This window comes from Miscanthus floridulus, chromosome 11, assembly GCF_019320115.1.
Source record: "Miscanthus floridulus cultivar M001 chromosome 11, ASM1932011v1, whole genome shotgun sequence".
Classification (NCBI taxonomy): Eukaryota; Viridiplantae; Streptophyta; class Magnoliopsida; order Poales; family Poaceae; genus Miscanthus; species Miscanthus floridulus.
In genome coordinates this window covers 4957015-5023306 of record NC_089590.1, presented here as the reverse complement: position 1 = coordinate 5023306, position 66292 = coordinate 4957015, and the positions used below count along the sequence as shown (strand labels likewise).

The window sequence follows — 66292 nt, the reverse complement described above, 5'->3', positions numbered from 1 at the left end:
AAGTGAGTAATTCAGAATTATTATAGAAGTATTTTGGAATATTTTGTAATGACAAACATAGATAATTTAGATTTATGGTTATCTAAATTACTTTAAAAACATAGTGCAAGTAAATAATTTTGATGTAGATTTAGGGGTTATTTTATATTATTTTTATAACAGCATATATGTGTAATTTGATTTATATAGTAGCAACAATGGATGATTTGGATGAAGATTTATGGGTTACTTTAGACTATTTTTATAATGATATAGATGTGGGTAATTTTTTAATAAATAGTAGAACATATACAATAGCTATCCTTGTCAATGATATCTAGAGTTCACCAAATAGAAGACCACATCTGATGGTAATTTATCTTTTTTTTTGTTCATCTTGTGAGGATTAATGTGAGACTAATTAGTAATAGTAGGACTATCCATTTCTTGTTTTGGTCAGTAATGTTTCATGAAATTATTAAATTAGCAGTAAAGATATTCGACACAAGTTGAATATTTATGTTTAAGTTTAATATTTATCTTGAAAGCTTAGTAAACCCAGATGGAGCATCATCGTGACAAAACTTGTTCAACGGATTTTTTGAATTCAAAATGTTATAAACCTAGATGCATGGAGCATCATCTTGAAAGTATAAATTCTTGGCAAAGGTGGTGTTTCTTCATCACAGTTTCATTTGTATTTGTATTTACTAGGTGTCGGCGTAAAAATGCGTCGACACGCAGCAAGCCGGAAGGATCTGTTTGGGATGAGCCCGGAGATCCGCTTGACTTTAACGCAGGACCAGCCGACCCTGCGAATTCCCGAAGGCGTGCCAGTCAATTTGACCTGCAATTGACAAGGAGAGAAAGTTTATCAGTAATTTAAGGTAGAACATGTCGTTTTTGCCCAGACAGTTCCAAGTGTGCCGCTTCGGGAGCAGCCAGACAGAAAAATCGACTAAATAGCCGATACAAGAAGAAATCGGCTGTTAAGGATTATAAAGCTCACGGGTCGTGATTGATTTTACAGTAACGAATGCCATGCACCCAGATATAAATAACATCATCAGCAGATGGATATAACCAATGTAAAAGCATTTAGCCGATAAGTTTAACGAGAAAGGATATAACATGCGAACAAATCGACTGTCTAGTAAAATGAATCTACAAACGCTCTGAATCTAATCTGTTACCATCAACAGTGAGATTCCATCGGATCAATATAACTATGATAATGATAACAAACTAAAGCCAAAGAATCTGTAAAATCATCTATATATTGACAGGTTCATAAAAAACATGCTATATGTGTGAAAGCACAGACGAATCGGCTAAAATAGCCGATTCAGGTAGAAAAATGATTATAACATGTGAACAATCGACTATTTAATATGAACAGATTTATAAACTCATCAAAACTAACATATTATCTTTAACAGTGGGGTTCGACCGGATCGACGACAGCCATAATAAAGACAACAGATTAAACCTTCGAAGTAAACAGACCTATTCACATTTAACAGAATCATGAAAACATACTATAAGCGTTAAAATACTGGCGATCGGCTATTTAGCCGATGCAGGCATAGCAAACAGCCAAGGTCATGCCTAGCCAAAAGCAAATCTACCAACTAGCATACTCTGATTTAAAGTGCTAACAGTGGGGATCGACCGGATCGTTACAGCCATAATAGCAAGCTATAGACCAGATTCAACTAGCTAGTAAACCTACTCAAGATCAAACATGCCTTGACCGCGTACTATGCATGATCAAGATTGAAGTAGAACGGCCGATAAAATAAAATTCATCGTTTGAAGTAAAAATTATCACAATATAGCAAAATAAACGATGGACTAAACGGATGTGATGCCGATCTAGATCGATCTCGATCGGACAGGTTGATATTGCTGAAACTAATGACAATAAGAACATCATCAAGATCGGTAACTTAATGAATCTACACGAAGGATGCCACCTTTAGGTAGAGCCGATAACTTGACCTTAATCTAATTCGAGCAGTGGAGGTTGAGCTTAACTGATGCAGCCATACTTAAACTAGATAAAGATCGATAACTAACTTATCCCAGAGCTCGTAAGAGGTTGGCCAGACCGATGCAGCCTTACAAACAAAAGTATAAGCCATGACGGTGCTTACAGACAAGCCGGAGATCGACCGGATCGATGCAACCCTGCTTGTTGAAGAACTCACCTGAAAAGCTACATTACTCCTACTCCTAAAGGGTTGACGTGAAGCCAAAAAAGTAGAGACTAATTTTAATTGATGTGTGATATGCTACAATAGCCGGGGGTTTATATTTATACCATGGGCTGATAAGAGTCCTAAACGAACATGACTAGATAACAAAAAGAAATATCAAGATACATGGACTCTAATTTTCCTTATGCAGAATCCTTGCTGATGAAGCTTCCTTATTTGATACGTGTCCTTATTTCTTTCATCCTGATATGCCCCTGGATGTCATGTCTCTATCAAATTTATTAAATAATATTTCCTAGCCGGCTCATAAATATCCCTTAATTAATAAACTTTCTTGTTTTTGATATAATTGGCCGATCTCTTCCTTTCCAGGATAAGCTTATCAAATTTTGATGTAAACACAGGCCCCCTAGTTCGAAGTATGAGTTTTCATGCTTCTAACTATTTTGATCCAATAATCTCCTTTCCCGAGTCAACGACATCTGATTGCATTACTTGGCTTTAATGACTTACTTGGGTTGACTGTTCATCTACTTTAGCCGATTAAGAGCTGGTCCTTGAGTTTATAACTATAATCGGCTATCAAATCACTGGTAAGGAGCTGAAGAATTCACTGGTAGCAATATTACCTTATTCCAGGCTTCACCTATATATGTGAACTTTGAAGTGTCTATCACGGCATCTTGGGTGGTTGAAGAATAGAAGGGATTAGAATCCAGTCATCCTCACTTTTTCTACTTAGAAAACTTGGGTTTTTTTGAAAGATTTTTAAATAAAAACATAACTTTGCTCCCGAAATGATTCTCTCAGATCACTCAATATGCATAGTTCCTCACCAACACATTATTTCGCCTCTATTTACCCTACTTCTAAAAAGCTTATGTGGAGTTTGGGTAGGGACAAAGTATGTAGCATACTTACCTTGCATATCGTAACGTCAAAACTTGGATCCAAGGAGAGAAGTGTAAATTTCTTAGATCAAGATGTGTATGTGTGTGGAATATTTAGTGGCTAACCTAATTCTTATATGCTCTCTGAAATATATTTCTCTCTTCTGGAATATTTTTTGCGAGAACATGGGTTATCTTTATTTTTATTTCTTTTTCTTTTTTCTCCTTTTTACTTTGGACCTCTTTTGTGTCCATCTTTTATATTTTGCATAGCCCATGTCTTTTTTTACAGTAACTTTTGAGAGAAATATTATCAGGAACTTGGAGCATTTATTCTGATAAAACCTAGCAAACATATTTTTGTCTTCTCCCAGTGTAGGAACAGAATATTTTGAGGTGGATGAAAACATGTTTTTGCGTACTTCTAGTATAGAAGCAGCACATATATGTGGCGTGTACGTGATTTTGATCTTAGGAGCATGATAAATCTCCCAACAGGGGTCAACAAGACTTGACAAAACTCAACAAAGAGCAAGCAGCTTATGTGAAAGGTTTTTAATGAGACTAATATATGGCTCTGGTAGGAAATTCAACATCATTGAGGAGACAAGCTATTGATTCTGAATTTTTATAAGAAAATTTCCCAAGTACTTTGCAAAAAGAAGCAAGGTTTCATTCATCATACCATATCTCATTCATCAACTACTTAGATAACATGCTTTTCCTATGATAGACTGTTCACAAGTGACAAAAAAAGCAAGAAATAAAAGAATATGCGTACCTCCGCTTTGAACCGATAAATGCCTTTGCTCGAACTTTCTCCTAGTATGCATATATCAGCTAGACTTTGTCGGCCTTATGATCTTTGTGTTCCCAATCAAACATATGATATGGCATGACCACACGTACTTTCAAGATCTGATTCATCCTTTTTGTGCCCACGTACATCATGTATATATATGCATGGAAATCTGACTTACATGCACTACATAAAGGGCTCTACCGGCTTGATGCCCTGATCTTCCAATTCTAAGCTGATTGCGAGCAATCTTTCATTTGTTGCTTTTGACTTTTAATAAGGCGATTGTGAGTTTTAGAAGTCCCACAATCAGATCAAGTTGAGAACACAGAGAGAGAGAGAGAGAGCACTGCGAAAAAAATCGCTTGCCGAAGCCATAAACTGTAACAAAGGTCAGGGCTGGCCAAGAGGCTTCTGCGTTGGCCGCTGAGCGTGCTGTAGGTACATCATGGTAGTGCAGACACCTTTGTTATCGTCGGACATGTCCTTGCCAAGCACAAGCTTAGAGACCCTATTTTTCGCCAGCTCCTATCTTGTCGCCAATGGAACAGCGGTTGATCATGTCGGCGTGGGGCTTCATGCTAAGCCGTCTGAAGGGCGCCGCGGTAAATGTCGAGGATCGGCCGATGAGCTTGGCCACCGTGGTGGTTGAATCAAATAGTCTGCTGATGTTGATGCTGCTGCACTGCTCCAAAAAGGACATGGATGCAATGGACACGGCGCAGCTGAGGTCACTTGCCATATCAACGAGACTCCGTGTGGACAATAATGAGTAGCATTTATTGTGTTATGGTCTAGACTCTTCCACGTCCTTTGCTCATCCATTGGCTATGCCTCCAGGAGAGAATATATTCAATGTAGAGGAGGATGTCCATAGCTAAAAGGTCCTAATGGCTAGAGGGGGTTGAATAGCCTAATAAAAATTTCTACAACAACACTTAACAAACCGATTAGACAATTATGAGGCGAAGCAAGTGTTGCGCTAGCCTACTAAAAATGCAAGCCACCTACCATAATTCTAGTTTATATAGTTTCTATCCACACAATAGCTATGACACTACACTAAGTTAGTGTGCTCTCAAAGACTAACTAAAGAGCTACACTAACCAAACTAATAAGATCTCACAACTAGCTACACTAAAGAGCTTGGTAACTAGTTTGCGATAATGTAAAGGGAGAGAGTAAGATAGTTATACCGCTATATCGAGGAGTGAACCAATCAATCACAAGAATCAATATCAATGAAGACCAATCACCTCGGAATCAAATGATGAACACAATGATTTTTTATCGAGGTTCACTTGCTTGCCGGCAAGCTAGTCCTCGTTGTGGTGATTCACTCACTTAGAGGTTCACGCGCTAATTGGCATCACACGCCAAACCCTCAATAGGATGCCTCACAACCAACACAAGATAAGGATCACACAAGCCACGAGCAATCCACTAGAGTACCTTTTGGCTCTCCGCCGGGGAAAGGTCAAGAACCCCTCACAATCACCACGATCGGAGCCGGAGACAATCACCACCCTCCGCTCGATGATCCTCGCTGCTCCAAGCCATCTAGGTGCCGGCAACCACCAAGAGTAACAAGCGAATCCCGCAGCGAAACACGAACACCAAGTGCCTCTAGATGCAAACACTCAAGCAATGCACTTGGATTCTCTCCCAATCTCACAAAGATGTTGAATCTATGATGGAGATGAGTGGGAGGGCTTTGGCTAAGCTCACAAGGTTGCTATGTCAATGCAAATGGCCAAGAGAGTGAGCTTGAGCCGGCCATAGGGCTTAAATAGAAGCCCCCACGAAATAGAGCCGTTGTACCCCTTCACTGGGCACAACACGGGGTGATCGGATGCTCCGATCATATCGACCGAACGCTAGACCTCAGCGTCCGGTCACGTGATGCGTGCCACATGTCCCCTCTCTTCAAATGCTGAGCGTCCGATCCCAATGGTCAAGTGATGATCGGACGCGCTGCTGCGAAGTGACCGGACGCTGGACCTCAGCGTCCAGTCGTTTCCAGTAAGCATCCAGAAACGATTTTTCACGACCGGACGCGTCCGGTCATGCTCGACCGGACTCACCCATTGTCTGGTCACTCGGTGTCTCCTCTGTGCACTGCCACGTCAGCAGGACCGGACACAATCCTCTAGTATCCGGTCACTAAGTGACCCAGTGTCCGGTCAGAGATCGACGCCAGCGTCTTTGCTGCTTCATCTGACCGGACGCGCTGGTCCTACCGAGACCAGCGTCCGGTCACTTACAGTGACCTTCATCTTTTCTGTCTAGGGCGCCGGTGGAGTTCCTAACCCTTGTTCAAATGTGCCAACCACCAAGTGTATCACCTTGTGCAGACGTGTTAGCATATTTTCATAAATGTTTTCAAGGGTGTTAGCACTCCACTAGATCCTAAATACATATGCAATGAGTTAGAGCATCTAGTGGCACTTTGATAACCGCATTTTGATACGAGTTTCACCCCTCTTAATAGTATGACTATCGAACTTAAATGTGATCACACTCTCTAAGTGTCTTGATCACCAAAACAAAATAGCACCTACCATTTATACCTTTGCCTTGAGCCTTTTGTTTTTCTCTTTCTTCTTTTCAAGTCCAAGCACTTGATCGTCACCATGGCATTACCAACATCATGTCATGATCTTCATTTGCTTCACCACTTGTAATGTGCTACCTATCTCATGATCACTTGATAAACTAGGTTAACACTTAGGGTTTCATCAATTCACCAAAACCTAAACTAGAGCTTACAACAACCTTGTTTGCCAGCATCAGTTCCTTGTCATCGCCGTTGGCCACTAGTTCCTTGACCTTGCCCCACAATAGCTTGTCGTGGCTGCCATTAGTCTTACACCGTCATAATAGCAACACATGGCCTGGAGTTGCATACACAAGGTTCACCATCGCCTCTTTTTGCATCCGAAGCCGACGTCTCAAAAGCTCCACTACACTTCAATACTCGGAGCCGATGTCTTTGTTGACTTGGACTATTGGCTATATTTGGAAGCATGAACATTGACTTTTTCCTTGATTGCATACGTGATGGTTCCTGGTTGCTTCCTGTGTACACCCTTTTCATGTTGCTGGATATTTTCTCCTCCATGCCAGGCCTCCGTCCTTTTTTTCTAGCATGCGGCAATATAAGTCATCCTTGGCTGACTTCCAGCAGCTTGCAACAACCAAGCGGACAACTCTTTTGATCTTCTCCCGAGCAATATATAGTGCCACACGTAGAAGAGCGCTCAACAGAGGCACGTAGCAAATATGAGGTGTTCACTCTTGCATCTTATTTAATAATAATTCCCGGCTCAAGATAAATCCCTCTTCGCCATAAATTTGAGAACCGGGAATATTTACCGCTTGAAAATTATTCAGCCGATGGTCCCCTATCAGCTGTCAGGTTGCCAGCTTTTTTGTGTTTCTGACGCAACCTCTCATGATTTTTTTCTGTTATTGAAAAATATGTTACTATGTCGTCTTCCATTTAGAGCGATCTTTCTGTGCCTATCGCTTTTTCACTTCCGTCGTCAGATTGAGTCTTGAATCCTGCAGGAAGAGACAAAGTCATATTAATAGGAGCTGATAGACTGGCCTCATCGGCTTTCTGCTTAATCTGCCTTTGATTTCTCTCCATGTGAACCGCTGAATTATGAATCAGTCGGGAAAATTGAGATTGCAATGACCATACCACATGAGTTCGTCAGAATCAGCAGCTGCCTGCCGATGCGGTTGAGGACGATCGCAGTCAGCAGGACGATGATAGTGGTGGTGATGCCACTAACACGAGCAGTGACGATGAACAGATCGTTGTCGGTGATTCCAGCACTAGACCATGCACGAGCTCTACTGCTGACATACACGTAGTGGCCTTTCATGGGCTTGGTGTTTGACGTCTTCCTGACGCGCGACGCCACATCACTATTAGCCGAATGAACCGGTTAAAATCGGCCAAAATAAAGCTTGGACCTTCCAGCAGACAATAACTAGAGAACAATTGAAGAAATCGGCTTTGATGAATAACGCCTTGACAGATGGCTGAACAAATGCTAATATCAGCCTCCTATTGTCGACGGATATCATGGGCTCTATATCAGAGTTGTTGATTCCTTCAATCTGAGCTGACTCAAATAATTCTTTATTATATTTTCATCTGCTGCATGAATCCTTCAAGAGGAGCCGATGGATGGAGATTCCTCCAAATATCAATTAGCCGATTGCCTTACCCATTGCATCATCGGCTTCAGTGGGCCATCAAGTTATTCCCCAAGATGCTAAGCCGATCAGAAGTAATCTTTTCCTTCTCTATCTCATGATATGTATGTTTGGAACTTCTGGCCGGCCTGGCTTTTATTGATTTCCTTCTTGCAGTAGGTACAAGAGTTAGACTTGGATCCTTTTTGAGCTTGTCCTGACGATATCGGCCATCAAACTGATCCATTGGAAAGTAATCGGCTTGGAGGACAAGGCGTTGAACCATCAAGGTTAGCATCCGATTCTACTTTAGAACAGTCGATCTCCTGTATGCCAGAATTATAATAATTATTGATCTGATCTTTTTCTGATGGCCGACTTAACGTGTTGCTCCTGGACCTTTATCTTTATATTGAAGGTCAACAATAATATGAAGTCTTTGATGCATGCGAATGATGCCAAGCAAGTCCTGGACAACAATAGTTGAAGTTGAAGGGGGCCGAGCTGATGAAACAACTTGAAGCCGTTCGACAAGAAATTTATTCAAAGGACCACGAGTTGCAGATTTTTCCTGGACAAATAATATGTCGGCTCTCTTTATATAGCCGTCCTGATCCTGTACTTTTGTCTAGCCGATGTATACTTTCTTTGTAGAATTTGCACCGATCAATGTTGTATTCATCGGCTTTGCATTGTACTCAGATAATATATACTGAACTCCTTTCAACGCATACTTAAGTTGCTTATAATACACTAATTTGTAGCTGGCCGAATTTTCTATCGGCTTTGTAATACTCTTGATCAAATGGCCTTCATAAATCACTTCTCTTGCTTAAAATATTACGATCACATCAGTTCGGCCGATCTCTGTAGATCTGATTTCTAATCAGGAGATCAGCTCGATGTCTTGAAACTGATGGCTCCAGAAAGATACCGGCATAATCATCCATCGGAAGGTCATCGACCAAGTGTGGAATAATTCTGTATTTTCTTTTCATCACCTCTCCTGGCCGAATCCTTGTTGATGAAATATAGCTGATAGGCATCTTGACTAGTACATCTCGAACACGCATATGTAGCAGTGGTGTAGCACTTTGACTCTTGGTCATTTATAGTAAAGACCCCATAAGCTTCTGTAGCTATGCATGTTATCGGCTTGTCCCTTGTCGTCCAGCCGATGAAAACAACTTCTATCGGCAGTGTATCTGGTTGTAAAAATAACTCCATCGGTTTCAACAAATCTGTCAGCTTGATGTCTGATCACCACATAAACGAGGGCCCATGAAATTAATGATGAGCCGATGGAGGTAGGGAACTTCTGACGACGCACTTCATTGACGGACCATGTCCAACCACGTCATCTTGCCTCCTTTTTCTCTTATGCTTAATAGAATTCAAAAGTCCTTGCCGATCAGCTTCCCCGTCGTCCTCATCGCCGAATACTTGGTTCTAGGTTAAGAAGCTGTTTCCAGTGAATCGACATCTGGAGCCTTTGCTATCATACAAGATATAATAAAATATTCCGGCCAGCCCGCTGATGACACCATGTTCTACTAGAAGTATCTTAATTCTGATAGCTTTTGCTGCGGCTAGTCTTAATGCTGATGACACCATGATAGCTTTTGTTCTACTCCAAGATATAATAAATATTCCGGCCAGCTAGTCTTCTGGACCAGAGTGTTCATGCACCTAAGGATGTTTGAAGACTAGCTTTTGTGCGGCTCTAGAAGCAAATATAATTTGTTTATTTAGTGGAGTCGGATATGGATTCTTTATTAAATTAAACCCATTGCGGACTAGATGCGAGCAAGGTTGGAAGCTGTACATGCAGGCGTCTACAAAAGTCGTATGTGTGCAGGTGTCAAATCACTCAACACATTAAGCCGATGGTTGTGTTGGGATCAGATTGAGTTTTCCTCCGTCGGCTATTATCATCCGTTGTACGACCAAGCATATTCTTCGTGGAGCTAATTTATATAGAGATAAGCTGTGCAAATTCAAGAGGCCACATGATCTAGGAAACAATATAATGGCCAGCTCCACTGTTGCGGACCGAAGGCGTGCTAGTCAATTTTTATGGAATGACAATGTCTTTTTTTTTATGGAATGACAATGTCTTTTTTTAAAAAAAAGAGAAGTGATTTTCATAAAGATGGAGCTCTCTTACTTGGTTTCTAACTTATGAGTGATGAAATTAAATGTCTATAATAAAATAAAAGAATGAGACTATGTATTGAGGCCTTGAGGGTGACTTGTTCCATCCACATTTCATTGCATTCTATATACGAAACACTCCACTTAGATTGGTCTAATTGGTTTGAGTATTGATTAGGAATTAATGACAAAAAATTAGAATGCCATCAATGATGCTTGAGATCACACTGATTGTGTTTCAGGAAATTACATACGTACCCATGTCTCCTACTATATATATGCCTGTATCACACAATCCACAATCAAGCAACACTACTCACAATCCACCATCCAGCACACTCTCGGCGCCACCATCAGCCATCTTTCCAACTAGCTGGAACTAGCTCTTATATATAGAGCAAAGAAGACAATTCGATCAATGGCGGGACCAACACCAGAATTCACGGATTCCTTCATCGTGCCGAAAGACAACTACGGCGACTTCATCCGCATAGTACGGCAAAACGTGATCAAACACTGCGACGACCGGCGTCCCAACATCGTCGAGCCTGTGCTGCCGCCGGAGCAGACGGTCCCCAGGCTGTGGTTCCACGTCGTCCTCCGCAACCCGACCAGCTCCCTCACGCTCGCCGTGCGCGTCGACAACCTGTACCTCGTCGGCTTCAAGACCACGGCTGGGGTGTGGTGGGAGTTCAACAACGAGCACGGCACCCAGCTCATCGGCGGCTCCAGGTGGCTCGGCTTCGGCGGCCGGTACCAGGACCTCGTTGGCCAGAAGGGGCTGGAGACCGTCACGCTGGGCCGCGCCCAGATGGCCGCCGCCGTCGATGTCCTGGCGAAACATGGCGCCACCACCACGGCATCGGAGGAGCAGATGCTGGGCGGCGCTCAGGGCGACCCGTACGCCGTGCCCAAGGCCATGCTCGCGAAGCTGGTGATCATGGTGTGCGAGGGGGTGCGGTTCCACACGGTGTACGGCACGGTGGACAAGGAGTTCAACAACATGGCGGCCAAGATAACCGAGCTGGATGGAAAGCAGGTGAATAAATGGGATAGGATCTCCAAGGCGGTGCTCACATGGACCGTCGACCCCAAGGCCAAGTTCCCCGATCTCGAGAAGATTGGCGTCAAGGACAGAAATGACGCAGCCAGGATCGTGGCGCTCGTCAAAGGATGAAACTGGCTAGCACTTCCTCCATAAATGATGGACTTTCTGCTCCATCAGTGGTTTCATATATATATGCCTTGCTGATGCAGGGTTCCCATTTCACTCCTATGTTATGCTATCAAAATCTACGACTTTGTGTTATCGAATAAGATGTTTCACCATCAGCAATTCGCATGTTATTATGCCTTGCTCTAATATTTGACATACGCCACAACCTCAATATATGGAGAACTTGTGGTTGAAGAATAGGGTAGATTGATTTTTTGATAGATTATGTATGGAATACCTAAATCAACCATGATCCTCTGATATATAATGTATGGAATAGGGTTTAAAACCAACCAGCTCAGGCCGGTTTTAAAACTAGCCTAGGCCAGTTCCAGACGCTCGACTAGCCATCAGTCAAAATCAGCATGTGCACAGTGGCAGCCCATATCGTACTGGGCCGGTTTTACTTGTTTTGTCCAATTTGATTTGAATTAATTCCTTCGTCCAAAATTTAATTCATCATCTCCCCCATCATATTTTACTATCAACAAATGCCTCTGTTTTTAAGGAAAGTATATGTGAGCTTAAAAACACATGACAGAAATATCAATGATGTCATGTCCAATGCTTTTTTTTTAATTCTAAGAGCGATGTATACATAAGTCGTTTTTGTTGTAGGGGTGATATATGTATCAGTTGGATAACACTAAAGCCTCTTGCCAAACATTTGGAAAATATTTTTCAAATACATCATGTTAATTGCTTTTGAGAGACGAGCACCTTGCAACCCCTGAAGCATATAAGAATTCCTATAAACACTGATTTGATCACTTTATATGGACCCTCTCAACTTGGAGACCATGTACTAAACATATTACTCTTTGTCCCAAGTAGTAGAATATAGTCTTCCACACCTGATCTACAACTTGGAATCATTTGTTTTTTTAATTCTTATTGTAAGCCCGGGCAACATGAGCTTTGTCTCTCTCGATGTACTTTAGAGCTTTGATTCTTTTTGTTTGTCAGTCACCTCGTTGATATTGTCAACCATTAACTCATGATACTTGGCAGCAGATAGATCATTTTCCCTAGCCAACCTATATACATTCAAATTCATCTCAACTGGTAACACACATATACCAGCTGAAAAAGGAGAGCTTCAGACAAAACCTGATGCCATGTTAATTATAGGATTGATCTCAAACTTTTTCTTGGTACATGATCCATGACTCCTAAGAGGGGAGGTGGAGGGGTTGGTGAATTAGGCTTTCTAACACTCTAACTGAATTTGGCGTCTATTTCTACTTATCAACTACTAGATGGGGTAATGACCCGACATTGATGCTCATGATCTCATTACCGGGCAGAGGTATAATGTAACACCCTAAAATTTGCCTCTTTTGAAAATAGGTTTAAAATGATTTATTTCTGAATTTTGTCCTCATGAAATATAGAAAAAAAATCCTGAAATTAAAATTCATCATAAGGTAGCAACATGTTTGAGCATACATGCCCTTGCATTTGATTTATTTGATTGAGTGGTTTTGATTGAAAATTTAAAATGGTTCAAAAAGTTTTTGGAAATAAATTAAAAATGGCTTTGAAGTAAAATAAAAGAAAAATAGAAAATAAAAGAATTAAAAAACAAGTGTAAAAATTATTTTTGAAAACTTACTAAAATTTGCTCACTTTTAGAATTGAAAAGTATATTCAAAACTCTATTTGAATTTGCATTTGGTTCATATTTGAATTTTGTTTGAAAATGAAAAAGAAAAATAGAAAAGAAAATTTGGAAAAGTATTTTTCATTACTCTCCCCTCCTATTCAGCCCAAAGTCTGCTGTCGGCCTGCTTCTTCTCTCTGTTGAGCTGGCCCAGCTCTCCATTTCCTTCTCCCTCCTGGCCCACTGCTCCTTCTCATCCCTCTCTTTTTCTTCCGCTGGCCCAGCTCGGCTTCCCTTCCCGCTGCCCGTCCCAGCTCCATCCACGTGGCCCGTTTCTCACGTCGGCCTAGTCCCGCAGCGGCCCAGCTTTGCAGCCCAGCAAGCCATCCCAGGCCGCGCCCGCGCCTCTCCTTTCTCTGCTTGGCCCGCTGCCAACCTGGGCCCGCCTGTCAGCTCCGTCCCCCTTCTCCAGCTCGTGTTTCGCCTGGACTCCGCCGCCGCCGCCGCTTAGGAGTCCACGCTGCCCCCGTCCTCCGTCGTTGCCTTGCGCCGCAAGTTCCTTCGTCCCATAAATAGCGAGCCCCCGCGCCGTGCCGCCTACCACGTGCCCTATCTCGCACCTCCTCGCCTAGAGCTAGCCCTGAGTCACCGTTCGTCGTCGCCCCGCCAAGCCGCACGCTGCCTCCATCCTCTCCACGCCACCACAGACCCGCACTCCTCTGTGGGAAGCAGCTAGGTGAGCTCGCCGTTCTCTTCTCCACCTCCCCAAGTCCTTCGTTGAAGCAACCGCGCCCGAAAATCATCGTTTTGGTTAACGCCGGTGAGGTCCAGCCATGGCGCTGCCGTGACCCTGCCCTAGCCATTGTTCCGACCGGTGGCCGGCTTCCCCTCTCTCTTTTCCCATCTGATCTCAACCGTCTGCTCCTAATTCAAAGGCTCAGATGAGCCCGTACCCTTTCAGGCGGCTATTTTTGCATAAGAGCCCACTATTTTTGGACAAATTAATCCGCAGTCCATGACGTATTCCCGCAATATGTTTTCTTCTTCTAAAAACGTAGTTTCTTTCGGATTAGATTCAAGATATGTTTTCAGCAATTTACAGTTTTGCCACTAGATTTGTTTTAGTCATAAAATCTCCGTTTTAACTCTGATTTGACCCGTTCAACTTGCGTTAGGTTCGTAATTTCATAATCTACATGTTCATACTACTGTTAAGTAGGTTTTCAACTTTTAAAATTCAAGGTTATATTTAATCTATTATTTTACTAAAGGAAAATCTTGTTTAATTCATATCTTCTACGTTTTAGCTCCAAATTGACCCGTTCACGTTGTGCTAGATTTATTGCAACGACAACTACACATTAGTATCAATGTTTTACATGTCAAGAGTTCTGGAATTTCATGGTTTAAATCCTAACATGAATAATGATTATGCAACGAGATTTATAAATAAAATATGATAAATTCCACTTTAGTTTTCAAAACCAAATATAAGTTTGACCTAATTCAACCTAGGTATTTCTCTGAAATATCTTATGTATTATTTTATATAGTTAAAATTAATAAAGCCTATGGTTCTCTTTTATAAAAGCAAGCCTTTCGGTAGTTGTATCTTGTTCACCGTAGCTCCGATTAGCGTGTTTTTCACGTCTGTGTGTTCGTAGCGAGACGTAGATTCGCTTTACAAACTTTTCATCTTGATTTTATGCTTGGTGTACTGTTCTAATTTAGATCTATTGTTTGCTTCAGTGTATGATTGCATGGATGCTTATGTGGTGCTTTATGATCTTGTCCAGTCGGTGAGTTATACGTGGTGAATCCAAAAGCAGATCTTTGAAGATTTGGATTGGAAGAAGGAATCTAAGTTTAAGTCAAGTATAGCATGTGATCTTTCTTATTGTCCTTATACACATTTAATCATTTAATTCATACTGCTATGTGTTTACCTTGACTGTCCACTAAGGAATTTTCTAGTACTTTGTACCTTGTGCCTTGATACCTATGGGGTATTGTATTGGATAGTATGATGCTAGTGCTCAACTAAAGACATGATCTTGTAACTTGACTAATGGTATATGCAATAAACGTTTAAAAGATGTTTTTTAGTAACATGAAACAAAGGGACTAGAGCATTAGGCTGTTTTATGATGCTCTAGATTTCTCTCCCTAAGGACTTATCTGTAAGTGATCATCCGGGACTTACAGTACAACTGTGAGGGCTATATAGCTCTGGCTTTAGCTCAGTATGAGGACCTTTTCTAGCTTGTTAGTGGTTACCTTTATGGCGTAAGAGGGTGTGTTCCGGGTTGGATATAGTGCGGCATCTGTCCGTCAGTGTATAGGCTGCGAGTTATTGTGCCTGTCGGAAGGGGAGCCCTACATTCGTAGGCCACAGAAACCTAGTGGCCCTAACTTGTTAGACGAACCTTTGAAAGGCTTTATAGTGAACCCTGCCGACCTTCCCTGGAAGTGGGTCAAGAGATTAGCTACCTCGGACGAAAGGGTAAATCATGATTCACAGTGAAAGTGTACAACCTCTGCAGAGTGTAAAACTGGTATATCAGTCGTGCTTACGGTCACGAGCAGCCTTGAACCCTTATGGAATAGATGATCATTAATGGTTAATGATGATGAACACGGATGATACTGATGATGAAGATGCTCACTAATGATTATTGTTTATGCTATTTATTATTCATGTTTGCCTGATAATGTGTTTATGGGCTTGTGATGAACTTGTTGCTACTCCTGTGCTAAAATTATGACCATTAAAAGATAATCGTAGTTAAACTAGTGTTAGTCTTTTGGGCCTCATGAACCCCATGTTATATTTGTTGAGTACAACATGTATTTACGCTTGCTTTATATTTTTTAAATATTTGGATAAAAATCTCGGATGGGTACCGGATTGCTAGAGTTTGGAGGAAATTAGGCTTGTGATCAACCAGTCAGTTGTCCCCGTGAAATTGGAGTCTTCACCTGAAGATCGGAGTTGTCTTCCACTGTCTATGCTCTCAGGTTGCATTCTTTATACTAAGTACGTTATATTTTGATCATTGTCTTTCGTTATTACCCTTATTTATAGCTATACGAGAGATTTGACTTCTTGGGCTCATATATGATGCGTATCTAATTTTGTTCTTAAAACCGGGTGCTACACATAACCTAAAAGTGACACGCATCATATTATTACTAGGTAATGGCCCCGTTCGGTTTACCCCATATCTGGCTTGTTCGGCTTCTTTTTTCAACCAGAACAGTATTTTTTTCTCGCAATAATTCATCCAGAACATTGTTTTTCAGCCAGTTTCGGCCAAAATTCATCGAGTCGAACAGGACCAATGAGTACACCCTGCAGCGATATCAGGATTTCATTGGGTTTGGAGCCGGCAGTGATAGGTAGGCTCCGTCACTGTCGATTGCCCTCTGCTGGACCCAATTCCAGCATTGATGCCAAATTTAGACCCAGTAATGATCTATGGATCTGAAACTATGGCCTTGTTTAGATGCCATCCAAGTTTTTTCACTCTCTCTCTATCACATCAATTTTTAGCCGCTTGCATGGAGTATTAAATGTAGGTAAAAAAAATAACTAATTATACAGTTTAGTTGGAAATCACGAGATGAATCTTTTGAGCCTAGTTGGTCCACGATTGGACAATATTTATTAAATAAGACGAAAATGGTACTATTCATCGGGTTTATTTCTTTTGCAATCTAAACGAGGCCTATACTGAAATTGAAGAGTTGAACCAATACGATGCTGTGTGCCACCATATTTGTTCTCCAAGTCTACTGGGAACAAGGACAGCCTCCAGGCCTGCTGGTTTCCTTCATTTGCCACAACACAAGAATATATGCCTGGGCCTTCCTCCTTGCTGCCCCATTATCCTTGGGCCAATGATAGAAGATGGATGATTATAGAGCTGATTAACTCTCCATTCATATGCAACTTTGGAGGATTTATTTTCACCAACGCAACAAGAGTTTCCAAAGCTGCTACAACGACTATCGCAGGGTCTTTGACGATGCCAGGAGAAGTTTAAGATGCTGATAAAGAAACAGCAAAAGAGTTAACACGAGGCTAATAACAAAAAAGAATGGGTGGTTATACTAATAGTACACATATTGGAAAGAACAGAAAGAGGTAACAGCACAAAGAAAAGCTCAGCTCTGTCCTATCTTCATCAGATAAAAGAAGATCCTTCCGAGAAGGAATGTATGTTTTCTTGAAATATGTGTCAAAATGAATAAATATGTGTTTTATGGAAATTTCTCTGTTTCCATGTATGAGAAATAAGCTAGATGGACTTTCCTTTTTCAGAATAGTCTCACCTTGTTGAACTACCAACGGAAGCTTTGCCTGCCTCCAACTTAACCAAAGTCTCTACATCTACATTGTTTTTCCTTGAAAATGAAAGCAGCTGACGTATCTTCCGCACTAGGTCATGTAAGGCGTGGCTAAGAAAAATAATATGGAAAACATAAAAGGACACGGACATATTCTTCAGACCCATCATATGTAAAAAATATATATATCCAGACCAACCGGCAGCAGAGGTTGTTTTTGAGCTATAGCATCAGATTCTGCCTAATCTTCTGAAGCAGGAGCTAGCACCTACAGGCTGTTCTTGAGCCATGGCATCAGATTCTGCCTTACCTCCTGCCCCCGTGCTGCAGTCTGATAGAGATTGCTCACACACACAAAACAGATTCGTCCTCAGCTCCGTTCATATCATGGCTATTGTTTGGTCCGTTGCTGTCAGCACGAAAACGTGTCGTGTCGGCACAGCAAGCCGGAAGAGTTTGCTTGATGGAGCTGGAGATCCGCCTGACTTCAACGCAGGGATAATTGATTCTGCGTATTCCTTCCGAGACGTGCCAGTCAATTTGACTCAGCAATTGATAAGAAGAGAAAGTTTATCAGTAATTTAATGTGGAACATGCCGATCTGTGCCTAGACAATTCCAAGTGTGCCACTTCGGGAGCAGCCATACGGGAAGAGTTATGAAATAGTCGATACGCACAGAAATCGGCTGTTACAGATTGTAAAGTTCATGGATAGCAATTGATTTTATGTTGATAGATACAGTACACGTATATATAAATGAGATCATCAGCTAGGTGGATATTACCAGTATAAATCATTGAGCCGATGAATCTAACGATAAAGGATAAAGCACGTGAACAAATCGACTATATAATATAAACGGATCTACAGACGCTCTGAATCTAACCTGTTACCATTAATAGTGAGGTTCGACCGGATCGATGGCAGCTATGATGATAATAACAAACTAAAACCGAAGAATCCATAAAACCATCTACACTTCGACAGGCTTTCCGAAAGACATGCTATACGTGAAGGCTCGGATGAATCGGCTAAAATAGCCGATTCTGCTGAAGAGGACTACAACGTGTGAACAATCGACTATTTCACTGTGGATAGACCTATGAACTTATCAGATCTAACCTGCTATCTCTAACAGTGGGGTTCGACCAGATCGATGCAGCCGTGATAAAGACAACAAATTAGACCTTTAAAGTAAACATATCTATTCACGTTCGACAGAATCATGTAAACATCCTATAGGCGTTAGCTGCACAAGCGATCGGCTATTTAGCCGATGCAGACATAGCAAACAATTAAGGTCGCGCCTAATCAAGAATAAGTCTACTAGCATCCTCCAATCTACAGTGTTATCAGTGGGGATCGACCGAATCGTTACAGCCATAATAATGAACCGTAGACCAGATTTGACTAACCAGCAAACCTCTCCAAGATTATTTATGCCTTAACCGCGTACTATGCACGATCAAGATCGAAGTAAAACAGCCGATGAAACATAAACCGTCGCTCAAGGTAGACAATATCATGTTGTAACAAAACGAACGACGGAAAGGATATGAGGCCGATCTAAATCGATCTTGACCGGGCAGATTGATGTTGCTGCAGATTAATGACAATGAAAAACATTAACAAGATCGGTAACTTAATAAATCTATCAAAGATTGTCATTCTTAGGTATAGCCGATAACTTGACCTTAATCTAATTCGAGCAGTGGAGGTCGACCGAATCGATGCAGCCGTACTTAAACTAGACAAGAGTCGATAACTAGCTTATACCAGAGTCGCAGTGGAGGTCGACCGGATCAATGCAGCCGTACGAACATAAGTATAAGCCATGACGGTACTTACAGACAAGCTAGAGGTCTGCCGGACCGATGCAGCCCTGCTCGCTGAAGAACTCGTCGAGATCTACTCTACTCCTACTCCTAAGGGGTGGCCGAAGCCGAAAAAGTAAGCAACATGTATTTGATTAATTGTGTGTTGTTTACAATAGCCGGGGTCTAATATTTATACCCGGAACCTACGCATGAATCCTACTTAAGCACGACTCATCACAATCTTTGGCATAAAAGAAAACATTCCTAATTTAAGATAACTTGGACCCTAATCTTTTCGTTTTTGTAGAGTCTAATATGTTTTTCCTGACGCTGACAATAGCTTTTATCGTTATCTGCTGGTGTTATCTGAAGAGAGGCGATTCTAGTGCTGCATTCGAATCAGCTGATATCGACTCTCATGTAATCGATTCCTTGATGACATGATCTTGAGATCTTTCGAGTTCATGCAATTCTTCTTTTCAAATTTTGACGTAAACAGTTGCACATCGCACACAAACTCTTCAGAGGGCGCTGACAGCGGCAGGAATCACCATTTCCATCTCTCCGCAGGTGGCACCATGCATTTCCCCTGTTTTTTCTCCATGGTAAATGGTGAAAGCTGCAAAGAAAATATAACTTGATTATTTATCTAGTGTCGCTAAATAATCCTAATGTCTCATTGGGTTTGATGGAACTTTCCCTCCTCCAAGATATTGTCTGCACAAGCACAACAAGGCTTCTCTGCTAAAATAGCCAACACACACATGATCTCCTCTTAAATCTACTCGATTGATCGGCTTCCACAAAGGCTTGCATGTAGATAACACAAGGGCTAACTTGTGCTACTTCCTCCTGCTAGGTCAGCTTAACTGGTGGTCACTTGCCGAGATGGGTATGGTCGCTTCCATATGTATGGAGCCGATCAAGCGCCGGCGAGTGGAGAAAGACCTCGACGACAAGGTGGCAGACGCGCTCCGGGAGAGGACGAGGTCCCGGCAGAGGACCTTCAGGTCAGTGAACAGCATAACGATGCGTCTGCCCAGGTTCAAGGAGGGGCTCCGGGACATCAAGGACATCTTCGACCAGTACGGTAAAGTCGATGCAAGAGGAGCTTCATTTCGCTAAGCACGCATCATTATCTGCAATGCAAGCGCAGCGCGGAATGAATTATATATATTTTTGTTCCGTTGCAGACGAGGATTCAGATGGCACAATCGACAACGAACAGCTGCAGAGCTTCCTGAGCAAGCTCCAGGTACAGATGTCCGAGAAGGAGATGGACAACCTGCACCACTACTGCGACATCAACAGCAGGAACGGGATCCAGTTCCAGGAGTTCGTCGTGCTCCTCTGCCTCATGTACCTGCTGTTCGGACCAGACGTTACACGCCGGGTACACACGACTCTCCTCTTCCTTCCTCTCTAGCTACTCTATCTGCAAGACAGTTATTTCGATCCGCTCATGTTGGGAAGATTGGTTAATTCAGGTTTCAGAGTTTGAGTCAGCGAAGCTCAACTATGTCTTCGACGAGCTCATCGACGCGTTCATCTTCTTCGACAAGGATGGGGATGGCAAGATGAAGAGGAAAGACGTCACCCACAGGATGAACGAGGCGTCTCACCAGGAGAGGACCCCCAGCCACATAACAGCACAGCTATTCAGTACTCCATCTGCCTCTTGTTTGTGTCATGCACGTCATGTTCTTTCTGTGTGTGATTGGTTGGTTGTTTGTTTGTAGAGGAGATGGATCTGAACAGGAATGGGATGGTGGACCTCAAGGAGTTCCTCTATTCCATGATCAGATGGGCTGGTCACGAAACCGAAGACGATGGCAGCAATGAGGCCTCCCCCTAATGTATTTTCTCTTTTTATTGTGTGCAATTTAACAATTGAATAAGTACAAATGAATGTATGTCAACAATTGAAGTAAAAATCGGAAAGGAAATAGCTGAACCTCATCGAGAATTCTGACATGGAAATCCGGGTTGTTGTTAACCAAGTGCGGGCCGCGCACTTCTCACCAAGATCACCCTTTCTGCGATTCTGGTGCACATTTCCATCATGTCTTGCCTCTCGGTGTGGGCGATCAACCAGATCGATTGGTGTCCTGGCTCGTGCTCTTCCTTTGGAAAGGCTTTGCGCCATGACTGAAGTGGGAGGCTCTGCTGGAACGCAGATGGGTCTGTGATGTTTTAGGTGCTCTGACTGTTGAATAATTAGGCAACTTCTAGATTAAAACCAGAATATAAATCATGACGATCTCAGAAACTAGTATAAGCATAGCTTGTATACTAGTATGATTTAACAGCATGAACACAAGAACTAGTGTAAACATAGCTCATACACTAGTCAGATTAAACAACATCAATCGAAGACATTGGTTCACGAGGTGTGTACCTTTTGACTGTAGCAGGAGACGATGTCACCGGTGATGGAGATGTAGGTGGTGGTGGTGGTGCGAGGTCGTCGATGAGCTGGCGGAGGAAGAGCTCGGAGCAGTTGACGATGGATACGTCGGGGCGTAGCGCCTCCTGACTTGGATGGAAGACAACCCGTCATGGAAGTCGGGAGCAGTCGCGCGAAGAGTGTTTCCCAAAAACCTTATTTGTCCTCTCCCAGTGCAGGATTGCAAGGACGAGGGTTCCGGAGACTTGCTCTCCCAAACGTCGGTGCACACAGACAATTGGGATGGGGAGACTATGGCGACAGCGCAGTAGCGAGAAGAGGAAAATACTATTTGACTACCTTAGGATTTCACAACTGAAACTCTCAATAATAGTTTTTGTGTGTATTTTCTCAGGAGGATTGGTACATATATATATAGGGAGGAGAACCCCCTACCTCCACATTAATTTACAATATGGTACTAATTGATGTTGCACCTTACACCTCTACTCATGAGCTTAAACATTAAAGCCCATTAGGAAACACAGATATTGGGCCTTTGAGATTTATTAGAATTTCTTCATATGGATTTAGGGGAGCTATCTATATAAATTCTAACAATCCCCCACCAGATCTCAACTACCCAGTATAGATATTTTCCTTCTCCCACTACTGTTTATATACTAATGTTTTGGCAGAGACTGTTAAGTTGAACATCCGCCTAGAGCTTCAAGTTACACCCATCCGCAACTTCAACAATGGACTATGCCTTGAATTGCAAGTTTTGTGCGAACGAGTTTTACTCAAAGTCAAACTAGTACCTGGCTACCAGTAGCCTTCCCCGCGGGTGGAGCATACACGTCGTACTCCCTAGGTCTCTTCATGAACTTACTAGAGATCACCTAAATCTCATAGACTGTGACGTTTTACAGTTGGACTCATATATGTATGTTCTTTCAAGAATACTCTACAGGACAGCACCTTCGCTTGTTAAAGTCAATAACATATTAAGGCATTCACCAACCTACCTTACAAGCCTCATCGCACTGAGAGTATTGCATCTTCACTTAGAGAGGGTTATAAATTACTCTCCTCAGTTTACCAATAGTTTGTTCTTCCCAGGTCCTTAGTCACGGGATCTCCGATCAAAAAGGTTGGGTTACTACTATTGTAAACTCACATGGGTCTCATACCCATCTCCCTTGATGCATTTTCTATCACATTTCATGATAGCCCTTTTGTAAAGGGATCTGCTAGGTTTTTGTTTGTTTGCACATAAGCCACAACTATTACTCCGGAGTTTCTCAACTTCCCGACAGACTTCAAACGTCTTATAATGTGTCTTGTTGACTTCGCATTATCCTTAGCACTGTTCACTTTAGTAATCACCGTTTGATTATCACAGTTCATAAGGATAGCCGGTATTGGTTTTTCAACAACCGACAAGTCCAACAAGAGCTCACACAACCATTCTAGCCTCTGCAAAAGGTGTATCTAAAGCAGTAAGTTCTACTTCCATGGTTGATTTTGTCAAAATAGTCTGTTTGCAAGACCTCCATGACACTGCGCCACCTCCAAGAGTTAACACATACCCACTTGTGGCGTAGATCTGATCAATATCAGATATCCAGTTCGAATCACTATATCCCTCAAGCACTAGTTGGATGTCCACAATAGTTAAAACACTACTATAGATTGACTTATTACTATCACCACTTTCACTGCCGTAGCGATAAAAGCGTCGGTGTGATACTTCCACCATCGGTTGGCCCGATAGGGAGGCCTCCTAAGGATGGAAACCAGCAGTTGAAAACCATCAATGCGGCGGTGGTAGTGGGGTTGAATTCCACCAGTCATTTGGAGTGCCCAAGCCGACTAGGATAGGAGTTATGGCCGCCGGCCCTACACGACCATTTAGTGTACCGGCGATAGTAAATTCAGCGCGAGTTATTTCCCCATTTCCCAACTACCCACAACATAGTTGCATCACCATTACTTTCGTCTTCCCTGATGCATATATTAACTGCTCCTCTCTGCTTCTCCATCTTCAAGGTTGGCCTATTTAAGCCAGGGCTGGATGCGCTTCTTAGCAATCCACACACTCCTTCCTCCTTAGATATAGATAGATACAAACAAAGCTCCTGAGCCAACCATCTATATTTTCTTCATTGCCATGGTGCTCCTTCTCCAACTCCTCTGGCGATGGCAGCGTCATTAGGAGAAGGCCTTCAAGATTGGGTACTACAGGTATCTAGGCGCAGCGGGGGCTGCTCGATCTAGGTGCTAGTGGAAGTTTTGCGATTAAGGGGGTTTGCTTATTCGGGCAAGCGAAGGGGTACTCAATGCACTTAGGTATCCTTGGTTTGTCCTGCACATTTCTTGTGCTGATTTACTATCCCGGTGCCCTGGCGATCCTCCTTCCTCTAGAGCAGCAGCGACGATGACGACACTTCTCTTCCACGCCCTCCTCGCGACCATGAGACGTGAGCACCACCATATCCTAATCGACAAGGAAGTTACTACACAAGAAATGTGGACAAAAATGGTTTCCTTCACTTTTTCCTACCACTAAACTTACATATTGACAATTTGTCATCCTATGTAGGAATGCACATGCTCACGACCATGGGAGGTGGAGATGCTCCTCTTGCTCTCTCTCTCTCTCTCTCTCGACCATGAGAGGTGCAGAAGGGAAGGTAAAGCACCTCACTGAGATGCTCCTCTTCTTGCTCTCTCTCTCTCGACCATGAGAGGTGTAGATGCTAGTGAAAGTTTTGCGAGGTGCTGCCTCGTCCTTAGCGTGCACTGCCTATCTCTAGACTCGACTATGGGACGTACATGTACTTGTAGGTCTTTGTTATTGTACACCCAGTAGTCTTCGATAGGTCTTTGTTATTGTACAATTGTGGAATGTAACTGAAGTTATCAATGAAGTTATCATGATGATTGTTGTTGTGTTGTTTATATATAGTTTTTGCCTTAAAAATAATTAATAATTGAATGGTTGTGATGCTTGTTACTCCATTTTTTAAGTGTCGTAGTATTTGGCTTGGCTACATAGACGTGAGGTAAAGCACCTCACTAAGATGGTGCTAGGGTGGAAGTATTTGCCTTGGTTTATTTGCAAATTGTCATTATTGCAGCTCTCATCGACGTTTCATACGGTGATTCAGCGTTAGTGTTAGATCACAAATGTAGGGAATCAAATGGTCTGCGTCGTCTTCCCTGCTCCATCGCCCGTGACTCGTGTGGGTGGCCATGGATGTCACGGACCTTGAATGTTGCCTTCCCCGCTCGTGTTTATTAGTGGAGATGACTTGAATAACTTGTATTAAGAAATTGAAAACATGTGCAAGGAAATCTGAACCGCATCATACGAGACGGAAGGTAACTATAACGAGTTTAGAAAGGAATCATACTTGTGTATCATTGTATTAAGGAGAATGAAGAGTTTATCATACAAATCCCTGTCATCCAAATATATACATATCAACATTGATCTGCATGAAATCTACCACATTGATTTGAAGAACCTATCACACTCATAGCGGATCCTACACTCCTCACTACAGAACATAGCCCACTCCTCCCAACCTTCCCATCCTATGTGGATGCCACAGCCTCCGTCTCCGCACTAATGTCCGTCCTAGCGACGCACCGGCATGGCCAGAGGAGGTAGAGAACTAGACTGACCTAGCGCTAGTCGCCCAACAAATTCCTCCAACACAAACATGGCTTGTTAGAGGTGCCGTGTACATATCTTGTTCTTCCACGTCACATTCACCATCGGGCCCGCTTCATCACCTTCGACCTTCCTCAACCACCGCCGAACAATATTGTCATTGCTGGCACCGCTATTAGACCTATGGAGCACAAGGGAGAGAACAAATGTAGCAACATCATGGCCTACCGCGGCGGAGCACTCAAGCATGTCGAGCCATGGCATGAGCGCGGTGTAGTCTTCCATGAAGACTGCGCGCATCCCAGCGTAGAAGCAGGCCTCCGGGTTGTCGACGCTAGCAAGCCTGGCAATGAGCTTGGCGTGGTACTCATGGTCATAGAACCGGTTCTAGGTCCCAAGGTGTATCCCACGTAGCAACACCCATCGTAGTAGTATGCTCTGTCGCACTACGGCATCGCCAAACACCCTATGCATCTGTGAATAGGTTGCCCATAGGATGCCAAGATCTTCCATGGGATCCGCTATAGCCGCTACGACATGGCTAGCAATCTCAACAGCCATATCCTTTGGGAGCTTCTCCATGGAACGAGGACACGCGCGATGGCTGCAAAAGATGGATCCTTGGATTAGGGGAGCGACGTCATGGCAGAGCAGAGCACTAGGGTGGGGGATCAGAGCGGAGCAAGGTGAGTTCAAAAAACCCTGTTGGGATTTTATGATCGCTCCAGTTCTTGAAGGTTCCATGGCACGGGGATGTCAAACGTATTGGAGAAGTCAATCGTCATCCTCCGTGTGAATCGCGTAAACCGTGTATGAAAATGTGAAAAAAAATTAGAATGAAAAAATCTTTTATCTTACTATCTTATTACGATTACTAATTAGAGGCCCTAATAGTGTAAACCCTGTGAACTGCGTAAACCGTGTGAACCCCCTAATTTTGCATGTAAATTACCCACTTCTACCATTACAAAAGATAATTCAAAGCTGCCAATATCGATAAAAATAAAATAGGCTAGCGGTTCGTCACTTTGTCTCCCCTAAGATCGTGGTTAGCGCTAGAGGGGCTGAGCCGTGTGGTCGAGTCAATTTTCTCCATCCAACTTTCAACACCGTTCCATCACCATTACTTCCGCTAGGAGCAGCGTTTCTCTAGTAAGATCGTGCGAGACGTGGCCTCGCCTTAACTCCTGCTCTCGCTCAATGCAATCAAAGGGAACTCCAACGGGCGCCTATCTTGCCCATCCTTCTATAAAAGCGAGGAAGCAACTACACGATTCCTTTTCTCTCAAACTTCTATCTTCTTCATCTGGCACTCCACCTCGACACACCATATTTCACATCTCATCCAATGGTGGATCAGGCAATGAAGTGCCCAATGGAAGAGTCTCTGGAGGTTGTCCCTGCTCATCCCCGCTTTCATGCGATGCTACAACAGGGTGGGGAGGGCAGCTTGGCGGCGCCACCACCGGAGAGCCGATCCCCACTTCTGGCTATCTCCAACGACGACGGCGAGGGGGAGGGGGTGGATGATGTCCTCATGTTGGTGGAACAGATAGACGTGGCCACCTCCACCCTTCACGAGGAGAGCCAGGAGGTGGATTGGCTGTGCCTCTATGTTGCCGCTGAGGCCCAGGCGCGCCTTGCTGGTAAGGCATTCAGCATGATATGATCTTGCTCTTTCACTACATACAACGTCGTGTCTTCAGTTGTAGCATTTTCTTGTCTCCTTTTTAGATGTCTAGGAGCAGCTGATCGCTGCACAGGGCGAGGCAGCGGAGGCGATTCGCCTTTGCTAGGTAGCCGATGACAACGCTCATGTCTCCTCCCGAATGGTGGCCGTGAGCAACAGGCGCTACCAGGACCTCCACGCGGCAGCAGGCAACGCCATCCACGTGCTTTTGCCTCCTGTGCCTATGGGGATGACCCTAGCAGACCGCCTCTACACCGTGCCACCATAGGTCATGGAGGTGGCCACGTACCGCATTCGCCTAGGGCCGCTTCGGCCATGGACGCCACCCAGCTTCGGCTGGGTGAGGACCTGACCGTGGTGGAGTTGGGGTTCTTGGGAGAGACGAGCTATCGGCAGTGCTAGAACCTGATTGGCGAGTTCTCCACCGTGGGCGATGGTGTCCTAGCCACGATGGATGTAGAGGACATCGTTCGTAACGCTCCCCACGAGAAGTGCGATTGTAACATGCCTCTGTATTCTGAACAAAAATGTTCATAATATTAGTAGTTATTACTTTGAGTTCATCTCTGTTTGCTATGACTTAAACGTTTCATTTGTGCGCCTTAGAGGTCACAAACTGTATGCCACGTCTGTCGTTAGTAGGTGCTAACATCTCCCAATCATCACCGCCGGTAGCCTTCACCGCCACTTTCGTCAATTTCCAAGCCCATGCGTGAGTCCTACACGTCACTCCCGCGAGTATTTCCCAAGTTTTTTTCCAGAAATTTGCATTCCTACGTCTGATATAGTTGCTTACAAAGGATGCTCTCCACCGTATCTTTCTCCTCCTTAGTGCTGTTGTTTTTCATCACCGCCCCTGCTCCCTAGTGCTGAACTGCGCGACCTCCCCTACTCAGCGGCGTGCAAGCCGCCAGTCACCACCGACAAGCCAGTGCTCCATGTCGGTACACCTCATCGGCAGGTAGACAACACAGATCCACCATTGACCAGGGTGATACTCTTCACCGCCATCGTCGCTCGAGCTCAATGCCGTAAGGTCCAAAGGCAATGGTAATGCTTTCGCAGTTCCCTTATGCATTATTCTTGGATTTTTATTCCCTTCTTCACTCATTTGAGTACGAATGAAACTTCCATCTGATTATTAACGAGCTCACGAACACATCTCCGTAGTCGCTCCTTCTCTGATTCAGGCAACAGCGTCGCCCTTCCATCGTCATCCCCTCTCCACCAGATCCTTGTCAAGATGGAGGAGGAGGCCCTAACAAGAGGAACAAAGTGGCCATCCTCTTATACCATGTCTTGGTCCTCATCCTCAGCCACCTCACTGTTCGCTCCTTGTGCAGCTGCAAGTGTGTCTGTCGCTCCTGGAATAGCCTCATCTTGGGATCCAAGTATCGTAAGGAGCTGCCCCAGATTCTCGCTGGATTCTTCTACCACAACTAGAAATGCAAACGCAACTTCACTAGCGTCAATGGTGAATACCCCTCCTTGTCCTTCTTTCCCTTCCCCATTTAGGATGTTGTGATCTCAGATTGCTCCTAGGGCCTCATCCTCTTCTGGTACTCTGGGTTTTGCTATGTTGTCTATAATCCGGTGACTAAGAAATGGTTGCTACTGCCGGGTAGCAACCATTCTTGTGGTTCAGCTCGCTTGGGGTTCGATCTGATAGTCTCCTCGCACTTCCATGTGTTTGAATATGGGATCAACGATGATGACTCCATGGGTGTCAACATCTACTCATCTAATACTGGAGCATGGATCTTTAAAGAATCTAAATAGGGCGAGGGTATTGTAGTATGCAAATATGGAAAAGGTGTGTTTGTTAATGGTTTTATGCACATGCTAGAGTTCACCTAGATAATTGTTGTTGATATAAAGGGAAAGACATGGAGGAAAATTCATAGGCCAACTGGTGATGCAATCTCTATCCATGAAGCTCAGGGTCAGTTGTGTTTATGTACTGCTGATACTTTGAATAGGTATGAGCTTTCAATCTGGATCCTTGAAGACTATGGTACTAGTAAATGGACATTGAAGCATAAGGTGACCACGTTGGAGCTATTTGCAAAGAATAATATTGAAATTGGTATCGAGGTTTGTGATGCAGCCTATAGAGTGATTGTAGTTCATCCATAATGGAATTTGATTTTCCTTGTTGGGGAGGACAAAGCACTGCTTGCATATGACATGAACCGCAGTAAAGTTCATGTCCTCCTTGCCCTAGCCATCGGCTATCCTAGAAGTACCTAGAAACTATTATGTATGAGTGGCGGACCTCACTATCTTTTTTATGTTCCCTTGTTCATGGAGTCATTAGCAGAGCAGTAAAAGTGCATATATTGTATTTTGTTGTAATTATGTCATGCCTTTGTTTAGGTAGGTAGTTGTTTTGATTCTATATATAGGCCAATTTGGGCTTTGTAACTATAGGAACGGTGTATTAAATATTATTAATTGTGCTGCTTTGTGCAGGTGGAGTCTGAGTGCTTTTGAACAATTTTCCTACATTGGCTAAGAGGAAGAAGAGGGGTTCCATGGTGCATAGCCTACCAATTCGAAGGATGCACTAATTATATTCATTTTTGCCTAGCAAGCAGGAGTGCCACATAGGAGGAGCATAGCTACGTTGTTTCATTATGTAAGCCTATAGAGATCAGTACCTTTAGTTTGCAATCTATGTATCGTTTGTGTTAGGACATCAGTTGAGAAAGATATTATGGTAAACGTCCATTGTTGTTGTAAGAACATGGTTTATGGATGCAATGATTATATCTGTATGCTTTGTGTTCAGTAAGCTATTAAGAGCCATTTATTGTTTTGTTATTACCACCGTCATTGGTGGTGCAAACATCTAACACCATCGCTATTCGTATTATGTGGTAGGGATCAAAGTGTGTCACCACTGAATCATTTAGTAACCTGACACTGACTAAACGATCATCAAAGGTGGATCATGGTGCAAGGCGATGGTGACCATGACTTTGCACTTGTGGATCATATGCTAAAGCGACGGTGGTGTTAACCTCTACACAGGCGTCTCGGTCGTCGAACCAACAGTGAACCTGCACCATTGACAGTTAGGTCGAAGTACAAGGCGATGGTGCTGGTGACCACTACACAGGCGGTTGATGTGCCCACACAACGGTTTTGATAGCCTCGACACAGTCGGATCATTTGCCAATGCGGCAGTGTTAGTGTACATCCACAGTCGAGTCGTGCTCTAATATGACTGAAGTAAGGACCTAATCATGGATGGATCATAAGTCAATCGGTAGTGTTAGTGTACACCGCAGTCGGTCCCAGATGGTGACGGTGAAGGCTATGACCATCACTATCGATAGCTTACTACAGAGGCCAAAATTGGACTGCGATGTGGGTTATGACATGGCTATGAAAGGTGTGAGTGTAGTAGTGAATCCCAAAACTCATTGTACCTTTAAGATAATGCAAGACCCTTTCAAGTGCATGCCAACGATCATCGCTTGGGTTGGACATGTACCTACTCAACTTGCTCACAGCAAAAGAGATATCTGGTCTTGTTGCACTAGCTAAGTACATGAGTGAACCAATGATTTGAGAGTACCTCAATTGGTCTCTAGATATCTTCTTATTCTTTCTCAATGTCACACTGGGATCATAAGGTGTTGGAGAAGGCTTGATATCCATAAAGCCGAACTAGCTCAAGACCTTCTCAACATAGTGAGATTGCAATAAAGTAATCCCACTCTCATCCTTAATGAGTTTGATGTTTATAATCACATCAGCTTCTCCTAGATCTTTCATATCAAAACTCTTTGACAGAAAAGACTTGACCTCATTAATTGCATCAATGTTTGTACCAAAGATTAAAATATCATCAACATATACAAACATAATATAACAGATTCGCCCCCACCATGTTGATAGTACACACACCTATCTGCCTCATTTATGGCAAAGCCCGTACTAGTTAAAGTTGTGTCAAACTTCTCAAGTCATTGTTTAGGTGCTTGCTTCAAGCCATACAAAGATTTCAGTAACTTACACACCTTGTGCTCTTCACCTTTTACTATAAACCCATCAGGCTAATCCATATAGATTTCCTCATCCAACTCTCCATTAAGGAAAGTTGTCTTCATATCCATTTGATAAACGAGAAGACCATATGAGGCAGCTAGGGAAAGTAGCACTCGAATAGTGGTCATTCTAGCAATAGGTGAATAAGTATCAAAGAAATCCTCGCCTTCCTTCTGGGTATAACCCTTAGCCACAAGCCGAGCCTTGTACTTATCAATAGTACCATCAGGCCTAAGCTTCTTCTTGAACACCCACTTATAGCCCACAGGTTTATAAACAAATGGCAGCTAAGATTATTCCCAAGTTTCATTAGAAAGAATCGAGTCCATCTCACTACGAACAACTTCTTTCCAATCATCTGCATCTGGGGATGCATATGCCTCTACAATAGAGGTGGGAGTATCATCTATAAGGAACACCATGAAATCATCACCAAAAGATTTTGCAATCCTTCATCTCTTGTTCCTCACAGGAACTTCATTGTCATCCTTCTCATGAACTTCTTCAAGTGGTTGCTCAAATGACTCAACAGGAGACTTGATAGGTATAGTAAAATCAGGAGCTATCTCAGAGGAAAATCTAGTATTGCTATGCATATCTTTCATAGGAAATATGTTCTCAAAAAATATAGTATCACGAGATTCCATAATTGTATCAACATGCATACCAGGAACTTTAGGTTTTACTACTAAAAATCTATAGGCAATGCTCTGGTGAGCATATCCTAGAAAGACACAGTCTACTGTCTTCGGTCCAAGCTTGCGCTTTTTAGAAATTGGTATGTTGACTCTCGCCAAACATCCCCACGTACGCAAGTATGAAAGTGATGGTTTCCTCCCAACCCAATCCTCATAAGGGGTTGTCTCTTTATTTCTGTTCGGAATTCTATTCAGGACATGACTCGCAGTCAATAAAGCCTCTCCCACCATGCCTTAGATAAACCAACAGTGTCTAACATGGCATTCACCAAGTTAGTTAGCGTACGTTTTTCCTCTCAGCAACCCCATTTGATTCGGACGAATAGGGAGGCGTCCTCTCATGAATAATACCATGTTCCTCACAGAATTCATCAAACAATCTAGGAAAATATTCACCACCACGATCCGACCTTAGACACTTAATCTTTCTCTCTAGTTGATTCTCAACTTCAACCTTATAGATTTTAAAGTAGTCTAGCGTTTCATCCTTAGATTTAAGCAAGTAAACATAGCAAAATCTAGTTGCATCATCAATTAAAGTCATGAAGTATCTCTTTCCACCTTTTGTCAACACACCAATCATTTCGCATAGATTAGAACGTATGAGTTCTAGAGGTGCCAAGTTTCTCTCCTCCACTGCCTTGTGAGGCTTTCGAGGTTGCTTTGATTGCACACAACTATGGCACTTAGAACCTTTGGCAATAGTGAAATCTAGAATTAAACTCATGCTAGATAATTGTGACATCAATCCAAAACTCAAATGACATAAAAAAGAGTGCCAAACACTCGAAATATCATTAATTGTGCCACAAATGTGATTCACTGACTTATTACAAAAATCTGCCAAAGAAAGATGGAACAAGCCTCCACACTCATAGCCTTTACCAATAAACTGTCCATGCTTAGACATTACTACTTTATTGGACTCTAACACTACCTTAAACCCATCTCTCAAAAGAAGGGAGGCGCTAACAAGGTTCTTGTGAATAGTAGGGACATGCCGCACGTTCTTCAGCTGCACGATCTTCCCCAAAGTAAACTTTAGATCTACCATGCCAACACCACGAATAGAAGCATGTTACCCATTCCCCATTAGGACAGAGGAACCTTGGAGCCCATGTTAAGAAGAAAACATAGAGATGTCAACACACACATGAATATTAGCACATGTATCAACCCAACAACTTGGGGATTGAAACACTGAAAGTACAGTAGGAACATTACCATACTCCTCATCAGCATTGCTAATAGTCACGAGGTTGACATTCTTCTTTTTCCATTTGAGGTCCGCTCGATCTAGACACTCATTGGAAAAATGAACAAGCTCTCCACAAGTGAAGCAACGCAACTCTGCATTGTTTTTCTTCTTCTCGAAGGTAGTTGTTAATTTGGCATTGAAAGGTTTATTCTCTCCTTTGTTCTTGCCATGTGGGTTTCTCTGCACCAAATTGATGCTAGAATGGCCCTCGTTCTCCTTCTCAATAGTGTTCTTAGCCGGAGCCTTCTCCTCAACATCAAGAGATGCTATCAGGTTTTCAACTGATATTTTCTGTCTCTTATGTTTAAGAGTTGTGCCGAAGCCCCTACATGAAGGAGGCAACTTTGCAATAATGCATCCGATCACGAACTCATCGAGTACGACACACTTAAGGAGTTCAAGTTCTCTTGCCATGCGCTGAACCTCATGAGCTTATTTGACTATAGATCGGTTACCAAACATCTTGTAGTCATGAAAGCTCTCCATTATGTTCACCTCACCGCCTGCATCTGATGCACCAAAGATAGCACTCAGATGATCCCACAACGCCTTCCCATCTTGGAAGTGCAAGTTTGCATCTACCAAATGGCTAGCAAGACTGTTCAGATTTGTTCTTCTAAAGATAGTGTTGTCTTTCTGGAATCTTCTCTGATCTTCTTCAGAGATCTTTCCCTCGGGCGAGCCAATAGTAATTCAGAACACTTTCGTAGCCTCTAACCAGAGCGTGACCTTAACTCGCCACCTCTTAAAATGCGCGCCAGAAAACTTTTTCGGCCTCAGCGCGTCAGCGAAACCAGCCATAGTTAAATCAGGAAAAAGCCTATAATAAGGTTTTTGGATTGTTGAATAATTAGGCAATTTCTAGATTAAAACCAGAATATAAATCATGACAATCTCAGAAACTAGTATAAGCATAGTTCGTATACTAGTATGATTTAATAGCATGAATACAAGAACTAGTGTAAACATAGCCCGTACACTAGTCAGATTAAACAACATCAATCGAGACATTGGATCACAAGGTATGTACCTTTCGACTGTAGCAGGAGACGATGTCATCGGTGATGGACATGCAGGTGGTGGTGGCGCAAGGTCATCGATGAGCGGCGGAGGAAGAGCTTGGAGCAGTTGACGACTGATACGCCGGGACGTAGCGCCGCCTGACATGGATGGAAGATGACCCATCATGGAAGTCGGGAACAGTCGTGCGAAGAGCGCTTCCCAAAAACCTTATTCGTCCTCTCCCGGTATAGGATCGCAAGGACGAGTGTTGCGGAGACCTGTTCTCCCGAACGTCGGTGCACGCAGAAGATCGGGATGGGGGTAGCGAGAAGAGGAAAATACTATTTGTCTACCTTAAGATTTTTCAACTGAAACTTCCAATAATAAGATTTTTCCCAAAAACTTCCAATAGGGAGGAGAACCCCCTACCTCCACATCAATTAGCAATATGGTACTCATTGATGTTGCACCTTCCACCTCTACTCATGAGCTTAAACATTAAAGCCCATTAGAAAATATAGGTATTGGGCCTCTGAGATTTATTAGAATTTCTTCATATGAATTTAGGGGAATTATCCGTATAAATTCTAACACTGACAAAGCAATTGCTGAAAGGACGTTCTCGTGTTTCCTGTGTCTTAGACGGTCCTGGACGCCATCGCTGAAGGGAATTCCAGGATGGCGGCAGGCTATAGTGTAGGATGGATTTACTATAGGATAGGAGAGGTTGGTGAATGATTGCACAACCGAAATAATATTTTTCACGATTAACAAATCACTCCAAAACAATTCCAACACATTATCATAGTCACGAGACAGCATATTGATATGTTAGTAAAAAATACTGTGGATCCTACACCGTTGTTGCGATTGATCTCAAATTTTATCAGAGCGAACGAGATAAAATACTAACACAACTAGAAACGCGTCAAACGGATCTTTGGATTAAGAGATATTAAAAATGTAATGTTGCTATCTCAGATGAGGTCAAGAATTAATTTGCTAGATTTTCAAGATTAAGAGAGGAAAAACTCATTGTTCATGCAGATAAACAAATAACAAGCAAATTAATAAACTTGTTATTTGTTTATCTGCATGAACAATGAGTTTTCTTAATAAGCTTGTTATTCCGTTAAGAGAATCACCTCTGAAAATGCTATTTTCATGAGCGGTTGCTTATGTCAACCTCCTCTGAAAATCGATTTTTAGAGGCCGTTTAATTAAGTCAACCTCGTCTGAAAATCGATTTTCAAGGGCAGTTACCTAAGTCAACCGTCTTTAAAAATAGCTGTAGCACAAATAAATTCATACTTTTTTTTAAATAAAGTCAGATGAAGACAAAATTTATATCAAAATTGTTGAGCTCGACGAGATCTAAAACTTTATAGTTGATAAAATTTTTGTTTGAGATCATTTAGGGTTCCAAATATATAAATTAACTCTTAGATTTTGAATTTCAAATTTTTGAATTTTTCAAATAACCTTGGATGGAGAAATGTTCTATGTCAAAGTTGTAGTGCTCGACGAGATCTAAAACTTTATAGTTGAAAGTTTTCTCATTTAAGATTGTTTATGAGTTAAAATATTAATTACAAGATTTGTACATGTTAGTAGAAATAGACAACATCGTAGGACTAACACAAGTGAATGTGTAAAGCGGTGGTAGGGGAGAGATCGCGCGCGAGAGAGATCGTGGTTCGAATCCCAAGTGGTTGGCACTTATTCAAAATAAGTGAAAAATAAATCTTGTGTGCGGTGGCCGGTCCTTAGCTCTACGAGCTACATTAGAAATATTTTTTTCTTATTTTTATTAGACTCTAAATGATTTAAAAAAATGAAAATTATTTTTAGGAACGGTTGACTTATGTCAACCGCCTCTAAAAATTAATTTTTAAGGGCGGTTGTCTTAAGTCAACCGCCTCTAAAAGTCGATTTTAAGAGGCAAAATCAATTATTTTTACAATCGCTGGAATAGTAGCGGTTTTAAAACCGTCTCTGAAGATCACTTTTAACTCTCTCTAAAAATGTTTTCTGTACTAGTGGTAATAATTTTGGACTGCATGTTATTACAGGGGTAAATTAGGTGAGAAGTTGATGAAATGGTTGATGGCTTATAGGGAGGGCCACTATCCCTTGGGATTCAAAATGGGTTGATCCATCCATGCTTAACTAACGCCCTGTTCGCTTCGCTTATAAGCCGTACTTTTTCAGCCAACGAACAATATTTTTCTCTCACGACAAATCAAGCAACAGTACTTTTAGCCATGGTTTATCAGCTAAGCGAACAGGGCATAATGTGCCTATGATTGTATGTTAACAAATCAAGCTACTGGGGTGGCACCATTTCAAATGTGTTTGAAGAGTTGCTTCAATTTTAGAACTTCTGTATGGACTGGAAACGTTTCTAGTTCAGTACAGGTGTTCTAAAAAATTAACTGGAAACGCAGTATGAACTGTCAGATCCCATGGATGGTGAAGGACGAGAACAAACGAGAATAGGTGGCAAAATGGCTTGTTGAATTACGATTCCATCGATGCCTACCTGGTGGTGTCCAAGTTGCTCCATTTCACTCACCCTCTGCTCGATTTCTCCATAGGGTCATGCGTGCAGCCAAAGCAGGGGGTGCCATGGAGGGGGAGAGGACTGGGTGCGTGGGCGGAGTAGAGGTGGGGCACATGGAGGAGTGGACGGGGTCAGCGCAGGAAGAGCAGAGATGGTGCGCCATGGAGAGGGCGAGCGATGGATAGGGTGCGCAGGCGGAGGAGAGGCAGCACGGCTGCATGAGAACGAGGATTGGCTGCTGGGAATCAGTGCTGGTAGGTCATCGTTGGGTGTTATGGTGTTCAGATTAGATGGGCTCCCCTTAGTGGCCTGGGTGGGCTGTTATGGCATTGCTCTTCCTTTTCTATTTATTCTCACACATTTATGCAATTAAATCAATAGATATGTAACTAGTCTTTAAACACTTAATCACGTTTAATCTATGTTTAGGCGTCCTAGGCACTAATCAGTGTCTTAGCGCCTAGCGCCTTTTGAACCATGTCAGTGGCAATAGTGTGAGTAAATGTCTTCAACTTAGGTGCCCACTTTGGTTTATTTAGAAATCACAATCTGTACAAGCTGGGGGAAGGAGATTGGTGGATTGTTGGCGAGATTGTTATAATCCGATTGTACAATATACCCCTTTGTTTGCAATTGTGACTGAAATCTCAACAATCTTCCCAGTCCAAAGTGGAAACAAACAGGGACTAAGGTGTCCCCTCTAGGGTGCTTAATACAATCCCTCCATACAAGCTGAATTGGAGTCCCACATCACTATTTAGACTTCTTATGACATTAGATATACTGTTTAATAAGTTTGGTAACTCAAATGGACACTGTAGGAGTTCTGCATCCCACTTGAAACAACACTGTTTAATAAATCACTGATGGTATAGTGTGCTTAAATTTATCAATCAGATGTTGCATGCAAATGGTATTTATTAGAAGAATAGCAGGAAATAAATTTGTATTACCTGTACAACCACCACAACAGGTTGGTACCTTAAGACAGGCATCTCATGTGTTGTTCAAAATATCAGCTCCAGTGTCTCCACTGCCAATGCCCCTGCCTACGAGAGAAATGAGTCCAAGCAATAAGGAAACCAAAATGCACAGCAGAATTCAGACTGAGAAATTATTCTGTAGTGAATATGGATTTTTTTTTGAGTCATAAGCATAACTCCTTAGATCTAACTAATATTTGGCCTTGTACATGATAAACAAGGTACAACTTAGAAGTTAGAACTATTCGTGTGAAGTAAATGCCCAAAAGAATATATTTGTATATTTCATATGGCAGGGTAGATTAATGTGACAAAATCGCGGATCAATTACCGGGTTGGAAGGCAAGGAAGCAAATTAAGGCCATTGATAACAAAGGAGCAATTCCAGCCAATAATTGACAGAATCGCGGATCAATTACCGGGTTGGAAGGCAGATTTGATGACACGGGCTGGTAGGGTAGTGCAAGTGCAATTTGTCTTGACAGCCATGCTGATCTATCTAGCCATGGCTATAGATCTACCTCCCTGGGCAATTAAGGCCATTGATAAAATCAGAAGAGGGTTCGTGTGGAGAGGACGCAAGGAAGCAAAAGGTGGACATTGTCTCATCGCGTGGCCCAAGGTTTGTCGAGCAAAGGAGCTAGGTGGGCTTGGGATTTCTGATCTGAAATCTCTATGTATTGCACTAAGAGTAAGATGGCCATGGCTCAAAAAGTCTGAACCTAATAAACCCTGGGCAAGTTTGCCACTGCAAGTCAGCAAGGATGCTGAATGCCTCCTCTCCCTGGCCATTATTACTGAAATTGGTGATGGTGCCAATACCCTTTTTTGGAAGGATAAATGGTTGGCTGGTAAGAGCATTCAGGATCTTGCACCCAATCTGTATGTTCTAGTACCAAAAGGAAGGGCACGCAAACACACTGTGAAGACTGCTCTTGATGAGACGAAATGGACAGAAGATATCCAAGGGGAAATACCTGTGCAAGCTTTAATGGAATATCTTGAGCTATGGGATATGCTAGAGGATATAAGTGTACAGGAGGGGATCCCTGATAGGCATATTTGGAGGCTGTCCGCCTCAGGTAAATATACAGCTAAATCAGCCTATGGTGCACTTTTTGAGGGAGCCCTCAGTTTCGCCCCATTTGAGCGCATCTGGAAATCTTGGGCGCCCCCTAAGTGTCGTTTCTTCATGTGGCTGGTTGCTCACAATCGCTGCTGGACAGCTGACAGGTTGGCTCGAAGAGGTCTTCCTCATCCGGACCATTGTCTGCTATGTGATCAAGAAGAAGAGAACATCCAGCACCTTCTCATTGGGTGTGTGTTTGCAAGACAATTCTGGTATGACATCCTACATAGCATCGGACTGGCAGCACTAGCCCCGCAGTCAGATGTTTCCTCCTTTGATGATTGGTGGGACAAGGCGGTCTTGACAGTAAGCGAAGATGCGCGAAAGGGACTGAATTCCCTCATTATCCTAGGAGCCTGGACCATCTGGAAACATCGAAACGATTGTGTCTTCAACGGAGCTACCCCTAGATTATCTACAGCTTTGAACCTTGCTAGGGAGGAAGCCCTCCTTTGGTCTTTGGCTGGTGCTAGGGGACTGTCCCCGATACACAGCTCTTGATGTTTAGAGGGTCTCTGGTCATGGTTTTCTTCTCAAGCATAGGTGATTAGTTCCAGTCAGTAAGTGGAGGTGTGTTGGTGTAGTGTTTGTGGGTGTGGGTGTGTTTGGGTCTCTGTATGACTCCTTTCTCTTCTATTAATACAATGATACGCAGCTCTCCTGCGTATTCGAGAAAAAAAGATTAATGTGACTTGCCATAAGGATGTACTGTACCAGATAGAGATAGCGCAGACACGGAACCCACACTACTATGTTTAGAAAAGTTCTTTGTCAAATAAAGAAATATACATAAAAATGGAGGCAATGGACAAACTAATCTCTTCATGTTCTTAGTATGTACCACGCATATCATAATTAAGATTCGCGATTGTACCCATCAGACCTAGATGGACAACCAAGACGACCTGTGGTTCTTACATAAGTGTAGATGATTAATGGAGAGATAACGTAGATATAAGTATCAAATGAAAGACTACAACAACCATTGTCATTCCATATGTAATGTAGTCTTTATTTCAGATATCAGATGGTTCATGTTTAGGTTTTCTTCCTTTTTTTCTATTTTCCAAAAGTTAACAGCAATGTACCTTAGGTGAAAAAGAACAGTTCTAAAGATTGTCAGACAAACGGTAAGTTGCATAATTTACGTGTACAGCAATAGACAGTTGATGATGAACTTCTGTGCTATACTGCTATCTTTCACACAGTTCAGTAACAATAAAAGAAATAAAAAAAAATAGCTGTATGTGACAAAGAAAGATATTATCAATGGACAATGGTTCCTGCTATGAAGTTTAAGCACATGGAAGATTCTGCAACAACGAGACATAGGAGAAACAGAATTGGTACCTGTAGTATAGAAACTTGTGAAGGGATGATATGTGTCGATGATACCACATTTAAAAAGACTCTTGAATTGCAGTGACTTGAGTTTGATCATGAAGACTTGCAGATCAGCTGATACAAAAATTGCAATACCATCCTCATCATACCCGTGTATCACTATCCTGGATCTATCCCCCATTGGTCCCAGTGAAAGCAGCTTGTCCAGATTGATGGTTTTATGAAGCATCCATTTGGCACCACCCTCAGAATTGGGCCTCTTCTCCCATACCTGAATGCTGAACCCTGTCACAATGGCAAAGCCGAGCCTGCTATCTTCCATCCGCAAGATCTGAGACTGACTGCTAACTTGTGCTTGTGCAACTGGTGGGGTATCAAAGGCAGTTAGATTATTTCTATCCAAATCAAACTTAAGGATGCCGCTATTCCCATAACCAAGAAGCAACCAGTAGAGTGAATTCCCAACTAGGATGCTAGGCTTGAGCAACCAAAGCGGAGCCCTGATGGATGTTGAGATGATGTTGCTCCACACACCAGCATTGGACTCGTAGAGGAAAGCAAACGCATGAGGGTCAGCATCAAGCAGCACATCATCAGTCCGTAAGACCACCACCTTGAAGGATTCGAGTGGCGCCCGGCCGCCGGCGTGGTCGTCGCAGAGCAGCGCGCCGCCGCGGACAGCCAAGCGTGGGTCTTGACTGTTGAACCCCGGCGGAAGGGTCACGCACCGCTGGTCTCCGGCGACAGGGTCCCACACGGTAATCTCCAGGCGCGCCCGGTTGAGGATGAGGACGAGACCGTGGCGGCAGCCGAGGAAACTCAAACTCCGTCTCTCGTCGCGGGGCAGTGCCAGGGAGAGGCGCGCGGAGGGGATGCGGTCGGGCGGGTCTAGCGTGGGGGTGAAGTAGGGGATCCCGAAGTCGCCGATGTAGAAGCCGAGCAGCGGGGCTCGCCGGTGGTGAAATGCGCGGAAGCGGCGGAGGAATTGTGGGTCGGAGAGAATGCGGCGCCAGCGCTTGCTGACGAGGGAGGCGCGGGGGAGCGAGGACGGCAGTGGCGGGAGGCGAAGGAGGATCTCGCGGAGGATGTCGTCGTTGTCCGGCAAGGGCGCTGCCAGCACCGGCGAGGAGGGGCGGCGGCGGCGGCGCTTGGAACCCTCGCTCATCTGGACGTCGACGGACAAGAAAATCTAAAAATCTAGACCGTTTGGCAACGCTCAGCTTCACCGGTGAAGTTTTTTTTTAACAGTTTCACTAATAGCTTTTTTTTTTTTTCAAGCTGACATGTTTTGAAAGGCAAAACCAACTTCACATGAGATAGAACAGAATAAAAAGACCCTGATGCCCTTGTCCTTTCCTTTTCCTTTTTCTTTTTTTTTTCTACTCTATTCCTCATCTTCTTCCTCGGACCTCGGTTGTGCTCGTCGACTGCACCCTGGACAAGTCGACCGCACCCAGGACAACGCCCCCGGCGACTGCACCCCAGGCGGCCGCGCCCTGGACCACGTCGGCGGACGCGCCTGGCCAAGTGCCGTCGGACGCGCCCTGTCCTCGCGCCGGCGGACACGACTGGACCTGCGCCGGCGGCCGCACCCTATCCCCGCGCCGGCGGACGCGCCTGGCCGAGCGTCCCCATCCTGGTGGTCGCGCTTGGCCCCGTGCCATCGTGGCATCGTCCCCGCGGTCGCGCCTGGCCCCACGCCCCCGTCCCGGCGGTCGCACCTGGCCACGTGCCCCCGTCTTGGCGGCCGTGCTCGGCGAAGGCGCCCAGCGGCCGCATGCGCCCCACGCCAGCTGCCCCCGCATGCGCCCCGTCATGTGCTCCGGTGGCCGCGCCGTACTTCCAGCATAGAGATGAAGCTGCGCCCAGATGCGGACGATGGGTAAAGGTGAGAAAGGGATTAGATGGGGCCCACTTGCGTCAGATGAAGATGTAATAAGCTATTTTTTTCTGCTCTCTCACCTCCCATTGCTTTGTGAGGCTATCTCCAACGGCACGAAAGCAAACACGAGACCCATTCCAGTTATTGAGTCACGCACAGTGAGAAAAGAGAGCACTCAAAACTTGCCTTCTCCGACCATCAAACGCAAACGCAGAGCCCCGTCGGCGCCCCTCCCCTTCTTCCCCGACGCTCCTTCCCCTTCTTCTTCTTCCCCGGCCGACCCCTCTCCCGGCCAGATCTGGCGGAGCCCGCGCCCGGTGGAGCTCGAGCCCGCGGCCGGCGGAGGTCGCGCCCGCGCTCGGCGAACCTGCGGCCGGCGGAGCTCGAGCCCGCGCCGGCGTCGTTGCAGGTGACGCCCGTCCAGGCGTAGGGCGAGCGCGTCCACGGCGGCCGAAGATTTGCGTCGTCTCCGTCGAGGACGCTTATTTGCGTTTCCGTTCGGGTGCTAGGCAAAATAGGTTCGCTGATTGGGTCTTCTGTTGGACCGTGTATTTAGTTACCCAAACTACTGTGTAGAACACAAAATACATTTGGGTAACGTTATTGAAGACAGTCTGAGAGAAGGAAAAAACGGCTTCACCCATGAGCTATTTTAAAAAGGAGTATTTGGCAGAAGAAAAAAAAAACTCACAACAGCTCATGTTGTTTTGACCTGTGCCAAACATGTCCTTATTTACGGGAAAACAGATGGCATCGTTCCTCTGTTCGGTGGGGCCACTCACTATCATTGAAGCTACCGTTGGATTCCGCTCCAGGCTCCGGCTTCAGCTCGCCTCGCCTCCTTCCCCGCTGCCACCAGCTTGCTGCTCCTGCTGCTTCTGCTTCCATTCCCCTGTGTCTCTCTCAGATCCACGCCGCCTAGCTGCTCAGGCCCGCCGAGCGCTGGCCATGGCCGGGGGTCGCGGCGACGCGGCGAGCATGATAGCGGTGGGTCTGGTGTGGGGCGCCACCAACGCGCTCATGCGGCGAGGCGCGCTCGTCTGGGACCGCCGCGCGCGTGCCTCTCCCTCTGGCGGCAACGTCTTCCGGCGGTGGGCGGCCCTGCTCCTGACGTGGCAGTACTCAGCGCCGTTCGCCTCCAACCTGTGCGCGTCCGCGGCCTTCTTCGCGCTCCTCGGCGCCGCGCCCATCTCCGTGGCCGTCCCCGTCACCAACGCCGTCACCTTCGCCGCCACGGCCGCCGCCGCCGCCGCCCTCGGCGAGCGCGTCCGACTTGGGCCTGCAGTCCTCGGCACGGCGCTCATCGTCCTGGGCGTCTCGGTCTGCATCTCTTAGGCTGAAAGCCTGCTTGAGGTGAAAAATCCCATTCCAGTAGTTGCTTGCTACTTTGGTTTGGTTCTAGTTTTGATATTACAGTCCGTTAGAAAAAAAAAGGTTCTGACATTCGAGGGCAATTCTTAGATTTCGTTTCACCTCTGTATGTTGCCATATGAATGAATTATGGCCGGATTGTTGGTAGCAGCAGGCATCTGTGTTTCATTAGCTAGATGGTCTGAATACAGTTTCATTGTGTAATTTGGTTACTGAATGTCTGAATCCACTTCTGCTTGGATGAGGAATATATATACCTCCATTCATTACTTCTTGAGGGTTGACATGCCACAGCAGAGCTTTCTTCTACTCTTATGGCTTTTATTCTTCTTCAGATGATTTATTGGGGACACGGTTTATGGTTGACCTGCAATTCTTATGCGAAAGGTCTTACATTTTCAAGGTTTTGGAGCATGGATCACAACAAGATACCTGACTATTCAGAAAATAAAATAGATCACACCACAAGGTACCTGAATATTCAGAAAATAAAATGTATCATGCAGCAAACCCGGTTGCAATGAAGTCACTACACCATTAGCTTGGTAGCTGCTGGATTCAACAAAACATCTCCAAAAAAAAAGATGGGGACACAGAAACAGAGTTATTAAAGGGGACCTGGCCGCTTGAGGTGAAGAATCAAAATCAGTCGCTGTCATGGAGTGACAACTGACATTAGAATAACTTGTCCACGTGGCGTATGGTGAAAATCAGAACTAATTCTTGGTGGTTTTGTCTTTTGACTATATATGTTGGCATTCAATCAATCTTGTCCAGTTTGTTTTGGACCACGCCATTACATTAAAAGGGGGGGGTAAATGATCTCAATCCTTTATTGTCCTGCTATTTCATTGCTGAATCCATTTGTAGTAATACTATCTGTATCGAATCTGACAGTTCCACTTATTACTTGTGGCCTAAGTTTCTGATCCGTCTTCACATGATTTTAGTCTCATCCAAAGTTTTGCATTTTCCTGGTTTTTCAGGCATGAATCACCATAAGCTACCTGTATGTCAAAACAGGTTTGCATTGTTCAATGAACTAGGTTACCTGACACCACAATTATGGGGTTAGAACCTTAATTAACCTGTAGAATATTCTACCAGATTGTTGTCCTCTGCTTAGTGCTTACCACGTCTTTATGTGGACTGCCAAAGTGTTTGAAGGTACGGCCTTACTCCAGAGGTTACGGAGGCCCGCCAACTGCTGATGCTACATGCTAATTCTCACCCCACCACAAGAGGAGGCAATACCGAGTAAGTGGTGCTTACCAATCACTATCACTTTACGGTCATGGAACACCCTGTTAAGCGATAACATGAGCCTTGAGAATGTATGATGATTTATATGATCTTGATCTTGATGATTGGCTTTTTGAAAATGTGGCGGCATGAAATTTTGGAAACAACTTCAAGAGTAGGCATGAATGATAGTCACTAGCTGTTGACCAGCAACCGAACCACACCCATGGATTTGCCAACAAGAAAGCAAATGGCACGGTGTGTGAACTACGAAACTGCAACTTGCACACCATCATTCCGATAAATATATTTCAGCACCCAGCTTTTATGTTCCTACTATTCTGATAGCAACAGTACAATGCAAGCCTATACAGTTTTCATATTATGATGTAGCAAAATTTTGAAATGAAAAATAATGCTGGAAAACAGAGCAGCCAAATAAACAAAAGAAAATCTGGATCATTTGAATACTAATAGGCATATAGTATAGTGCATAGTATCCATAGTAAACAAAATTGACCTAAGAGGAAAGTAAACAACACTATAATAAATGCTCGTTTGCTCAACTCCAAGTTAAGTATTAATCTGCTAGATGAGCTCTAGCCAGTTTGGTCGCCATGAAGGAGATCCCCAATCATACATGGAGTGTAAAGGAATGACTCATATATACCATAGAAATGCTGATGATAGTGACGTTTTGGGCGTGAGTTTCCCAGATATTGAATCTTGGTGCTATTCAAGTGATAGGCAACAACTCCAAACGGTTCAACCATAAAGGCAACTTCCTTGTAAGGATGGAATCCCATAATGTCCAGATCTTCGACATCGGAGTCTTCCTGGCTTTCAATGCCAACATTAAATGTATCATCATTGTCAGAGTCCCACTCGTAACTCTCTTTTGATTGAGATTCAACATTGTGGTCCGTGTTGTGTGTATCAATATTTTCTTCGACATTCCAAGATCCATCTAGTTTTCTACCACCGTTATCATAAGGAATTGATGCCACATATCGAGCATAGTGCCCAACCTCAGCTTCATACTTCAGAAGCCACTCCATTTGACCACATGATTCATTGAGAATCCAAATCTTTAGTTGATGATCATGGATTATTCCAAAACATACATTATGCTGCAGTTTCCCCAAATATGGTTTTGTGCACTTAATGTTTGCTGGTGTTTCAAGAGCTGCCCCAGATTCTCGCTGGATTCTTCTACCACAACTAGAAATGCAAACGCAACTTCACTAGCGTCAATGGTGAATACCCCTCCTTGTCCTTCTTTCCCTTCCCCATTTAGGATGTTGTGATCTCAGATTGCTCCTAGGGCCTCATCCTCTTCTGGTACTCTGGGTTTTGCTATGTTGTCTATAATCCGGTGACTAAGAAATGGTTGCTACTGCCGGTAGGGTAGCAACCATTCTTGTGGTTCAGCTCGCTTGGGGTTCGATCTGATAGTCTCCTCGCACTTCCATGTGTTTGAATATGGGATCAACGATGATGACTCCATGGGTGTCAACATCTACTCATCTAATACTGGAGCATGGATCTTTAAAGAATCTAAATAGGGCGAGGGTATTGTATGTGATGCAAATATGGAAAGGTGTGTTTGTTAATGGTTTTATTGCACATGCTAGAGTTCACCTAGATAATTGTTGTTGATATAAAGGGAAGACATGGAGGAAAATTCATAGGCCAACTGGTGATGCAATCTCTATCCATGAAGCTCAGGGTCTAGTTGTTTATGTATTGCTTGATACTTTGAATAGGTATGAGCTTTCAATCTGGATCCTTGAAGACTATGGTACTAGTAAATGGACATTGAAGCATAAGGTGACCACGTTGGAGCTATTTGCAAAGAATAATATTGAAATTGGTATCGAGGTTTGTGATGCAGCCTATAGAGTGATTGTAGTTCATCCATAATGGAATTTGATTTTCCCTTGTTGGGAGGACAAAGCACTGCTTGCATATGACATGAACCGCAGTAAAGTTCATGTCCTCCTTGCCCTAGCCATCGGCTATCCTAGAAGTACCTAGAAACTATTATGTATGAGTGGCGGACCTCACTATCTTTTTTATGTTCCCTTGTTCATGGAGTCATTAGCAGAGCAGTAAAAGTGCATATATTGTATTTTGTTGTAATTATGTCATGCCTTTGTTTAGGTAGGTAGTTGTTTTGATTCTATATATAGGCCAATTTGGGCTTTGTAACTATAGGAACGGTGTATTAAATATTATTAATTGTGCTGCTTTGTGCAGGTGGAGTCTGAGTGCTTTTGAACAATTTTCCTACATTGGCTAAGAGGAAGAAGAGGGGTTCCATGGTGCATAGCCTACCAATTCGAAGGATGCACTAATTATATTCATTTTTGCCTAGCAAGCAGGAGTGCCACATAGGAGGAGCATAGCTACGTTGTTTCATTATGTAAGCCTATAGAGATCAGTACCTTTAGTTTGCAATCTATGTATCGTTGTGTTAGGACATCAGTTGAGAAAGATATTATGGTAACGTCCATTGTTGTTGTAAGAACATGGTTTATGGATGCAATGATTATATCTGTATGCTTTGTGTTCAGTAAGCTATTAAGAGCCATTTATTGTTTTGTTATTACCACCGTCATTGGTGGTGCAAACATCTAACACCATCGCTATTCGTATTATGTGGTAGGGATCAAAGTGTGTCACCACTGAATCATTTAGTAACCTGACACTGACTAAACGATCATCAAAGGTGGATCATGGTGCAAGGCGATGGTGACCATGACTTTGCACTTGTGGATCATATGCTAAAGCGACGGTGGTGTTAACCTCTACACAGGCGTCTCGGTCGTCGAACCAACAGTGAACCTGCACCATTGACAGTTAGGTCGAAGTACAAGGCGATGGTGCTGGTGACCACTACACAGGCGGTTGATGTGCCCACACAACGGTTTTGATAGCCTCGACACAGTCGGATCATTTGCCAATGCGGCAGTGTTAGTGTACATCCACAGTCGAGTCGTGCTCTAATATGACTGAAGTAAGGACCTAATCATGGATGGATCATAAGTCAATCGGTAGTGTTAGTGTACACCGCAGTCGGTCCCAGATGGTGACGGTGAAGGCTATGACCATCACTATCGATAGCTTACTACAGAGGCCAAAATTGGACTGCGATGTGGGTTATGACATGGCTATGAAAGGTGTGAGTGTAGTAGTGAATCCCAAAACTCATTGTACCTTTAAGATAATGCAAGACCCTTTCAAGTGCATGCCAACGATCATCGCTTGGGTTGGACATGTACCTACTCAACTTGCTCACAGCAAAAGAGATATCTGGTCTTGTTGCACTAGCTAAGTACATGAGTGAACCAATGATTGAGAGTAACCTCAATTGGTCTCTAGATATCTTCTTATTCTTTCTCAATGTCACACTGGGATCATAAGGTGTTGGAGAAGGCTTGATATCCATAAAGCCGAACTAGCTCAAGACCTTCTCAACATAGTGAGATTGCAATAAAGTAATCCCACTCTCATCCTTAATGAGTTTGATGTTTATAATCACATCAGCTTCTCCTAGATCTTTCATATCAAAACTCTTTGACAGAAAAGACTTGACCTCATTAATTGCATCAATGTTTGTACCAAAGATTAAAATATCATCAACATATACAAACATAATATAACAGATTCGCCCCCACCATGTTGATAGTACACACACCTATCTGCCTCATTTATGGCAAAGCCCGTACTAGTTAAAGTTGTGTCAAACTTCTCAAGTCATTGTTTAGGTGCTTGCTTCAAGCCATACAAAGATTTCAGTAACTTACACACCTTGTGCTCTTCACCTTTTACTATAAACCCATCAGGCTAATCCATATAGATTTCCTCATCCAACTCTCCATTAAGGAAAGTTGTCTTCATATCCATTTGATAAACGAGAAGACCATATGAGGCAGCTAGGGAAAGTAGCACTCGAATAGTGGTCATTCTAGCAATAGGTGAATAAGTATCAAAGAAATCCTCGCCTTCCTTCTGGGTATAACCCTTAGCCACAAGCCGAGCCTTGTACTTATCAATAGTACCATCAGGCCTAAGCTTCTTCTTGAACACCCACTTATAGCCCACAGGTTTATAAACAAATGGCAGCTAAGATTATTCCCAAGTTTCATTAGAAAGAATCGAGTCCATCTCACTACGAACAACTTCTTTCTAATCATTTGCATCTGAGGATGCATACTGCCTCTACAATAGAGGTGGGAGTATTCATCTATAAGGTACACCATGGAATCATCACCAAAAGATTTTGCAATCCTTCATCTCTTGTTCCTCACAGGAACTTCATTGTCATCATTCTCATGAACTTCTTCAAGTGGTTGCTCAAATGACTCAATAGGAGACTCGATAGGTATAGTAAAATCAGGAGCTATCTCAGAGGAAAATCTAGTATTGCTATGCATATCTTTCATAGGAAATATGTTCTCAAAAAATATAGCTATCATGAGATTCCATAATTGTATCAATATGCATATCCAGGAACTTTAGATTTTACTACTAAAAATCTATAGGCAATGCTCTAGGTGAGCATATCCTAGAAAGACACAGTCTACTGTCTTCGGTCCAAGCTTGCGCTTCTTAGAAATTGGTATGTTGACTTTCGCCAAACATCCCCACGTACGCAAGTATGAAAGTGATGGTTTCCTCCCAACCCAATCCTCATAAGGGGTTGTCTCTTTATTTCTGTTCGGAATTCTATTCAGGACATGACTCGCAGTCAATAAAGCCTCTCCCCACCATGCCTTAGATAAACCAACAGTGTCTAACATGGCATTCACCAAGTTAGTTAGCGTACGTTTTTCCTCTCAGGCAACCCCATTTGATTCGGACGAATAGGGAGGCGTCCTCTCATGAATAATACCATGTTCCTCACAGAATTCATCAAACAATCTAGGAAAATACTTCACCACCACGATCCGACCTTAGACACTTAATCTTTCTCTCTAGTTGATTCTCAACTTCAACCTTATAGATTTTAAAGTAGTCTAGCGTTTCATCCTTAGATTTAAGCAAGTAAACATAGCAAAATCTAGTTGCATCATCAATTAAAGTCATGAAGTATCTCTTTCCACCTTTTGTCAACACACCAATCATTTCGCATAGATTAGAACGTATGAGTTCTAGAGGTGCCAAGTTTCTCTCCTCCACTGCCTTGTGAGGCTTTCGAGGTTGCTTTGATTGCACACAACTATGGCACTTAGAACCTTTGGCAATAGTGAAATCTAGAATTAAACTCATGCTAGATAATTGTGACATCAATCCAAACTCAAATGACATAAAAAAGAGTGCCAAACACTCGAAATATCATTAATTGTGCCACAAATGTGATTCACTGACTTATTACAAAAATCTGCCAAAGAAAGATGGAACAAGCCTCCACACTCATAGCCTTTACCAATAAACTGTCCATGCTTAGACATTACTACTTTATTGGACTCTAACACTACCTTAAACCCATCTCTCAAAAGAAGGGAGGCGCTAACAAGGTTCTTGTGAATAGTAGGGACATGCCGCACGTTCTTCAGCTGCACGATCTTCCCCAAAGTAAACTTTAGATCTACCATGCCAACACCACGAATAGAAGCATGTTACCCATTCCCCATTAGGACAGAGGAACCTTGGAGCCCATGTTAAGAAGAAAACATAGAGATGTCAACACACACATGAATATTAGCACATGTATCAACCCAACAACTTGGGGATTGAAACACTGAAAGTACAGTAGGAACATTACCATACTCCTCATCAGCATTGCTAATAGTCACGAGGTTGACATTCTTCTTTTTCCATTTGAGGTCCGCTCGATCTAGACACTCATTGGAAAAATGAACAAGCTCTCCACAAGTGAAGCAACGCAACTCTGCATTGTTTTTCTTCTTCTCGAAGGTAGTTGTTAATTTGGCATTGAAAGGTTTATTCTCTCCTTTGTTCTTGCCATGTGGGTTTCTCTGCACCAAATTGATGCTAGAATGGCCCTCGTTCTCCTTCTCAATAGTGTTCTTAGCCGGAGCCTTCTCCTCAACATCAAGAGATGCTATCAGGTTTTCAACTGATATTTTCTGTCTCTTATGTTTAAGAGTTGTGCCGAAGCCCCTACATGAAGGAGGCAACTTTGCAATAATGCATCCGATCACGAACTCATCGAGTACGACACACTTAAGGAGTTCAAGTTCTCTTGCCATGCGCTGAACCTCATGAGCTTGCTCTACTATAGATCGGTTACCAACCATCTTGTAGTCATGAAAGCTCTCTATGATGTTCACCTCACCGCATGCATCTGATGCACCAAAGGTAGCATTCAGATGATCCTACAACGTCCTTCCTATCTTGGAAGTGCAAGTTTGCATCTACCAAATGGCTAGCAAGACTGTTCAGATTTGTTCCTCTAAAGATAGTGTTGTCTTTCCTGGAATCTTCTCTGATCTTCTTCAGAGATATTTTCCTCGGGCGAGACAACAGTAATCCAGAACACTTTCATAGCCTCTAGACAGAGCGTGGTCTTAACTCACACCTCTTAAAATGCGCACTAGAAAACTTTTTCTGGCCTCAGCGCGTTAGTGAAACCAGCCATAGTTAAATAAGGAAAAATCCTTTAATAAAGTTTTTGGATTGTTGAATAATTAGGCAATTTCTAATTAAACCAGAATATAAATCATGACAATCTCAGAAACTAGTATAAGCATAGTTCGTATACTAGTATGATTTAATAGCATGAATACAAGAACTAGTGTAAACATAGCCCGTACACTAGTCAGATTAAACAACATCAATCGAGACATTGGATCACAAGGTATGTACCTTTCGACTGTAGCAGGAGACGATGTCATCGGTGATGGACATGCAGGTGGTGGTGGCGCAAGGTCATCGATGAGCGGCGGAGGAAGAGCTTGGAGCAGTTGACGACTGATACGCCGGGACGTAGCGCCGCCTGACATGGATGGAAGATGACCCATCATGGAAGTCGGGAACAGTCGTGCGAAGAGCGCTTCCCAAAAACCTTATTCGTCCTCTCCCGGTATAGGATCGCAAGGACGAGTGTTGCGGAGACCTGTTCTCCCGAACGTCGGTGCACGCAGAAGATCGGGATGGGGGTAGCGAGAAGAGGAAAATACTATTTGTCTACCTTAAGATTTTTCAACTGAAACTTCCAATAATAAGATTTTTCCCAAAAACTTCCAATAGGGAGGAGAACCCCCTACCTCCACATCAATTAGCAATATGGTACTCATTGATGTTGCACCTTCCACCTCTACTCATGAGCTTAAACATTAAAGCCCATTAGAAAATATAGGTATTGGGCCTCTGAGATTTATTAGAATTTCTTCATATGAATTTAGGGGAATTATCCGTATAAATTCTAACACTGACAAAGCAATTGCTGAAAGGACGTTCTCGTGTTTCCTGTGTCTTAGACGGTCCTGGACGCCATCGCTGAAGGGAATTCCAGGATGGCGGCAGGCTATAGTGTAGGATGGATTTACTATAGGATAGGAGAGGTTGGTGAATGATTGCACAACCGAAATAATATTTTTCACGATTAACAAATCACTCCAAAACAATTCCAACACATTATCATAGTCACGAGACAGCATATTGATATGTTAGTAAAAAATACTGTGGATCCTACACCGTTGTTGCGATTGATCTCAAATTTTATCAGAGCGAACGAGATAAAATACTAACACAACTAGAAACGCGTCAAACGGATCTTTGGATTAAGAGATATTAAAAATGTAATGTTGCTATCTCAGATGAGGTCAAGAATTAATTTGCTAGATTTCAAGATTAAGAGAGGAAAAAACTCATTGTTCATGCAGATAAACAAATAACAAGCAAATTAATAAACTTGTTATTTGTTTATCTGCATGAACAATGAGTTTTCTTAATAAGCTTGTTATTCCGTTAAGAGAATCACCTCTGAAAATGCTATTTTCATGAGCGGTTGCTTATGTCAACCTCCTCTGAAAATCGATTTTTAGAGGCCGTTTAATTAAGTCAACCTCGTCTGAAAATCGATTTTCAAGGGCAGTTACCTAAGTCAACCGTCTTTAAAAATAGCTGTAGCACAAATAAATTCATACTTTTTTTTAAATAAAGTCAGATGAAGACAAAATTTATATCAAAATTGTTGAGCTCGACGAGATCTAAAACTTTATAGTTGATAAAATTTTTGTTTGAGATCATTTAGGGTTCCAAATATATAAATTAACTCTTAGATTTTGAATTTCAAATTTTTGAATTTTTCAAATAACCTTGGATGGAGAAATGTTCTATGTCAAAGTTGTAGTGCTCGACGAGATCTAAAACTTTATAGTTGAAAGTTTTCTCATTTAAGATTGTTTATGAGTTAAAATATTAATTACAAGATTTGTACATGTTAGTAGAAATAGACAACATCGTAGGACTAACACAAGTGAATGTGTAAAGCGGTGGTAGGGGAGAGATCGCGCGCGAGAGAGATCGTGGTTCGAATCCCAAGTGGTTGGCACTTATTCAAAATAAGTGAAAAATAAATCTTGTGTGCGGTGGCCGGTCCTTAGCTCTACGAGCTACATTAGAAATATTTTTTTCTTATTTTTATTAGACTCTAAATGATTTAAAAAAATGAAAATTATTTTTAGGAACGGTTGACTTATGTCAACCGCCTCTAAAAATTAATTTTTAAGGGCGGTTGTCTTAAGTCAACCGCCTCTAAAAGTCGATTTTAAGAGGCAAAATCAATTATTTTTACAATCGCTGGAATAGTAGCGGTTTTAAAACCGTCTCTGAAGATCACTTTTAACTCTCTCTAAAAATGTTTTCTGTACTAGTGGTAATAATTTTGGACTGCATGTTATTACAGGGGTAAATTAGGTGAGAAGTTGATGAAATGGTTGATGGCTTATAGGGAGGGCCACTATCCCTTGGGATTCAAAATGGGTTGATCCATCCATGCTTAACTAACGCCCTGTTCGCTTCGCTTATAAGCCGTACTTTTTCAGCCAACGAACAATATTTTTCTCTCACGACAAATCAAGCAACAGTACTTTTAGCCATGGTTTATCAGCTAAGCGAACAGGGCATAATGTGCCTATGATTGTATGTTAACAAATCAAGCTACTGGGGTGGCACCATTTCAAATGTGTTTGAAGAGTTGCTTCAATTTTAGAACTTCTGTATGGACTGGAAACGTTTCTAGTTCAGTACAGGTGTTCTAAAAAATTAACTGGAAACGCAGTATGAACTGTCAGATCCCATGGATGGTGAAGGACGAGAACAAACGAGAATAGGTGGCAAAATGGCTTGTTGAATTACGATTCCATCGATGCCTACCTGGTGGTGTCCAAGTTGCTCCATTTCACTCACCCTCTGCTCGATTTCTCCATAGGGTCATGCGTGCAGCCAAAGCAGGGGGTGCCATGGAGGGGGAGAGGACTGGGTGCGTGGGCGGAGTAGAGGTGGGGCACATGGAGGAGTGGACGGGGTCAGCGCAGGAAGAGCAGAGATGGTGCGCCATGGAGAGGGCGAGCGATGGATAGGGTGCGCAGGCGGAGGAGAGGCAGCACGGCTGCATGAGAACGAGGATTGGCTGCTGGGAATCAGTGCTGGTAGGTCATCGTTGGGTGTTATGGTGTTCAGATTAGATGGGCTCCCCTTAGTGGCCTGGGTGGGCTGTTATGGCATTGCTCTTCCTTTTCTATTTATTCTCACACATTTATGCAATTAAATCAATAGATATGTAACTAGTCTTTAAACACTTAATCACGTTTAATCTATGTTTAGGCGTCCTAGGCACTAATCAGTGTCTTAGCGCCTAGCGCCTTTTGAACCATGTCAGTGGCAATAGTGTGAGTAAATGTCTTCAACTTAGGTGCCCACTTTGGTTTATTTAGAAATCACAATCTGTACAAGCTGGGGGAAGGAGATTGGTGGATTGTTGGCGAGATTGTTATAATCCGATTGTACAATATACCCCTTTGTTTGCAATTGTGACTGAAATCTCAACAATCTTCCCAGTCCAAAGTGGAAACAAACAGGGACTAAGGTGTCCCCTCTAGGGTGCTTAATACAATCCCTCCATACAAGCTGAATTGGAGTCCCACATCACTATTTAGACTTCTTATGACATTAGATATACTGTTTAATAAGTTTGGTAACTCAAATGGACACTGTAGGAGTTCTGCATCCCACTTGAAACAACACTGTTTAATAAATCACTGATGGTATAGTGTGCTTAAATTTATCAATCAGATGTTGCATGCAAATGGTATTTATTAGAAGAATAGCAGGAAATAAATTTGTATTACCTGTACAACCACCACAACAGGTTGGTACCTTAAGACAGGCATCTCATGTGTTGTTCAAAATATCAGCTCCAGTGTCTCCACTGCCAATGCCCCTGCCTACGAGAGAAATGAGTCCAAGCAATAAGGAAACCAAAATGCACAGCAGAATTCAGACTGAGAAATTATTCTGTAGTGAATATGGATTTTTTTTTGAGTCATAAGCATAACTCCTTAGATCTAACTAATATTTGGCCTTGTACATGATAAACAAGGTACAACTTAGAAGTTAGAACTATTCGTGTGAAGTAAATGCCCAAAAGAATATATTTGTATATTTCATATGGCAGGGTAGATTAATGTGACAAAATCGCGGATCAATTACCGGGTTGGAAGGCAAGGAAGCAAATTAAGGCCATTGATAACAAAGGAGCAATTCCAGCCAATAATTGACAGAATCGCGGATCAATTACCGGGTTGGAAGGCAGATTTGATGACACGGGCTGGTAGGGTAGTGCAAGTGCAATTTGTCTTGACAGCCATGCTGATCTATCTAGCCATGGCTATAGATCTACCTCCCTGGGCAATTAAGGCCATTGATAAAATCAGAAGAGGGTTCGTGTGGAGAGGACGCAAGGAAGCAAAAGGTGGACATTGTCTCATCGCGTGGCCCAAGGTTTGTCGAGCAAAGGAGCTAGGTGGGCTTGGGATTTCTGATCTGAAATCTCTATGTATTGCACTAAGAGTAAGATGGCCATGGCTCAAAAAGTCTGAACCTAATAAACCCTGGGCAAGTTTGCCACTGCAAGTCAGCAAGGATGCTGAATGCCTCCTCTCCCTGGCCATTATTACTGAAATTGGTGATGGTGCCAATACCCTTTTTTGGAAGGATAAATGGTTGGCTGGTAAGAGCATTCAGGATCTTGCACCCAATCTGTATGTTCTAGTACCAAAAGGAAGGGCACGCAAACACACTGTGAAGACTGCTCTTGATGAGACGAAATGGACAGAAGATATCCAAGGGGAAATACCTGTGCAAGCTTTAATGGAATATCTTGAGCTATGGGATATGCTAGAGGATATAAGTGTACAGGAGGGGATCCCTGATAGGCATATTTGGAGGCTGTCCGCCTCAGGTAAATATACAGCTAAATCAGCCTATGGTGCACTTTTTGAGGGAGCCCTCAGTTTCGCCCCATTTGAGCGCATCTGGAAATCTTGGGCGCCCCCTAAGTGTCGTTTCTTCATGTGGCTGGTTGCTCACAATCGCTGCTGGACAGCTGACAGGTTGGCTCGAAGAGGTCTTCCTCATCCGGACCATTGTCTGCTATGTGATCAAGAAGAAGAGAACATCCAGCACCTTCTCATTGGGTGTGTGTTTGCAAGACAATTCTGGTATGACATCCTACATAGCATCGGACTGGCAGCACTAGCCCCGCAGTCAGATGTTTCCTCCTTTGATGATTGGTGGGACAAGGCGGTCTTGACAGTAAGCGAAGATGCGCGAAAGGGACTGAATTCCCTCATTATCCTAGGAGCCTGGACCATCTGGAAACATCGAAACGATTGTGTCTTCAACGGAGCTACCCCTAGATTATCTACAGCTTTGAACCTTGCTAGGGAGGAAGCCCTCCTTTGGTCTTTGGCTGGTGCTAGGGGACTGTCCCCGATACACAGCTCTTGATGTTTAGAGGGTCTCTGGTCATGGTTTTCTTCTCAAGCATAGGTGATTAGTTCCAGTCAGTAAGTGGAGGTGTGTTGGTGTAGTGTTTGTGGGTGTGGGTGTGTTTGGGTCTCTGTATGACTCCTTTCTCTTCTATTAATACAATGATACGCAGCTCTCCTGCGTATTCGAGAAAAAAAGATTAATGTGACTTGCCATAAGGATGTACTGTACCAGATAGAGATAGCGCAGACACGGAACCCACACTACTATGTTTAGAAAAGTTCTTTGTCAAATAAAGAAATATACATAAAAATGGAGGCAATGGACAAACTAATCTCTTCATGTTCTTAGTATGTACCACGCATATCATAATTAAGATTCGCGATTGTACCCATCAGACCTAGATGGACAACCAAGACGACCTGTGGTTCTTACATAAGTGTAGATGATTAATGGAGAGATAACGTAGATATAAGTATCAAATGAAAGACTACAACAACCATTGTCATTCCATATGTAATGTAGTCTTTATTTCAGATATCAGATGGTTCATGTTTAGGTTTTCTTCCTTTTTTTCTATTTTCCAAAAGTTAACAGCAATGTACCTTAGGTGAAAAAGAACAGTTCTAAAGATTGTCAGACAAACGGTAAGTTGCATAATTTACGTGTACAGCAATAGACAGTTGATGATGAACTTCTGTGCTATACTGCTATCTTTCACACAGTTCAGTAACAATAAAAGAAATAAAAAAAAATAGCTGTATGTGACAAAGAAAGATATTATCAATGGACAATGGTTCCTGCTATGAAGTTTAAGCACATGGAAGATTCTGCAACAACGAGACATAGGAGAAACAGAATTGGTACCTGTAGTATAGAAACTTGTGAAGGGATGATATGTGTCGATGATACCACATTTAAAAAGACTCTTGAATTGCAGTGACTTGAGTTTGATCATGAAGACTTGCAGATCAGCTGATACAAAAATTGCAATACCATCCTCATCATACCCGTGTATCACTATCCTGGATCTATCCCCCATTGGTCCCAGTGAAAGCAGCTTGTCCAGATTGATGGTTTTATGAAGCATCCATTTGGCACCACCCTCAGAATTGGGCCTCTTCTCCCATACCTGAATGCTGAACCCTGTCACAATGGCAAAGCCGAGCCTGCTATCTTCCATCCGCAAGATCTGAGACTGACTGCTAACTTGTGCTTGTGCAACTGGTGGGGTATCAAAGGCAGTTAGATTATTTCTATCCAAATCAAACTTAAGGATGCCGCTATTCCCATAACCAAGAAGCAACCAGTAGAGTGAATTCCCAACTAGGATGCTAGGCTTGAGCAACCAAAGCGGAGCCCTGATGGATGTTGAGATGATGTTGCTCCACACACCAGCATTGGACTCGTAGAGGAAAGCAAACGCATGAGGGTCAGCATCAAGCAGCACATCATCAGTCCGTAAGACCACCACCTTGAAGGATTCGAGTGGCGCCCGGCCGCCGGCGTGGTCGTCGCAGAGCAGCGCGCCGCCGCGGACAGCCAAGCGTGGGTCTTGACTGTTGAACCCCGGCGGAAGGGTCACGCACCGCTGGTCTCCGGCGACAGGGTCCCACACGGTAATCTCCAGGCGCGCCCGGTTGAGGATGAGGACGAGACCGTGGCGGCAGCCGAGGAAACTCAAACTCCGTCTCTCGTCGCGGGGCAGTGCCAGGGAGAGGCGCGCGGAGGGGATGCGGTCGGGCGGGTCTAGCGTGGGGGTGAAGTAGGGGATCCCGAAGTCGCCGATGTAGAAGCCGAGCAGCGGGGCTCGCCGGTGGTGAAATGCGCGGAAGCGGCGGAGGAATTGTGGGTCGGAGAGAATGCGGCGCCAGCGCTTGCTGACGAGGGAGGCGCGGGGGAGCGAGGACGGCAGTGGCGGGAGGCGAAGGAGGATCTCGCGGAGGATGTCGTCGTTGTCCGGCAAGGGCGCTGCCAGCACCGGCGAGGAGGGGCGGCGGCGGCGGCGCTTGGAACCCTCGCTCATCTGGACGTCGACGGACAAGAAAATCTAAAAATCTAGACCGTTTGGCAACGCTCAGCTTCACCGGTGAAGTTTTTTTTAACAGTTTCACTAATAGCTTTTTTTTTTTTTCAAGCTGACATGTTTTGAAAGGCAAAACCAACTTCACATGAGATAGAACAGAATAAAAAGACCCTGATGCCCTTGTCCTTTCCTTTTCCTTTTTCTTTTTTTTTTCTACTCTATTCCTCATCTTCTTCCTCGGACCTCGGTTGTGCTCGTCGACTGCACCCTGGACAAGTCGACCGCACCCAGGACAACGCCCCCGGCGACTGCACCCCAGGCGGCCGCGCCCTGGACCACGTCGGCGGACGCGCCTGGCCAAGTGCCGTCGGACGCGCCCTGTCCTCGCGCCGGCGGACACGACTGGACCTGCGCCGGCGGCCGCACCCTATCCCCGCGCCGGCGGACGCGCCTGGCCGAGCGTCCCCATCCTGGTGGTCGCGCTTGGCCCCGTGCCATCGTGGCATCGTCCCCGCGGTCGCGCCTGGCCCCACGCCCCCGTCCCGGCGGTCGCACCTGGCCACGTGCCCCCGTCTTGGCGGCCGTGCTCGGCGAAGGCGCCCAGCGGCCGCATGCGCCCCACGCCAGCTGCCCCCGCATGCGCCCCGTCATGTGCTCCGGTGGCCGCGCCGTACTTCCAGCATAGAGATGAAGCTGCGCCCAGATGCGGACGATGGGTAAAGGTGAGAAAGGGATTAGATGGGGCCCACTTGCGTCAGATGAAGATGTAATAAGCTATTTTTTTCTGCTCTCTCACCTCCCATTGCTTTGTGAGGCTATCTCCAACGGCACGAAAGCAAACACGAGACCCATTCCAGTTATTGAGTCACGCACAGTGAGAAAAGAGAGCACTCAAAACTTGCCTTCTCCGACCATCAAACGCAAACGCAGAGCCCCGTCGGCGCCCCTCCCCTTCTTCCCCGACGCTCCTTCCCCTTCTTCTTCTTCCCCGGCCGACCCCTCTCCCGGCCAGATCTGGCGGAGCCCGCGCCCGGTGGAGCTCGAGCCCGCGGCCGGCGGAGGTCGCGCCCGCGCTCGGCGAACCTGCGGCCGGCGGAGCTCGAGCCCGCGCCGGCGTCGTTGCAGGGTGACGCCCGTCCAGGCGTAGGGCGAGCGCGTCCACGGCGGCCGAAGATTTGCGTCGTCTCCGTCGAGGACGCTTATTTGCGTTTCCGTTCGGGTGCTAGGCAAAATAGGTTCGCTGATTGGGTCTTCTGTTGGACCGTGTATTTAGTTACCCAAACTACTGTGTAGAACACAAAATACATTTGGGTAACGTTATTGAAGACAGTCTGAGAGAAGGAAAAAACGGCTTCACCCATGAGCTATTTTAAAAAGGAGTATTTGGCAGAAGAAAAAAAAAACTCACAACAGCTCATGTTGTTTTGACCTGTGCCAAACATGTCCTTATTTACGGGAAAACAGATGGCATCGTTCCTCTGTTCGGTGGGGCCACTCACTATCATTGAAGCTACCGTTGGATTCCGCTCCAGGCTCCGGCTTCAGCTCGCCTCGCCTCCTTCCCCGCTGCCACCAGCTTGCTGCTCCTGCTGCTTCTGCTTCCATTCCCCTGTGTCTCTCTCAGATCCACGCCGCCTAGCTGCTCAGGCCCGCCGAGCGCTGGCCATGGCCGGGGGTCGCGGCGACGCGGCGAGCATGATAGCGGTGGGTCTGGTGTGGGGCGCCACCAACGCGCTCATGCGGCGAGGCGCGCTCGTCTGGGACCGCCGCGCGCGTGCCTCTCCCTCTGGCGGCAACGTCTTCCGGCGGTGGGCGGCCCTGCTCCTGACGTGGCAGTACTCAGCGCCGTTCGCCTCCAACCTGTGCGCGTCCGCGGCCTTCTTCGCGCTCCTCGGCGCCGCGCCCATCTCCGTGGCCGTCCCCGTCACCAACGCCGTCACCTTCGCCGCCACGGCCGCCGCCGCCGCCGCCCTCGGCGAGCGCGTCCGACTTGGGCCTGCAGTCCTCGGCACGGCGCTCATCGTCCTGGGCGTCTCGGTCTGCATCTCTTAGGCTGAAAGCCTGCTTGAGGTGAAAAATCCCATTCCAGTAGTTGCTTGCTACTTTGGTTTGGTTCTAGTTTTGATATTACAGTCCGTTAGAAAAAAAAAGGTTCTGACATTCGAGGGCAATTCTTAGATTTCGTTTCACCTCTGTATGTTGCCATATGAATGAATTATGGCCGGATTGTTGGTAGCAGCAGGCATCTGTGTTTCATTAGCTAGATGGTCTGAATACAGTTTCATTGTGTAATTTGGTTACTGAATGTCTGAATCCACTTCTGCTTGGATGAGGAATATATATACCTCCATTCATTACTTCTTGAGGGTTGACATGCCACAGCAGAGCTTTCTTCTACTCTTATGGCTTTTATTCTTCTTCAGATGATTTATTGGGGACACGGTTTATGGTTGACCTGCAATTCTTATGCGAAAGGTCTTACATTTTCAAGGTTTTGGAGCATGGATCACAACAAGATACCTGACTATTCAGAAAATAAAATAGATCACACCACAAGGTACCTGAATATTCAGAAAATAAAATGTATCATGCAGCAAACCCGGTTGCAATGAAGTCACTACACCATTAGCTTGGTAGCTGCTGGATTCAACAAAACATCTCCAAAAAAAAAGATGGGGACACAGAAACAGAGTTATTAAAGGGGACCTGGCCGCTTGAGGTGAAGAATCAAAATCAGTCGCTGTCATGGAGTGACAACTGACATTAGAATAACTTGTCCACGTGGCGTATGGTGAAAATCAGAACTAATTCTTGGTGGTTTTGTCTTTTGACTATATATGTTGGCATTCAATCAATCTTGTCCAGTTTGTTTTGGACCACGCCATTACATTAAAAGGGGGGGGTAAATGATCTCAATCCTTTATTGTCCTGCTATTTCATTGCTGAATCCATTTGTAGTAATACTATCTGTATCGAATCTGACAGTTCCACTTATTACTTGTGGCCTAAGTTTCTGATCCGTCTTCACATGATTTTAGTCTCATCCAAAGTTTTGCATTTTCCTGGTTTTTCAGGCATGAATCACCATAAGCTACCTGTATGTCAAAACAGGTTTGCATTGTTCAATGAACTAGGTTACCTGACACCACAATTATGGGGTTAGAACCTTAATTAACCTGTAGAATATTCTACCAGATTGTTGTCCTCTGCTTAGTGCTTACCACGTCTTTATGTGGACTGCCAAAGTGTTTGAAGGTACGGCCTTACTCCAGAGGTTACGGAGGCCCGCCAACTGCTGATGCTACATGCTAATTCTCACCCCACCACAAGAGGAGGCAATACCGAGTAAGTGGTGCTTACCAATCACTATCACTTTACGGTCATGGAACACCCTGTTAAGCGATAACATGAGCCTTGAGAATGTATGATGATTTATATGATCTTGATCTTGATGATTGGCTTTTTGAAAATGTGGCGGCATGAAATTTTGGAAACAACTTCAAGAGTAGGCATGAATGATAGTCACTAGCTGTTGACCAGCAACCGAACCACACCCATGGATTTGCCAACAAGAAAGCAAATGGCACGGTGTGTGAACTACGAAACTGCAACTTGCACACCATCATTCCGATAAATATATTTCAGCACCCAGCTTTTATGTTCCTACTATTCTGATAGCAACAGTACAATGCAAGCCTATACAGTTTTCATATTATGATGTAGCAAAATTTTGAAATGAAAAATAATGCTGGAAAACAGAGCAGCCAAATAAACAAAAGAAAATCTGGATCATTTGAATACTAATAGGCATATAGTATAGTGCATAGTATCCATAGTAAACAAAATTGACCTAAGAGGAAAGTAAACAACACTATAATAAATGCTCGTTTGCTCAACTCCAAGTTAAGTATTAATCTGCTAGATGAGCTCTAGCCAGTTTGGTCGCCATGAAGGAGATCCCCAATCATACATGGAGTGTAAAGGAATGACTCATATATACCATAGAAATGCTGATGATAGTGACGTTTTGGGCGTGAGTTTCCCAGATATTGAATCTTGGTGCTATTCAAGTGATAGGCAACAACTCCAAACGGTTCAACCATAAAGGCAACTTCCTTGTAAGGATGGAATCCCATAATGTCCAGATCTTCGACATCGGAGTCTTCCTGGCTTTCAATGCCAACATTAAATGTATCATCATTGTCAGAGTCCCACTCGTAACTCTCTTTTGATTGAGATTCAACATTGTGGTCCGTGTTGTGTGTATCAATATTTTCTTCGACATTCCAAGATCCATCTAGTTTTCTACCACCGTTATCATAAGGAATTGATGCCACATATCGAGCATAGTGCCCAACCTCAGCTTCATACTTCAGAAGCCACTCCATTTGACCACATGATTCATTGAGAATCCAAATCTTTAGTTGATGATCATGGATTATTCCAAAACATACATTATGCTGCAGTTTCCCCAAATATGGTTTTGTGCACTTAATGTTTGCTGGTGTTTCAAGGGCGCTGGCTGGGCGGATGCAGTGCCGGGCGAGCGGCCCCAGCGCTAGGGAAAGGCGAGCATCAAGAGGGCGGTGCGGTGGAATGGCGAGCGGTCGGTGGAGAGGGTGGAAGGCAGGCAGCAGCGCTCTGGTGCAGTGTAGAGAGGGGATGGCGGCCGGCCGGGCCGGTGGAGAGCGCAGTGGGAGTGCGGCCACGGTGGAGCACATCGTGCCAGCGTGGGGAACTCGTGGCGAGTGGAAACGACATTTCTGGAGACGAATAGAGTTGAGGCGAGCGTGGACATTCTAGTTGGGCCATTCGGACCATTGCAGCCCACGATAACGTGTGCGTCCGGACGTGAGGAGAGCAGCATTTCCGAACTACTATTCTTCTTCCTTTTTGGCGAAGGACAGGAAATTTTTCATCTGTGTCGCTAAACGCCATTCATGAAGATGAATGAATTTCATAGAGTAGTATCTACTTATGAGCTTGTTCTGAGATTCGTTCTTGGAGGATTTGAAGGACGTCAGATCATGGCAGGATCATGTTATCTGTAGCAAACAAAAGATACTTCTTGTTGTGAGTAGTCTGTTCGTGAAGAAAAATCATGTATCCACTCAAAACTTTTGTTTTGCAGATCTATTTTTCGAAATATAGACAAATTTTGACATGAACCACCATAATTTATTTTTTTAAAAGATAGCTCGCTTCATTTTTTAAAGGCGGTCAAGGAATCATCGCCTCTGTAAATTCATCGACCATTTTCAGAGATGGGCTTACTCTCTCTCTCTCCCTCTCTCTCTCTCTCTGAGTCTCCCTCCTCTGTAGTCTCTGTCCTCGCCCTTGCCCCGCTCATGCCCAAAACTCTCCCGACGACTCCGTGCTCGAGGCCCTCCTGCTGTTCCACACCTGAGGCCTCCATACCCGACGCCCCATCAGTGACCTCCAAGTTCGACTACTCCGAGGGCCAAGGCCGAGGCCAAGTCCGAGGTGGATCTAGCAAGCGGCGACAGCCTTTTTCGTTCCTCCCTATCTCGGTCAAGTACAGATCTCAGTGTGCGCGGAGGAGGATCAGGTGGAGCTCAATCTCCTCAAGTTAACTTGATCTATGACAAAGTTGTAAATCTCAATATAATCTATAACTTTGTAGTCGGGAAGTTTTTTATTCGAAATTGTTTAAAATCATAAATATGTGTTTTAAGTTCTTAGATTTTGAAATTCAAAATTTAGAACTTCTAAACCATCTTGAATGTTAACATGATTAATACCAAATTTTTAGTAGTTGACCCAATCTACAAGTTGTAGTTGATAATTTTTTTTATCTGAAATTGTTTAGAGTCTCAAATTTTGTTTTTGAGTTTTTATTTTGATATTCAAATTTTTAAAATTTTCAAACAATCTTGAATGGAGGGAGGCACATCCTATACCAAAGATCAAGTGCTTGACAAGCTTTAAAATTTTGTAGTTGAAACTTTTTTCGTTTGAGATTATTTAGTGGACAAAATTTTCATTAGAGTATTACAAAATATCAATAAAAATAGCATCTCATATATACTCACAAATGCGTATAGTGTACTGGTAAAGAGATGATGTGCGAAGTGAAGGTCATGTGTTTGAATGACCATCTCTGTAAATATCCTATTAACAGAGACTATTTGATAGAGACGGCCTGCTTGTCTGTCTCTATAAATAGAAAAATGCCCACTTTTAAAAATGAATTTGATATAGCAGTGTACACTGGCCGAGCTACAGGGTGGGCCACGGACCACCTTGTAGATTTGGCCCAAAGTGTAGTACCCTTCACTCCCTCAGTATTCGGCTGTGGACTTTGCTGGGCTGGCCTATGTGCTTCTGCTGCCGAATCCTGATGGAGCCTGAAAGCGAAGTCCAAGCGACGTCCGCGTCTCCGTGACTTGCATCTTAGTCTTCTGAGTTCTGACTCCAACCATCCAAACTCGTACTCAGGGTCTCGACGATCTGTATTTGCAGCAGCCGCGTAGCCACCGGGCGGCCAGACGTCGGAGTCAGAGGCAAGGCTAGCAACGCACGACCTGTACGTTGATCATGATATCCTTTCTTCTTTACTCGAACTCTGTATGCCCTTTTTTTTAATTGTGTTTTGTAATTCATATACTTGTGCACCGACATTAAATTTATAGCGGCTACAAAAAAAATTTAGACAATGGACAACCATAGCTACAAATCCTAGCTACCCACTGGCAGTGTAGTGTACCAAGATTCGAGTCATGTCTTCTAAAAACTGGTCTACAAAACATGAATTTGGTTATCATTCCTGCATCAGCGGAGTGAAACTTTTCTAAACTAAAGTTACTGAAGTCCTACTTGCGTTCTAGAACAATGACACAAGAATGACTTGATAATTTGGTCACAATAGCTTTTGAGAGCGAAATAAATCGTTAAGAAGATTAGTTATGATTATATCATTAGATATTTTATTTTAAATAGCACTAAGAGAATGATGTTTTTCAAGTAAAGATTATGCAATAGGAGAATAGGTATAGATTTTTTTTATCATATAATACATTTTTTAGAAAATATAATATGTTTTAGCATATACGCTATTTTTCTAGACTAGCAGGACCCATATTAAAGTTTAGAATAAATCCCCCAATTTTACTGGAAGGATGTTGTTATGATTTGTGTATCAGCCATCTAAACCCTCTTTAGACATGTGGGCTCTCTTTGCGATTTAATGCGGGCTGCGTAGGCCTTAACCACGGGCTGCTCTAGGAGCCGAATTTTTTACTATTTGACCCTTTTTTGAAAGTTTCTCACAAATAGACTCTTGACGGAAAGAATTCAGGAAATGGACCATTGGCTCGGCGCCAGAGTGACTGGCGTCAAGCTTGGCGCCGAGCTCCTGGGCATGGGGTATTGGCCTACCAGGGGGCTCGGCGTCAGAGTGACTGGCGCCGAGCTCGGTGCCGTAGATCTTGGCGCCGAGCTCGGCGCCAGTCACTCTGGCGTTGAGCCCCCTACATTTAACCCTAGCCCAACCTTCTTCCACGAGCGTTCTTCCTCTTCTTTCTCCTCCCTCTCGGGGTTTTCTCTCCCCACTTCACCCTACCTCACGAATCGACATATTGGACCTTGAAAACCTTGATTTGATCCGTAGATCTTCGAGAGCAAGGTATACTCGCTCACCTCCTTGTTATTTTCGCATCGATTCGGTACATATTAGTCGGATTTTTGAACCTAAGAATCGTCATCACTTAGGGTTTCATTGTATCCCTCAATATATGTATTATACGACCGTAGGTTGAT

The 66292-nt window shown here is 43.8% G+C and overlaps 8 protein-coding genes across 17 annotated transcripts; 6 read left to right on the top strand and 2 right to left on the bottom strand.

Annotated features, from left to right (window-relative positions):
* Positions 1-10545: 10545 nt before the first annotated feature.
* On the top strand, positions 10546-11586 carry LOC136492951 (ribosome-inactivating protein-like). The gene has a single exon (XM_066488975.1). It carries the CDS (start codon positions 10669-10671, stop codon positions 11425-11427), a length of 759 nt encoding a protein of 252 aa, XP_066345072.1. The 5' UTR covers positions 10546-10668; the 3' UTR covers positions 11428-11586.
* An 8168-nt stretch (positions 11587-19754) lies between these two features.
* Positions 19755-42162, bottom strand: LOC136494305 (F-box/kelch-repeat protein At3g61590-like). 2 transcript variants are annotated; one of them, XR_010768555.1, is made up of 6 exons: positions 40035-42162; positions 37526-37621; positions 34038-34167; positions 21636-21769; positions 21193-21443; positions 19755-19856 (listed from the first exon to the last, which is right to left on the bottom strand). XR_010768555.1 is itself a non-coding variant. In XM_066490476.1 (2 exons), exons 1-2 carry the CDS (start codon positions 41191-41193, stop codon positions 37569-37571), a joined length of 1212 nt encoding a protein of 403 aa, XP_066346573.1. In that variant the 5' UTR covers positions 41194-42162; the 3' UTR covers positions 37028-37568. The 2 variants fall into 2 exon arrangements, 1 of the variants encoding a protein (XP_066346573.1); XM_066490476.1 differs by lacking the exons at positions 19755-19856; positions 21193-21443; positions 21636-21769; positions 34038-34167 and having other exon boundaries at positions 37028-37621.
* LOC136494308 (probable calcium-binding protein CML22) lies at positions 19837-22054 on the top strand. Of its 3 annotated transcripts, none has more exons than XM_066490480.1 (5): positions 19837-20327; positions 20431-20630; positions 20725-20899; positions 20977-21093; positions 21652-22054. In XM_066490480.1, exons 1-4 carry the CDS (start codon positions 20126-20128, stop codon positions 21090-21092), a joined length of 693 nt encoding a protein of 230 aa, XP_066346577.1. In that variant the 5' UTR covers positions 19837-20125; the 3' UTR covers position 21093; positions 21652-22054. The 3 variants fall into 3 exon arrangements, with proteins under 3 accessions (XP_066346577.1, XP_066346576.1, XP_066346575.1); XM_066490479.1 differs by having other exon boundaries at positions 21649-22054; XM_066490478.1 differs by lacking the exon at positions 21652-22054 and having other exon boundaries at positions 20977-21211.
* On the top strand, positions 37959-39363 carry LOC136494307 (uncharacterized). The gene is made up of 2 exons (XM_066490477.1): positions 37959-38637; positions 38782-39363. The coding sequence occupies exons 1-2, from the start codon at positions 37995-37997 to the stop codon at positions 39183-39185; spliced, it is 1047 nt and encodes a 348-aa protein (XP_066346574.1). The 5' UTR covers positions 37959-37994; the 3' UTR covers positions 39186-39363.
* Positions 42163-42642: 480 nt separating the features above from the next.
* On the top strand, positions 42643-45678 carry LOC136494310 (uncharacterized). Of its 3 annotated transcripts, none has more exons than XR_010768557.1 (3): positions 42643-43263; positions 44268-44304; positions 44389-45678. XR_010768557.1 is itself a non-coding variant. In XM_066490481.1 (2 exons), the coding sequence occupies exon 1, from the start codon at positions 42658-42660 to the stop codon at positions 43243-43245; it is 588 nt and encodes a 195-aa protein (XP_066346578.1). In that variant the 5' UTR covers positions 42643-42657; the 3' UTR covers positions 43246-43263; positions 44268-45678. The 3 variants fall into 3 exon arrangements, 1 of the variants encoding a protein (XP_066346578.1); XR_010768556.1 differs by having other exon boundaries at positions 44268-44351; positions 44440-45678; XM_066490481.1 differs by having other exon boundaries at positions 44268-45678.
* A 5730-nt stretch (positions 45679-51408) lies between these two features.
* On the bottom strand, positions 51409-58629 carry LOC136494373 (F-box/kelch-repeat protein At3g61590-like). 2 transcript variants are annotated; one of them, XM_066490541.1, is made up of 3 exons: positions 57355-58629; positions 54846-54941; positions 51409-51487 (listed from the first exon to the last, which is right to left on the bottom strand). In XM_066490541.1, exons 1-2 carry the CDS (start codon positions 58511-58513, stop codon positions 54889-54891), a joined length of 1212 nt encoding a protein of 403 aa, XP_066346638.1. In that variant the 5' UTR covers positions 58514-58629; the 3' UTR covers positions 51409-51487; positions 54846-54888. The 2 variants fall into 2 exon arrangements, with proteins under 2 accessions (XP_066346638.1, XP_066346637.1); XM_066490540.1 differs by lacking the exon at positions 51409-51487 and having other exon boundaries at positions 54499-54941.
* On the top strand, positions 55279-56683 carry LOC136494374 (uncharacterized). The gene is made up of 2 exons (XM_066490542.1): positions 55279-55957; positions 56102-56683. Exons 1-2 carry the CDS (start codon positions 55315-55317, stop codon positions 56503-56505), a joined length of 1047 nt encoding a protein of 348 aa, XP_066346639.1. The 5' UTR covers positions 55279-55314; the 3' UTR covers positions 56506-56683.
* A 1333-nt stretch (positions 58630-59962) lies between the features above and the next one.
* On the top strand, positions 59963-63464 carry LOC136494375 (uncharacterized). Of its 4 annotated transcripts, XR_010768583.1 has the most exons (4): positions 59963-60583; positions 61588-61671; positions 61760-61858; positions 63028-63464. XR_010768583.1 is itself a non-coding variant. In XM_066490543.1 (2 exons), the coding sequence occupies exon 1, from the start codon at positions 59978-59980 to the stop codon at positions 60563-60565; it is 588 nt and encodes a 195-aa protein (XP_066346640.1). In that variant the 5' UTR covers positions 59963-59977; the 3' UTR covers positions 60566-60583; positions 61588-63017. The 4 variants fall into 4 exon arrangements, 1 of the variants encoding a protein (XP_066346640.1); XR_010768584.1 differs by lacking the exon at positions 63028-63464 and having other exon boundaries at positions 61588-61624; positions 61709-63017; XR_010768582.1 differs by lacking the exon at positions 63028-63464 and having other exon boundaries at positions 61760-63017.
* The last annotated feature ends 2828 nt before the right edge of the window (positions 63465-66292 follow it).

Bases quoted from the DNA above. Each gene is read 5' to 3' on its own strand.
- LOC136494305 (XM_066490476.1), bottom strand. From the start codon at position 41,193: ATGAGCGAGGGTTCCAAGCGCCGCCGCCGCCGCCCCTCCTCGCCGGTG. The intron at 37,622-40,034 runs GTACCAATTCTG...TTTCTCTCGTAG, and splicing joins CACAAGTTTCTATACTACAG to GCAGGGGCATTGGCAGTGGA.
- LOC136494310 (XM_066490481.1), top strand. From the start codon at position 42,658: ATGGCATCGTTCCTCTGTTCGGTGGGGCCACTCACTATCATTGAAGCT.
- LOC136494307 (XM_066490477.1), top strand. From the start codon at position 37,995: ATGACACGGGCTGGTAGGGTAGTGCAAGTGCAATTTGTCTTGACAGCC. The intron at 38,638-38,781 runs GTAAATATACAG...GCTGCTGGACAG, and splicing joins TTGGAGGCTGTCCGCCTCAG to CTGACAGGTTGGCTCGAAGA.
- LOC136494374 (XM_066490542.1), top strand. From the start codon at position 55,315: ATGACACGGGCTGGTAGGGTAGTGCAAGTGCAATTTGTCTTGACAGCC. The intron at 55,958-56,101 runs GTAAATATACAG...GCTGCTGGACAG, and splicing joins TTGGAGGCTGTCCGCCTCAG to CTGACAGGTTGGCTCGAAGA.
- LOC136492951 (XM_066488975.1), top strand. From the start codon at position 10,669: ATGGCGGGACCAACACCAGAATTCACGGATTCCTTCATCGTGCCGAAA.
- LOC136494375 (XM_066490543.1), top strand. From the start codon at position 59,978: ATGGCATCGTTCCTCTGTTCGGTGGGGCCACTCACTATCATTGAAGCT.
- LOC136494308 (XM_066490480.1), top strand. From the start codon at position 20,126: ATGGGTATGGTCGCTTCCATATGTATGGAGCCGATCAAGCGCCGGCGA. The intron at 20,631-20,724 runs GTACACACGACT...TGGTTAATTCAG, and splicing joins GACCAGACGTTACACGCCGG to GTTTCAGAGTTTGAGTCAGC. The intron at 20,900-20,976 runs GTACTCCATCTG...GTTTGTTTGTAG, and splicing joins CATAACAGCACAGCTATTCA to AGGAGATGGATCTGAACAGG.
- LOC136494373 (XM_066490541.1), bottom strand. From the start codon at position 58,513: ATGAGCGAGGGTTCCAAGCGCCGCCGCCGCCGCCCCTCCTCGCCGGTG. The intron at 54,942-57,354 runs GTACCAATTCTG...TTTCTCTCGTAG, and splicing joins CACAAGTTTCTATACTACAG to GCAGGGGCATTGGCAGTGGA.